Below are 72,089 nucleotides of genomic sequence, written 5' to 3' on the forward strand. Positions count from 1 at the left end.
ATTGTTTAGCGACAGGCAAAACTTTCCCACCCCTTCTTGTCATATTTTGGGTTCAGTGAAGGTCAAGGTCAGAGCTCAATTTACCGCACAATACCTGCAATCCTCTAGGCTCTATAGTGAAAGTGGAGCCGCTAAGCAACACAAACTGTGAATAGCTATTGCATTCTTTGTAACATTTTTCACGGGCACCCTTTTTAAACGTTTGGCTTTATTCCAATTATCGTTTAACGAAAGTCAATAATTATTAAAGAATTGCAATTAATCGGCCCCAGCCCGGCCCAACCTGAAGAGAAATCAGTGTCGGCCCGCCCAAGCCCGGCCCGTGCAGGTCTCTAGTTTGCTGCATTCCAAAAACTCATGACACGTTCCAACGTTGCTTTTGTGGCATCTGCCTTGGTTGCCTTTTCTAGTCTGTAATGATTGAAGTACTTACGGAGCACTTGGCCTCGAGCCTAGCGCCCATGACATCACTTTTGGATGACCCATGAGCCACAACTCGTCTAAGCTAAATTTGAATGCAAAGCATCGTAAAATATGCAATCTGTTCAGAAATACAGATGGTGATCAGAAAAATGGAAACACCTGTAGTTGGCAACACGTCAGATGTATGGGTTGGCAGTGGTGTCGTGGCGCCCGCAGCGCCGGACCGCTGGTGGTGGTGTGTTAGGTCGGTCTCCATACTACGTCAGGCGCAGTGGAACAGCAGTGTCCAGTGGCTGCAGCAGACGGAGGTAGTGTAAAATGGGAGACCTCTCAGATTTTCAAAGAGGGCAAATTGTTGGTGCGCGATTATGTGGAGTGAGTGTGGCGGCAGTGGCTACTGTGTTAGGTGTGTCGCATGGGACAGTGTCGAAGGTGATGACGGCCTACACAACACACGGGAAAACCACATCGGGGAAGCGGAACAGTGGGCGGAAGAAAATCATGAGTGACAGGTCACGCTGGGTATTAAAGCGCACTGTCACGCAGAACCGTCGTGCCACTGCGGAGCAAGTGACGGAGGAACTCAATCAGCACCTCCCCCACCCTGTTTCGACAATCACAGTCCGCCGCGAATTACATGACATGAACTTACGGGGTCGTGTTGCACGGGCCAAACCGCTCATCAGGGACCATAACGCTTCCGCACGCCGCAAATGGTGCCGCGACCATGCAACTTGGACCGTTGAGGACTGGAAACGTGTGATATGGTCGGATGAGTCATCCTTCACCCTATTCCCAACCACAGGCCGTGTTTATGTGTGGAGAACGCCCAAAGAAGCTTATGATCTGCAGTGTCTCCGCCCAACTGTGAAACATGGCGGCGGTTCGGTGATGCTGTGGGCCACAATATCATGGTTTTCATTGGGTCCTGTGGTCACACTTAGCGGACGAATCACTGCCAACGATTATGTCGCAATTTTAGGAGACCACTTGCATCCTATGGTCCGGATGTTGTTCCAGGACAATGACGCCATCTACCAGGATCATAATGCACCCATTCACACAGCTGGCGTTGTTGCAGCGTGGTTTGAGGAACATCGGGATGAAGTTCAACACCTCCCATGGCCCACCCAATCCCCAGATCTCAACATAATTGAACATCTGTGGTGCGTCTTGGAAACTCGACTCCGGCGACGATTTCCACCTCCATCCTCTCTCACAGAACTGGCCGATGCCCTGCACAAGGAATGGTGTAAAATTCCACTTGCTACCATTCACGACCTCTATGCCTCCATCCCACGTCGCATCAAGACTGTTCTGAAGGCGAAAGGTGGCCCGACACCATATTAATCTGGTAAGCTGCAATTTCGTTCAGGTGTTTCCATTTTTCTGATCACCATCTGTATGTTTGTTTTACGTTAAATGTTACAAGTGAGACATCTTCATCCTTAGACGGTAACTACATTGCAGGTTCATTTAATATAAGTTTTCGTCGCATTTCTACTTTTGTACCTACAGAGTCATTTCCTTTAAGAGTGGGGAACGAATGGATGCATCCAGGCAACGTAGAAAATTGTATGCATTTAGTGAGTTGTTCCCTATCCAAGTGTTGTGTATCTACATAAAAACTGTTTCAAAATTACTTTGAAGACAAGAAAATCATTTTTGGGGGGAGGCTCTAAATTTTAGACTAGGAATACAAAGTTTCGTAAATGAACTCTTGAAGAATATTTTAACAATTTGAAGTTTAACATTAATTGGTGTGGATATGTTGAACAGTATGACCTCTAGATGAGTGAACACATTTCTATTGGAACGGACGTACGGACAGACTTACAAATATAACTCTTTCGGCTTGTAGGAGGCACGAAACGTGTAAATCCATTGAAATCTCAAATTCATTTTTTTTTACTATCACTACTTTCTCCTCTACTATCGTCGCTTGAAAGTGAAAAGAACTACGTAGTAGTGACGTATAATATGTTGATCTGGCAACATTGTTAATGTGTTGTATTGCAGAGTATGCCAAGCAATGTTCGCTATTGATATTTGCATCATAAGGCTGCAGTGGCTCATTGGTAGAGCGCTCACCTCTGGTGCGTGGGGTCTTAGGTTCAATCCCAGCCTGTACCTGTGCAAAACACCTACCTGTGGATAAACACTGTGTGCCAGTGGCGGATCCAGGGGGCGCTCGGGGCGATTCCCCCCCCCCCCCCCCCGAAGAGGAAACTTCTTTATTTTATATATATAAATAAAACCCATTCCAGAGTTTGAAGCTCTTAAAAGTAGCTCTACGGGCTACCGCTCACTGGAAACATTTTGTCGGGCAACTATCTTGTTGCTCTGGCTAAACGCATTGAGTCTTATTGGAGTCCGCTCACTGAGTCGACGGCGACAGAAAAGTTGCCGAGATGTCGCCAAGCAGCTGCAGCTCGGCGACGGAACAGTTGCGCAACATCTAAAAATACATTGAGTCTTATGGGAGTCCGCTCACTATGGCGACGACGACAGAAAAGTTGCCGAGGTACCTCCAGCAGAGAGAGAAAAAATAAATGTTTTCTACAATTTTTTCCCCACATACATAACAGTTTTTTCCTTGTGTACCGCGTGAAAAGAAGTGTTCGCAATGGAAGCTAATACATGTATGTCTTAAATTAGTGATGAAGAACATGAAAAATTAATTGAGGAAATAGAGAAACGTTCAGCATTATATAAAAATTAGTTTGCAAGAATAGCTATTCAGATATAAATTTAAAAAAGAAATTGGAGGAAGTGTGTTTCGCTGTTGTAAGAAACTTGAATGAGCTTTCCAGCCAAGAAAAAAATAACACCAGTAGGTAAATTTGATAATTCGATAATTCGGTAATTATATATGGCTGTCATACTAAAAACTACTATTCTTATTGAGTTCCCACAACTAGAAAAAATATAGATAAAATTATCATTCTCAATTTTCTTTACACTTCAAATGTTAAAAAAAAATGTACAGCATAAAAATGACCGAATTTAAAACGTGAAGAGTACGCGGAAAGAACAAAGAAAGCCAAATTTTATTTTATGGCTATACGCAGAACATCTTAGAATACCGTCATAATAGTGTTGTCGAACTGCAGCTAAGTTACGTTTTGTTAATTATTTCCAATCGTTTTATATTTTCGTTGTTATTGTTATATTTTGATTCGAATAATCGTTCCCGTTCGTATAATAGTTATTTACGATGTAAAATGCTCTTATCTTTTGTCACTCATTCACGCTACCCAGCGCCGTAGCTTAGTTTTTTTTTTCCTGACGGGCAAGCATTAATACGAGTATTTGGGCTCCCTACAAAAGATTTTTTTCTAATTCTTGGGCCCCATCTTTCTCTTACTCTTTATGGGCACCCCGGAGCCTGCGGGCACTCCCGCCTGGCAAGGTCTGCGGGGCCGTTAGTTACGCTCCTGGGCCCGTTCCATACAGGACAAATTAATTAAGGGGACAATGTTGACAAATCTCAAAGCCATACGAATAAATATTATTTCCAAGGCCCCTAATAATAGACAATTTTTACAGAAATTGGCCCACGACTCATTTTTTGTTTTATTTACCTTTCGTGTGTTGTTTTGTTTATGTAATGTACTGAATCTGTTTGATGTTTAATTTATAATTTCATGTTCATATCGTATATGGACTAAGAAAATGTTGTCTTAAAGTGGACCCCCCTCGAACAGCAGGGAGCTTCCCTGGAGGCAGTTGCCCCCTCCCCCCGCACAATTTACGGCCCTGACGCTACCTTCAAAACTTTGATAGCATTGGCGTATTTAGGATAATTTTTTGCTTATTTCTAAAAATTGCAAGAACATTTTAGAAGATCTTGTTATAATAACGTTATATATGCCATCTGAGTCCCTCCCCCCCCCCATTGTTAATCTCTTCAAATTGTTTAGTTCCGCCTGTGCAGACTTATTCCGAGTGTAAATTGACAAAGAACTACCTCTCATGACCATGTTAAAGGTGCCCACTCTAGGATACATGTTTAATAGACCTTTTGTACTAATTTGAGGAAGCCCAATTCACCCAATTTTGAGATTATTTTTCTCCAGACCCCATGGGTAGACATGTTAAGAAAAATAGTTCTATTCACTGTTTGGCTTGTAAAATTTTTTCCTTCAGCAACCTCTCACTGTATAGGTCTATACTCTTACGATGTACCCAGTATTTCTTTTTTTCTTCTTTTTTCCTTCTTAAGTTCAACATTGGAAATCTTTTAGTTTTACGTCCCATGGTTATGCCGGTTAGGCTAAAGGAGACGGTGATGATAATTAATGAATGAAATGGTGGAATGAAGAAAGTGGGAGGAAACGGGAGAACCCCGAGAAAACCCACGCACACGGTGTTTGTCCACCACAAAATTCACTTGGCGGGGGCTCGAACCCGGAACCCCAAGTACCAGAGGTGAACGCTCTACCACTTAGCCACCGCGGCCCCAAAGTTCAACATTAGCTCACAAACAATACCACATTCTTTGAAGTTCATCGTATTGTGGTTAATCCCGCCAAATTGTGATATCAAATTCCCGGCAACTTTTCTGTTGCCGTCGCCAGTGAGCGAGAGTGTGGCAACAAAAATGTTTTGTTGCCGTGAAGTTGCTGACTGTAGGCGACAGCGACAAGATAGTTGCGCAACTGTTTGGTCGCCAGTGAGCGGTAGGCCTAAGTAGCAATATGACAATCCTCCGCCCCTCCCAGAAGTCGGCCCTGGATCCGCCCCTGCTGTGTTCATAGGTTTTCTCGGTCTTATCATATTTCATCCCACTTCTTTCATTTCACCATTATCATTCATCTCATCATCACTCTCTTTCTTAACACCAGAGCATAAGATTGGACGTTAAAAAATAAAAAATAGTATTTGCATATTTTCATTATAGAAAATGTCAGCGATTTCTATCTCTCCAGTTGAATACTTACAAATGTCGTTTCGCGATACATGGTCCACCCTGTATATCAATTGAACTTGTTATATCGACTGAAATTGTATTATTTTCTTACCGTCTTAGGTACTGAGTATCCAGTCTACACATTCCAGATATTTCTCCTAAAACCACCACTAATAACAAGCTACGTGCATTGAAGTTTTATTTGCTTTCGAATATACTTTGCACAATAACTCACCTGCTAGAATATCTGAAACTTGTTAGTTTCGATTGAAAGAGCATTGATTAATATTTAATGACTATTCTTAGAAATATTGAGCCAGAATTGTGCAGTTTATTGTCCCTTTATAAAAGGTAAGTTACGAAATTCACATTGGATTTCGTAAATGTGGAATACGTATTGCATTTCATCATATACACCCAAATAGCCCTATTTGCTATCGTGACTTGTTTTCTGTATTGATTCTATCAAAGATAGAGTTGTATGAATATCATGTAGGCGAGTAGCTTGCACTGATATTTTTTATACTTGTGTTACCGAGTTAGATCTTCAGTACGAGCGGCACACGTATTTCTAACCTTACGTTGATATGTAGATTCTTATCAAGTACTTTAACAATTTACAGTATTTTGTCATGGTGTATAATGTGCAACTTTTTGTCAATACTTTCAAGAGAAAAATAGAGACCCACAATATAGACGAGTACAATTAAACCTCTGAATAACGAATACTGACGGGATATAGTTATTGTCCGTAAGTGAAAGATGCCTGCTACATAGAAGCTATAAACGTATATTACTTACAGTATTCCCATGTAGTATATGATATTTCCATGCAGTATGCAGTAAATGATCTTAACCATTGTAGTACGCTCAATGCCTCTACCGAGAATCTAACCAGGCTCCATTATACAGGGTGTTTCAAAACAACACCGACAACGTTTGGCAGGTGATTCCTGACACCAAAATAAGACAAAAAGTATAGACCAACCTGGATGCACAAACGCTTCCTTTCGGAGTTATAAGCCAGGGGTGCCCACAAGGGGGGCTATGACGCAAACTGCGTCATTGAAATATTTGGGGGGGTTAAAAATCTATATAAATATGTTTGAGGGGGTGTAAAAATTAATCGAAAAGATTTTTTTTTCATGGAAGAACACCTATGGATAGACAATTGCGGGGGTGCGTCATGGACATAAGGGGGAAGGCACCACTGTATAAGCTGCCGAAAACATGAAAAAACGAAATTTAAAAGTCAATAACTCCAAAACTATGGGACCTACTATAGTCGAATCAAGACTTCACTTAGGAACTAATATGTGTGCTATACAAAAATACATGTTTCAGAATCCTAAGGTACTCACGCATCAACTTTTATAGAGGGAATTTGGCTACGGTCACATAATTTGAAGTACTACTCACCTACTACTTTTATATCTTACCGATATCTCTTTCCAGTTTTGCTCTGATGGGCAATTATGCATAGCATAGTTTTGAATTCTAAAACTAGTGAACTCTATACTCTATTACAATTTCCAATGTGTGGTTAAAATGAATGTATGCATCAGAACCAAGCTAGACCTCTTCACTGGAACGCTCGGGCGGAGAGGAAGCCATCTTATTCATGTCATGGGCTTTACTAATATCCTTACGAACTTTTAATTTGTTATTGCTTTGAAAATACCCGCTGAACACAAATATGAACAAATTGAAGATTTTTCTGCATATATGTGTCTCATATGACGCGATTTTTATTACACATTTTGATTTTGCGGATGTTAACTTCGTCTGTATAGAGACATAAATATTCACTGATATCCCACAAGAACATAACGTAAACACAGAATATTCGAAACTTAACGACAACACACATTAATCAAATTATGAACAAAATTATGCCATTTATGATTCTATTGGATGATAGTACTCGTGATGCAAAACTGATCACGTTTGGTAAGCAAAGCAGTGCTGCTATGGAACAATGACTCACTGATATATCGTTTTTTTTTTGTTTGTTTGTTTGTTTGTTTGTTTGTTTATTTGTTTGTTTTGAACAAGGTGTAAAGCTCTAGATCAGAGATGGACAAGTGTATTTCTGTAATTTGTGACTTTGTGGAAAATAAATGTCTGCGTCAGGACAAATTGTTGATTATTTACTTAACTGCAGGGCTGCATTAAGGAGGCCTTAGAGGGGCTTTAGCCACGGGTCTCCAAGTGAACTGGGACCTCCACTCTGGTCAAAATCTTAACTGGCTGTCTGAAAAAAAAAATCATACAAAATACGATCATCATCATGAGATAAAATATGATCAAAAATACAAAACATATTCCCTTAACTTTCCTACTGTACTTTCACAGAAATGTATCAAGAGAAGTGAGCAAGGGCCACACACAGTGGAGTAGCACACTTTTGCGCCCCCCCTTCCCCCCGCAAAGTATAGAGAAGAGGCCCCACTTGTAAAGCCGACAGAAGTAAGGTTGAAGTTCTATTTCTTTAAAACTTTATTCATCGCAAGACTTCGGAGCCCCCTATACCTCGGGGTCCTCCCGCACTGCGGGGGTTGCGGGGGCAGCTGCTACGCCACTGGCCACACATATTTTTCCTAGCCCAGGACCTCCAGATGGGTAATCCAGCTCTGCTTAACTGTTCCAAATTTCCTACACTGGTATTTACTGATATTAAGCCGTGGCATTTTTGAATGACCCAGGGCGGCAAAAATGTTAAATAGGACCCTGCATCCATTAATACATTATTGGAATCTACAAATTCAAATAATTACTATATCCTTTTGCCCGATTTTGATCTGACACTTCGCTCTCGAGTTACACCATTATTATTATGATTATGATTATGATTATTATTATTAGTAGTAGTAGTAGTAGTAGTAGTAGTAGTATTAATAATAATAATAATAATAATAATAATAATAATAATAATAATAATAATAATAATAATAATAATAATAATAATAATAATAATAATAATAATAATAATAACTAAGTAACTAACCCTATGGCCTATGGAAAACGCCGCGTTCACAAAAGCTCTCCACTGACTTCTATCCTTAGCTAACTGCATCCAGTTTCTACATTTTATTCCTATCTCTGCGAGATCCATCTTTTGTATCCTCCCATCTGTCCTCCCATCTGCGCCTAGGTCTTCCTAATGGTCGTTTTCCGATTGGTCTTCCAGTCAAGGCTTTGAAAGCGTTTCTACTTTCTACCATTTTAGCTACATGACCTGCCCACCTAAGCCTCCTAGACTTGACGCTCCTAACAATGTTGGGTAAACCGTATAAATTATGTAGTTCCTCGTTATGAAGTTTCCGCCATTCCACATTCCCGTTCCTCTTGGGTCCGGAATATTCGTCTCAGGATCTTGTTCTCAAATACTTTCAGTCTATGTTCTTCCCTCAGAGTAAGCGACCATGTTTCGCAACCATACAGAACAATAGGCATGATTATAGTTTTGTATATTTTAAACTTCAAATTATTATTATTATTATTATTATTATTATTATTATTATTATTATTATTATTATTATTATTAATAATAATAATAATAATAATAATAATAATAATAATAATAATAATAATAATAATAATAATAATAATAATAATAATAATAATAATAATAATAATATATAATAGGGCCTAAATGACTTCAGTATTTTTATTTGGTTTTCGTGAATATTTCTTTCTCACAGTCAGAGTTTGCCAGTATTGTTTCTGAATACACTGTGTACGGTACTATAATTACACATTTACTTAGAAGTATTATCATTATTATTATTTCTAAATTATAATTGTTGTTGAGTTTAACGTCCAATTCATCAACGAGGCTATATGATTAACGTGGAATCCGAACCACGTGAGCTCGTGCCGGAAATCGAACCTGGTCTCCCACGCTTGCAAATTTTAAGTAGTAAGGTGTCTTTTTCACTTAGCTAACACATTGCTTCTCTGTAAAGAAATGTTGTTAGCGAGGTTTTAAAATAATCATTCCCGCTTTTCATTTGAGTGATTAATCCACCGTACATGGCACTCTGAGAACAATACGTTGAGATAGTACAATATAATTCTTAATTCAGAAATGTTGATTTGTGAAAGATAATAGTATCACTTAATGCTATCGATATCCAGACCTTAGGGCAGTGCGATATCTGGATTTGGATACCGAAAAACCGACATTGACAGAATATCGAAATTCGATCAATATATCGAATTGAGTTGAGTTGACTTTGAGTTTTACGTCCCGTTCAGCAGCGAGGCTATATGAGACGTGGGCCTACTGATTAACGTGGAATCCGAACCATATGAGCTCCCGCCGGGAATCGATCCCGGGTCTCCCACGCCAAAGGCACGATCAATATATCGAAAAATGGAAAATATCGAAAGTATCAAAATATTGCAGCACTAAAAATATGAATACAAAACACAAGTTCATCTTTTGAGAAGTTTAGAAAGAAAAAGAGAGAGAGAGGAAGATGATTCTCTCTCTTCCTTTTGTGTAGAGAGAGAAAAATACTCATATGTAAAGGTTATTTTTAATTGTGTAACTTCGTTCAACTAAAGGGCACCTGCTGATCTTATCTACAATAGAGTACACTTCTAGTCGTAGAAACCTAGACGGCGAAAAAAGCCTAATTTCAAAAAAAAAAAAAGAAAAAGAAAGAAAAAAGAAAAGAAAAAAAGAAAAAAGAAAAGAAAAGAAAAAAGAAAAAGCTCTAGATCAGTGTTATTTAACCTTTTTTTTTTCTCGCGTACCCCTAGACACAGTTCGACATCCAATTATGTACCCCTGAAGTTGTCTAAAAGAAATTAAATCGAAATTAACTTATTAAACTTAATGCGCATATTCAGATGTAATTATAAAGACTAAAAAGTACATAACTGTGTGTTTTTTTTTTTTGTCAAGTTTCGTAAACTGTGGAATGGTTTCAAAAAATGGCTTCATGCGTGTGGAAAACAAATTCTGAGACTTTATGAAGCAAATGTTAACCGATTATTTGGAAATATTAGAAGCACGTGACGTCATCTCGAAAATTGTCCATTGGAAAGAAAACAAATTTCTCCAATTTTGATAATTCAATAAATATTGGAAATATGCTTATTTTAGGATTGCGTACCCCCAGAAACATCTTCGCGTATCAGCAGTGGTACGCGTATCCCCGGTTGAATAGCACTGCTCTAGATCCTTACATCCCTCAGATCTGTGTTTACAGGAAAATCTATTTTCCCTCCATTCTGCTACGGAGTAAAATGATCATTTAGAGTAGAAATACTGACTATCTGGACGTTACCGTCAAGTAAATACGTAATTACCATACGTATAAATAGCATAAAATATGATCCCCCCCCCAAAAAAAGACAAATGAAATCGAAATCTTGCTTACTGGGTGATACAAAATTCATGCTTCTACGGGGTGTAGATCGCCAAGGTAATATTATAAAAAGATAAACAACTTCTAGCGTGAAGTTTTCTTGGTGTAGTGGCTAGCATAATGGAGTGGCGTGTAAATTCATTTTAGTATAGGCTCGAATCCTGTTTTCGATTTTTTTAAATTTACGTTCTACTGCAAAGAGTATGAATGTAAGAAAATTATAAATGTGACACAGCTATGTAATATACAGTAGTACATTACAAATATAAGGCAACATTCAACAACTGTGAGTTATATAAGAAAAAAAGTCTTAAATATCTCGTCTTTGCACGGATAAGAATAGGTTTATAGAAATTATTTAAACCTTCTTTCCGCCCTTAGAGGGCCGTAATTTGTAGAGACAGGGGGCAACAGCCCCCCCCCCCCCGGGAAGCTTCCCGCCGTTCGAAGGGGACCCACTTTAAGACAAAATTTTCTTACTCCATATGCGGACACGAACATCAAATTATAAGTGAAGCATCAAACAGGTTCACTACATTACATAAACAAAACAGTACACAAAAGGTAAATAAAACAAAAAAAAGTCGTGGGTCCATTTCAGTAAAAAGTGTCTACCATTAGGGACCCTAGAAATAATATTTATTAGTATGTTTTTTTGATTTGTTAATATTGTTTCCTTAATTAATTTGTCATGGAACGGGCCCAGTTGTGTAACTAACGGGCCCTCAGACCTTGCCGTGGAGGGCCCACAGGCTCCGTGGGTCTCACAAAGAGTAAGAGAATGATCTAAAGAGGGGGCCCAAAAATTAGAAAAAACACTGCCCCCCCCCCCCCAAAGAAAAATCTAAGTTACGGCGCTGGCCCTTAGGATATGCACTTCAATGAAAGCGTAATGACGAAGCGTCCATAAGATACTTTTTTTGGGCTCAAATTTTGAACGTCTTATCTCCCTTACGATACGCCCTTTAATCAAATTGGCACGATGAAACCCCAGCTTACGGAAGGTAGAGGACCTATAAGCCTATGTTTCAAAATTCATTTCAACTGATAAGCCTTTCTCCCGTGTGCTGTAAATATATAGAAAATGTACTCCATCCTCCATACCAAAAACAGGAATTTTCAAAAGTGTAGAGGTACATGTCCGCATATTTTTAACGAGGAGTTTTAATAAATTTTGAACCCTCCTATATTCCCCTGAAAATACACATTTTAATACTTGTAAAAGCAACATGAGAACAACCCAGTTCGAGGTAGGTGATAGTTATATTCCCAAGTTCATTTCAAACGTCTTAGCCTTCACCTCTGGTGCATGGGGTCCTAGTTCGATCCCAGTTCGCGCCAAGTAGGCTTTGTGGTGGATAAATACCGTATGTGTAGATTTTCTCGGAGGTCTCTCGTTTCGTCTCATTTTCTTCATTCCACCGTTTCTTTTACTACGATATTATATATCTTTGCGATAAATTACTTCCATTTCCTTGTAGTTATTTTGGGCAACGGCGCTTAAAAGTGCACAATTGTTTTGATAAGAAGAAGAAGAAGAAGAAAATAGAATATGTTGTTGATTTTATATTGATAATCAGATAGGTGAGTTGTTAAAAAGAAGATAGTTAGTTTCCTTGGTTTCTATGACCAGGGCCGCCCACAGGGGGGATGTATGGCGCAAGCTGCGCCATTGAGAAAAATTTTGGGGGGGATTTTACTCTACTTTTGAACTAGCAATTTTACTGTCGCAATAGCATTAAAACATGATTTTGAGAAGCTAATTTTCAAAATTTTTCCGGGGTAAACCCCCGTACTCCCTGCTTCGATACTCGATGAATGAAGTACCGCGCAAGTAGCCGTATGAAAGGAAAGGTTGGTTCGTTTTAAGAGAGAAGGGCCGCCCACAGGAGGAATGAATGGCGCAAGTTGTGCCATCGAGAAAAAAATTGGGGGGAATAAAAAAAATTGGGGAAGAATTTTACTCTAATGTCGAATAAGTAATTTTGCTGTCGTCAGAATAACATTGGAACACGATGCGATTTTTTTTTTTTTAATCTCGAGAATGAATCCCCCTGCCCCTGCTTAGAAACTCTATGAATGAAGTACTGCGCAAGTTGCTGTATAAAAGGATGGGCTGGTCGGTTTATCGCTTTGTGTAGGTAATTTACCCATTTTCTGCTGGGATCATTTATTTATTTCTTATTTATACCATGTACGACACTTAATAAGTAATGCTGTTCAATTGCTACATGATGTATAATAAATGAATTAATGATAATATTTTGTATAGTTTTCTGTTTGTGCGATTGCATTTTCCAGGGCCTGCGGTAAACTGAAAACCAGCTCAAAAGTGGCATCACTGTGTACAATACAGACTTTCCGTGAGAGGTCGCTCCAGTAGTATTCTATATATTCAGCTCCATGTATTGTACAGAGTGAAGCCAGCTAGGCAGTTGTTCGTTTTTGGCAGATCCTGGAAAATGTAATCACACATTCACATACATAGAAAACCACAGAAAATATGATCATTCATTATACATCAAGTAGTAACGGAATATTGTTACGTATTATATGTCGTCCATAATAAATAAATAAATACATAAATGTAAACGTAACCGAACAATAGATGGGCGATTCTCTGGCAAGTGGTACGTTGTCAGTAAATTTTCAAAATTAATTTGAAACTATGATGTTTATGTTTTTCTATTAAGAAATAGTGTAACTATATACTGGGACATTTAAAATCTTTTTGTAAAATATATTTACTAGCTTTTGACCACACAAACTTTATCTGTTGTACACCATGCTCAATACTGTTCACATATCTCAATTTTCAAATAATTTTCAAACTAAATTTTAAATCTGTAATTATATGAACAATAGCAAAAAACATGAAGTGGACCTTTGGCAAAAAATTGACAATTTTGTTTTAATTAATGTTTGATTCTGGTAGGCAAAAATCGTAGTTTTCTCATGTCATGTTTTGCTGTCCCGTGCGTAACGGAAAACATGTATTTTTCGTGTTTCCTTTGTAATTATAGAAGATAAAGTATTGAAACTTTTGCTCCAAAGTAGAATTATTATTAGCCTGTTAGTGGTACTCATTAAATTTCTTTATTATCCTCCTTATGTATTTCATGAGGGATAGAAATGTTGTCCCGTGCGTAACGTTACGCACGGGACATTTACAGATATATTCAAGGAAGTGAATAAAATTAAGTTATTAAGATTTCAATACGTGTTCATTGTTATTGAGATTAAACAGTGAAGAATAAACTTTTATATTAACTCAAAGAAACATGAATTTGCTGAGAGAAACTAAATCAAATATAACTAAACATAGCTACCAAAAACGTTTACGTTAAGTTACATAGAACATTTACCACGAAGCTTAAAAATAAATTATCATGGTAAATCGCACTTTTTTCTTTTCATTAGAAAGGTAGGTATCTAAGTTGTTTTGACAGTCTTGCAGGGGCCAAATGGATTCGCAACTTTTTACTATATTCTTTTACCCTTTATCAGAAAATTAGGTGCTTGAAGTATATTTAAAACTTGATCAAATGAGACATAAGATCTGCTATTTTCATCAAAACAAAACTTTGTACAACTGTTGTCCATGCATTTCAGATTTGTAACTCTAATGTCCCCATCTTCTTCTACATCACTTTCAGACACACATACATACCGATATTTAATCCTATTTCTGGAAGAACCACAATCAAATTTCACCAGGAGAAATACACGTGCTCTAATATTGTCCATTCTGAGCCCGACAGTTGAAGGATTGGAATATCATTATGAACATCGTCTTCAAAGTTGTATTCTGAATTAATGTCGCTCTCATCATTTGGTGAATATATTATCATATACACTGGCACTCTTTTCGTTTTCCTTGAACCAATCTAACTTGAATTACTTTGTTCTTCTTCACATTTTAGAGTGCTTTTCTCTTCTAAAAGGCCAACAACGAAACAATGCGGATTGAGTTTCGCAAAAGGAACATGAGAGGAAAAGAGTTAATCTTTTAACTTGCCTATAACGCTGCATTCTCACTTTATTTTTCAGTCTCATCTTGTTGCTATGTTGAAGTCTAAATTTTCTAGCCCTTTCAGCGCCACTCATTGCTTTCGTTGATCGATTCAGTTCATCACTGATAATATTACTTGGAACATAGTTGCTTCCATGTGAATCCATATTACTTATATAAAAAACTCACACTAAAGCAAATCTTCACTATGAAGTAACAAACAATCATACCAAATAACCAAAAACCAATTGCTTCCTTTCAATTCACTTTCCCGCATTTCACCTGATAATGGCAGAGTTCAAACGACTCAACGTTTGGTAGATAGTACAGAGGATTGAGCAGCTCAACAGTTGTACAACATTATGTGGTTTGAACGCCACCAATCAACACTCAGACAAATACCCTAAAGACATGGTAATAACACTAAGCGAGTTGCCTAGCAAAGTTCGACTTTAATACTTTGGAATGTAATTTAATTCATTTAAATTAAATTATGGATGCAATTTTTTTTGTGTTTGTTAATGTCCAAATGTCAATCTTAAAATATCAATCTCTTAAGTAAGGATATTGCATAATAACAGTCTTAGAACAACCAAACAATTGCATACTTTTCTGTCCCGTGCATAACGTCCCGTGCGTAACGGCGAGTCAAAAAAGAAAACATAGTGTGAAGCTAATTAAATTATATTTTCCAATTTAAAAATTATAATGCACAGTAAGAAGAATGAACGTAGAACGTAAGTGATGACATATAAAATTAAAATGCTGCCATAAATCGCAGAAAATGTCTAATGAAATTGAGATTGTCAAATGAGCTTTTTGTCTGAGTCCCGTGCGTAACGCTTAATTTTGGCTTATAACTCAATTTTGCAATTGTTTTGTGTGTTTCATTTTATTTAACTATGCACTAATAATTTCCCCCCCTAATTTTGACATACTTTTTATTTTATTTGAAAGTACATTTTTGTTTAAAAAAAGCAGTTTTTGTGTACGAATGTCCCGTGCGTAACGCTGAGAATCGCCCAGATCGGTTAAAATAGCGCCAAGAATTGAAATCACAAAAATGAGCGCCAAGTTCTGGTGAACAACAGTTACAAACACTCAAGTAATCACTTTCAAATTTAGATTTGAAACTTGCCTATGTTGTCTGGTGAAAATTATAAAGTAGTTTGACATAATTGTGAGCTAGTGGTAACCATACAGACAACAGCAAGTTAAAAATCTAAATTTGAAGTGAGCCAGTGAGTGTTTGTAACTGTTGTCCACCAGAACTTGGCGCCTATTTTTGTGATTTCAATTCTTTTTAAGAGTCTTCATCCCGGCGAAATTAAAATACAGCTAATTTTACATTAATTATGTATTATTTTCAAATAGATAAAAGATAATCGAAATGTGGAACAAGAGCGCCCTAGACAATATCATTTTACATGAGAAACCGTTATCACGACTAACTTATCTGCCTTCGATTTCGAGCCATTTTGAATTTCGGCGTTTATTTTCGCGTTTCTAAACAGCTGAAAACATAAAGCCACTAGGTGACTTGTGATAACGGTACCTCACGCAAAATAATATTGCCTAGGGCGCTCTTGTTTCACATTTCAATTATCTTTTATCTATTTGAAGATATCACATAAATACTGTAAAATTAGCGGCATTTTAATTTCTCCGGGATGAAGACTTTTAAGACCACTCGTACTTGGTTCTTTTACAGGAATGTTTTTTGTTGGATATCGCTTCTTTTTATAGGCTAATTTCGAGGATAACATTTTCTTTTGGTATCAAACTCAATAACTTGTAACTTGCGTCTTACTTTTCATGTACAAGGGAATTATATCAATATTTTGTAAAGAAAAAAAATAATACTACTAATTGTAAAAAAAAAAAAAAAGAATACCTGTGCCATACACAGTGTGTACAAGTTTTTATACCCTTCAATATCCTTATAGAACATATTTAGTATTGTACACTACCAAGACTACTAATAAAAGTAATGCCATTTTTATAATTACTACTGCCCCTATTACTACTACAAGCATTCTATAATACTACTACAGGAAATAAAAACAACAACAAAAATAACAATTACTAGTACTAGAAAAACTACTGCTACACTGGGCAATTGTTTTTAGAGGACTTGAGTTTTGAGGAGGGAAGAGATTATTAGTTTTGGGGGGGAGTGCGCCATCAGCTTTGGGGGGGATGGGCACCCCTGTCTATGACAACAGAATAATGTTTCATAAAGGATTTTGAGAATAAAAGGTAATGTTGTTACAAGTGACGTGTCTAATTTAATGTAATTTGATCGTGCTGACATCTAAAAATTACACGGACTGTGGGCTGAATATAACAAGAAGTTAATCGATACACTTTCATTTCTCATCATCAGAGTCTCCTTTAGCCTATATGGCATAAACGTGGGACATAAAACTGAAGGATTTCATTTTACGAAAGATTCAAACGGTTTAGCTGATTAAGGGTGATACAATCCTTCAACACAATCACTTCCATTTTTACTGTATTAGATGGAAAATATCGAAATATCAGAAAAAGTTCGATCGATATATTGTACCACTCTATAAACAGTTACCACATTCTGAAATACCAAAGAGCAGATACGCTTCCACCTAGCTAACTCGATATATAAACATTAACTTTTGACATAATAAGTTTTATTTTCAAATTCGCTTTTAATATATTATTTTTTTAAAAAAATATTAATATATATGAACAATAATTAAACAAAAATACTTGCATAGCATCATGTCGACTTTACCTGTTCATATTTTTAAGTAGTTCTGAGGTTTTTTTTTTTTAATTAATTCCTTCTTTGAATTCAAATAATAAAATATATCATTACATGTCCAAATTGAATTGACAATGCATTTCACTTTAGAAAATGCAGACAAATGAGGGAGCTTCGGAAAATGTACGCAAATGGAAATTTTTAGTCTAAAAATGCGTACATGTCAATTAATATTACACTTATCACTGTCATAGGTATTATGCCATTATTCTGCCAGATCACATGCCGCAAACTGAGAAAGTCCCGTGCAGCACGGTCTTCAGTTATAATCTCTTCAATCTCGATGTGGCAGCTTTCTCCTTGATACTATTCATCCACTAAAACATCATTCACCCCTTCTTTTTCCTGCCACCATACTTACTCTATCACGTCCCTCATTCTACAATTTCTTCTCAACCAATGCCACAAAGTTTATCTTTTTCTTTTAAATCACAACTAAAACTATTTTTTTTTATCCTTTACTATTCCTAACACTTTCTCATTCGTTTTCAGTTTGATCAAGATCTTTCTCTCCATTCTTCATCACATCCACATTTCGAAAGTTTCCATTTTTACTCGCAGTAATTACAATATTGGAAATAAAATAATTATTTTATTTTGTTTGAGCATTACTTGGTTCAGTAAATACCAAATATTATTTCAATTCTGTTCCGGAGGTACAGCACCTGGCAATGACACTAACGAACAATACTGGAGGTTGCTAGTTCAATAGAGGAAAAGTAACTGAATAGAACAATTATTTGGCAAGGAGTTCTATAAATAAGAATGACATCAAAAGTACAGCAAAAGGTGAGAGAGGAAAAGAAATATTACAATTCATGGACAATTTTGAATAGAGAAATACTTGCTCTATAACAAAAGAAACTTGCGAAAAACCAAAATTTGCGGCAAGTAATTAGATTAACTTATTGTCCGCTTATCTAACAAAATATGTCATACAACTAAATGATTTCCGTTTATGATGTCTTATTATTTACTCGGCTAATAGTACTCTCCTGTATGCATTTTTCCAGCATATACTATAGTCGCAGATGTATCTATATAAACTCATTATAATTCAATTTGCGTTTATGTAGTCAGCCGTTGCGACTCGAGCAAGTCGCTTCATATTTTTTGTTCATCATTAAAGTAAAACACATTCATAATGTATATTTTCTTTAAATCTTCTTCAATACTTAGTTCTGAGCATTTTCATGTGCTTAAAGTTAAGGAGTTAATATAAGACCAATAAAACTTAAAAACGTAGTTTGTATTATTGACCCATGGCATTAACGAAAAACACTTTTTGTCCCCTTGCGCCCCGCTTCTTGTCTACTTACATCGTGTTCGTGTATTTTCGCTTGTCGTCGGCATGAGGAAAGAGCGTTGTTGACGTCATAGCAATGTATTATGGGTACGGATGGGATTGTATAGCAGCGAGCTAGCTAGAGAACCAGGCAGGACCTCTGTGTTCAAGTTCTGAGTGTGAAGAAATTCGTGCAGTGTATTTTTTTTTTCAGTTCGGAGCGTTCCAGAACGCGGAGTGACAGTTGTGTAGACGAGTGCTTTAAGTGTCTGAGAAGTTGTTATTACGATAATTCATCTTGTAATACCTCGATCTTTTGGTAGTTTGTGTCTGTGAAGAGTTGGTGTGTGATTGGCAGAGGTGCTTTTTTCTGTCCAAGGGTTCTTTCAAGAGTAAATTCTGTCTCTTTTATTAGGTTACGGTTTCGAAAAGATGGAGCTGCCAATGGGAGATCGTGTTTATGCAGCCGAAAGGATAATGAAGAAAAGGGTTAGACGGGTAAGTTTATGAGCAAAAAGGTAATAACGACTCGTTTCGTTGCGTAAACATTGATGTCAGTGCCAACGTGTTTCTGTCTGGGAAGTTATCAACTCATTAAAAAATAAAATTAATATTTCTGTGAAGGAACGCATGTACTCTTAATGTGTGTAAACAATGTACGGTACTAATTATAGTATACTATAACAATTTACTCCTAAACAAAACTTTTAATAGGGTCTGGCTACCGAGAAATAAATAAATACTTTTATACAATTGATGTCTTCCTCATGTGTTTTGAGTTAACATTTACAGTAATAAGTAAAATTAAAAATAAATTTTAAAAAGAACAATTGTTTGTTTACATTGATAGATGTTGAAGGAACGATTATACTTAGTAGGTTTCAACTGGTCACGGAGAATTTTTGTCAGGTTTAATCTATTAATTTCTGAGTTTGTGTATGCGTGTGCAAGGTTTGGAACTATAAGGGTCGTACAAATAGTTATTGTAGTTCGTGGCCCTTGTACACAGGCGGTACTTGTAATTTCATCATGTAGGTATCTATCCTAAGGTAGATGTTCATTCGTTGGTAACAATACTACAAGGAGTGAAAAATTGACCGGTGAAGTTTGATTCGTGGTGATGTACTTGAAAAAGGTTATTCAATGAAAAGGGAACAGTTCTTATATTGCCATTTACCAGTTGTCTGTTTTGTTAGGTTATGCAACGCTATTTTTTTTTTTTTTAAGTCCATTGCTGTATTAGACTACGGCGTCATGCCGTGATAACGAGCTTAAAAATTCACTAGTGGGAGGAGTTGCATTCTTGGTTACAGATTTTCTTTAGAAGGGTTTATAACCATTATTGGTAGACTCACAGATACACCGTGCGAACATATGCCAGAGATACGACTGTGAAAAGATGCAAACCAATTTGTGCTAGGTGGCCATTGAAAGCAAGAAATTGATCTAACACAAGTCAGGGTAGGGCGAAGGTGAGCTCACGCAAAGTTTGTCCGTAGAGAGTGGGCGCGTCAGTGATAGTGGGTATCCAGTAGTGTTAGTGGAAACACGCTGCGTTCGTATTCCTTATCTGCACCAGCAAGGTACTTTTGAATACTTGAATCGTTACGGATAATGACTTAACACGCTGTATTCGCATAGGAATTCAGTTGAACATAGCTTTCTTACATAATACTACGTGGTAAGAAACATACTTTCGATTACGTCTCTGAACATTTTATGGATGCCACTGGTAAAACGCCCATATATTTTGGTTATTTATGTTTCCCTCTCGAAGTAATATTAGATATTTTTTCTATAAATTTTAAAAATCTGTGGTGTCTCAAACTGGAATAGCACCCAATAACGAATTTCCATTTCTGATTGTATTTGCATGTAAGGTTATATACTGTAAATTACTGCCTTGCACTTAACCTTCGGTAATGTGAGAAATCAAGAATACCGGTATATTGAATTTCAGTAATGTTTATACTGCCGTAAATAATCAAGGATGGAAATGTGTAAATGCAGTAGTAGTTGTTTTTGCCCAGATAAAAGTAAACGTTCAGATTAAAGATATAGGGTCAAATGTACATAACAGTAAAATTTACATTTCTTCATGGAAACAGTATCCTTATTGTTTCCACACATTATTTTCGTTTGTTTATATGCTAATACCCAATGGGGCACAGGTAAAGTTGAGAGGTGCAACAAATATAATAGTTAATAAATTACTTCATTATAGCCCTATGTCCTTATGCTTCCTGGCTTCGTATTTTATTGAAACTTATTGCCCATAAAGAAAATCACACTAACTTCTTACTACAAGCTGGTATTGCATCTATACCGGCTCAGAGCAGGACGAACCTAGTGAGCTCGCGGGGTGATGCGTCCGTAGGTGCGTATGTGCATAAAGGAAACGTGAAAAATACTCACTAACCTGTGTTGGGTAGTTATAACAAGGTACTTTTGTATTGCAGTTATGTTGTAGTAAACCACACTTTTAATACTGTTTCTGTGTACACATATGATTTACATTAGAGGAAGACCTTACGGTCTACATCTAGAGTAGTGGTAGAGCGTTCACCTCTGGAGCTTGGGGTCCCGGGTTCGATCCTAGCCTCCGCCACGTAATGTTTGTGGTGGACAAAACGTGTGCGTGGGTTTGCTCGGGGCTCTCCCGTTTTCTCCCACTTTCTTCATTCCACCATTTCATTCATTACTCATCATCACCGTCTCCTTTAGCCTAACCGGCATAATCGTGGGACGTAAAACTCAAAGATTTCATTTCATTTCATAGTGGTGGCTCAAGGTGGCTACTTGTGTTCTGAGAGTTTCACACTCTCAAGATACAAGTAAGCATCTCTGTAGACTTGGTTCCATTTTCTCTTAAGCGTCCACCTTATTCAATTGGCTTTCCTATCTAGGAACGCATATCACCTCGCACTATACACCGTCCAACTGTGAATAAGCCAGAGTTTCGTTATGAAACGTTGAAAATCTAGAAGACACTTATCAGAAGGAAATAAAAATCAAAAGAAGTTCAGTTTATTATTATTCTTCTTTGTGTTTCTTGTGTGAGGGTCATTGAGAATAATTATGAGAGAGATTTCACTTTTCCACGTTATTCAGCTTACATTAGTTTTAGCAGCAGTTTATGATGCCAATAGAGTAACAATTTGCTGCCAGGAAATTGCCTATTATCTCATAAGTTGATGAGTAAATGTCAAATTTTCCCTCCAAAAGGGTAATTATGAGACACCTGTTGTCCCCAGCTTTCTGTGTGTGATATTGAGGTATGAAGGAGTCCAAGTGTGTGACGGAGTAGTATTCGTTATTTTGTGTTTATTACATAAAGATATACAAATATTTGGCGTGAGTTACAAAAAAGTAACTAATAAAGAAAATGGAAATAGCTACTGATGTTATTCTAATATTTTTGTGAATTGACTGTAATAGGCTATAGACTATATTAAGTAGTTTCAGGTTACAAAACAGGCTTATGAAACAAATTTGGACCAAGTTCTAGGCTATTCACTAAAAACAACTTAGGCTACTTCTATTTCTTTATGTTTTAGTATATTGATATGCAGCCTAGGCTATTTTCAACAAAATAATGTAGGTCTACAACTTTGAACGTTACTAAGAAACAAGGACTACCTAAACCATAGAATACAGTTTTTTTGAAATTTAACATACTAGGGTACAGAGACAGATTCCAGTTATTTCCCAAATACATTAATCTAGCATGCGTCTCATAACTATCCTCCATATAAACAAGATGAGAGATGCAACAACAAAAGATTTTGTAACTGTGAAACAAAAGCCTAAGGGACAAATTCAAGTTAACCTATTACTGCTGACTTACCAGGCTTCCACCAACACCCATTGCTTTTACAACAGTGATATTACTGCACGAGTAGATATAAAAGTTAATGATAGGATTTCACATTTCAAGACATCTTTTTGAATGAGTCTATTAACAAAAAAACAAAAAATAAGAAAAAAAGAAGCGCCAGTGCTCTTAATTTATATTTATCCTACAGTGGTTGAAGATCAGTGAGGGGTGTCTCATAATTACAATCACTGACCCTACACTTCGCCTTGTAAAGTTGAACGGGGCAAGTTTAATTATTCCATTGTAATTTACCGACCGCCGCGCCACGCCTTAGGGTCCAACACCAGACGGTTTTCATTAGCGTTTTGTGGTCAGTAAAGGTAGGCGTATTTTAAATAAACTATCCGACTGCGAAATTGAAATATTTTGGACCATAAAAGCGGTGGGTGAATTCTATTATTTAATTTGGGTGGGAACCGTGTGCAAATTGAAAAGCATGCATTTCAGCGGTAGCTGCAAACCCCTAAAAGTAAAATTATTGAAATGTTATACGTCGATAGTCTTCCTCATGGTCATAATTCATTATAAGACCTTTAAAACGTTCAACATAGACTCTTATAAATTTACTTGCACATATCACTTGTCTTCACGGTTTAACACCACCACACTCATTGCATACGAACAATTCTTTGGGGCTGTGTATAGTGAAGATAATCATTGAAAGACATGTGAACGTACAGAACGACTAAGTTCTCACCGGAAATCGAACCCAATACATCCGTACAAGAATGATATGAAATCTTTAAGTTCTAAGTCCCATGATTTGCCGTGTAAGCTAGAGGAGACGACGATGATGAGAAATGAATGAAAAGTTTTACATCTCTAGTTTTACGTCCGCGCTTATGCTTTTTAGTCTAAAGAGGATGGATGATTAACGAAAGTGAATGCATATAGAAGAATTATGGGATTAGAATGTGGGAAGGAATGAGAGAACCCGAGGAAAACCGTGGACGCAATGTTGTCCACTACATACTCGAGTGACCGAGGATCGAAGTAGGGACCCCTCCTGCCAGAGATTAGCGCTCTGCTACCGAGCCACTGTGCTCCCTCCCACCAAAAGAATAAAAATAGAATACTGTAGGGAACTAGTAGATGGTGCGAACTATAAAGGTAACCAACTAAGTTATGTCGCTTTTTGTGGAGGTCTGTGTTCAGTTGGCCCTCACACCGTGAGTTGAATGCGAATGGAGATAAGGCGAAGGTCAGTTGTTGGTGTGAGTATATCCTACGTACTACGTGGTTGTGGCAGTTCAGTTACACCGAGAACTTGTGTGAGGACAGAGTGAATCTCCACAGAGAGTCATAAGGGCGTGTATGCTGTTCGAATTCAAACTGAGGTCAAACGCCGCTGCAGCGGGACGAAAGATATGTCAGGCCTTTGGTGATGCTGTCGTGACTACGCGGACAGTGCAGTGGTGGTTTAACGACGATGACGAAACTCGAAAACGTACCACGTGCCGGAAGACCAACCCATGTACAAAATGAAGATCTTCAGGCACCAATTGAGGCGAACAGTGGCCAGACATGTGAGGAGCTGGGACTGCAATTCAGTGTGAGTGGAGATACCATTCAGCATACCTCCATCAACTTGGGAAGCACTATAAGTTGGGGCGATGTGTCCCACATGATTTGACTCCAGACCAGATGGCAACGCGAGCAGACACTTGTGTTTCTGCCACACTCCTCGGACATTGCACCGTCTGATTATCATCTGTTCCATTCCTTGGACAAGCACCTTAGGGGACGACAGTACAAATCCCTAGTAGAGGTGCAGAATGCACGTGAAACCTTCTTCGCTTCATGGCCACCAAGTTCTACCGCGATGAAATCCATGGCCTTCCAAAACGTTGGCAGAAGGTCGTTGATGCTAATGGGGACTACTTTTGATCTTCGAGGTACGTCTTAGGTAACGATGTTCAAAGGTGGTGGGTGAAAAAGTAACAGAACTTTCTTCGTTACTTTTTAATTATTCTAGTTGAAATAGTGTGATGTTCTCTCCAACATGAAAAATATCCAGTGATGTTTCTGTTTTAACGTTCTTTCACGCTTATAGATGATTCATCTTTGTCGGGGCAGTGTGAATCATTAGCAGGGGTGAAATCGAAAGATGACGTCATTTTTTTTTTTTTTTTTCGTATTACTGGATTTATTACTATTGATTTGTGAAGCAGCACTAATAATGAATCATCAACACTGAAATTAAGTTGATTGTTTTTACGTACTTCTGTGGGCAGGTGAGAGTAGGATATAAGTTACTGTGTTCGTGATTATAATAGAAAGTAGACTACGCTTTTAAATTTAAATTTCGTATCTCTCAAGTATTCCAAACATATTGAACCATTATCAGACAGTAATGATTTCGAACCGTGAATTGACATTTTCCTCCGTGTGGTTGTGTGGCGGATGATTTTTTTTTAAAAGATACATTGTTTTTCTGTGATCGTTAAGTCCGAGCAGACATTTACTGAATTTCAATAACTGAGATACTTGATATTTCTGCTTGATTTAATAAGATGTTTATTCAATATTCGTAAGAAATTATCTACTCCGGAAGCACCCAGAATTATCCAATTGGGAAAGTTTCAGGAAAAAATCGATTGCCTTTATCAGCACAGTTTCTTTTAGAAAAGTAACGTTGTCTGTGTTGATTTTCTCGTTCTGAATAGACCTATGTTTATTTATTTATTGATAATTCCAGTTATCTTTCATAAAATTACCTTTATACCTTCTCAGTATTCATGAGCATTAACTGGTATTCTATGTAGCTAACCTACAATAATTAATTTAAAAAAGAAAATTGCTTCGTAATCCTTCCCCCCCCCCCTTCTCGTTTCACTTACGTTGCTTTCTCACATTGTTTTTATGAATATAATTTTCTGATGGTAAATTTTGCTGAGGGAGACATTAAATATTTTGGCCGAAACGTACACAATTAGATAATTCTGAATGCTTGTGGGGTATTTTCTTAGGAATATTAGGGACTAGCAGCGTTCACCCCGCTTCGCTGCGGTCACCCCGGAACGCAATAAACTTTGTTACTTAGATAATTTTTACTTTTTCGCTTTCAAGTGATATGATAAAAACCATAGAAGATTGCAGTAAATGTTAACATTATATCGCCTCTCATTTATGTTAACCCTCCCCGCTTCGCTGCGGTCACCCCGGAACGCAATAAACTTTGTTACTTAGATAATTTTTACTTTTTCGCTTTCAAGTGATATGATAAAAACCATAGTAGATTGCAGTAAATGTTAACATTATATCGCCTGTCATTTATGTTAACCCGCCGAGTGACACGGTCATGTGGGTTGCATATAAATACGTTTATTTTTACCTATGATGAACTAACAAAGGATTTGTACGTTATGGACACTTGAATGGTCAATTATCTCAAGACACTGGTAATTAAAAATTAAAGTGATATGATAAAAACCATCTAGGGTCCAAATCCTAATAACCCCCCAAAAATGAAAGAAATTTGTTCAGCCGTATTAGCGTGATGAGGGAACAAAGGATTTGTGCGTTCTCTTTTATATATAAGATACCATACCTGTTCTTTTTCAACATGTGATCAAACAGCGTAGCTGTCTTATGAAAACTTACCTATCCGGAGAAAAGTTATTTGTTTAGCGTTCTAAATAATTGGTATTCCATAATTATCAACAGTTTTAAAGAACTTATCTTGACTAATAATCAATTTAAATGTATTCGTGATGTAATTGACACTATAAAAGTTCTGTCCGTTTTCAAAATTGTTCAAGTTTTTAAATGATATATAGAAGTCATTTGTCTCCTGACAGTTCCAGTATATTTATTTCAGCAAAAATATTTTCGAAATCCGCTGCTGCTATCATCCTCAGTAGTTTCAAGTACGACGAACGATGAATACACTAAACTTAAATGTTTATGGGCCATAATTAACATTAAATAAAAACGTAAATTATGATACATTTGCTGACGTACAATCCTAGCACTCAATTGTACTGTAAGAACATCACAAAAAACTAACCGAAAATCAAATTGTATTTTATCTATTATCAAACATGCACTTCATAGAATAACCCATGTAGATTTTACTATTTCATAACCCTATGATGATTGCTCCATTATCACGTCTCTAAGCTTTAATAAGTAAGTTCAAATTTAGTGAATCATATAATTATTGACAATACCGAGGTACAATCCCAATTCTTGTCAAGGTTACCTTCATTCAAATTTAATTTCATTAGATTTCTTCGTTCTTCTAATATAAATAAAATAGTTTTTGTGTGTGTGTCTCTGTCTGTGTGCGGCCTAGGGACCAGACGAGTAGTTACCAAATATTGGTCACGGGTACCTTTGTCCAGGCCCCAGATCACAGGGGTCATAGCGAGTTTTTTTTTAACTTAAAAGTTACTTTTCTGGGAGGTAAAGTGACTTTTTCGTGTGATTTATGTTTTGCATTGGCAGTTTTCTAATTGAAAAATATAAAAATAAGTGGAAAAAGGAAGAAACTTGTTACTCATTACTCTTTTGAAAGAAAGCTTCAGTGCTTGCTGCCACATGTGAAGCAGTCAACTTTATTCTCACTTCAGCTTTTATTCTTTCTAAAGCACAGTGGATAGTTGGTGGATGCTTAAGCTCTCAAGATGGGATTCAGAACCCTTTTGTGTCTATTCTTTCTTCTATCATAATAGTATTTTAGTTTACTCTCGTAATAGTTAATGCTCCGCTCAACGTTGTGTTTGTGTGGTTCATCATGTTCGTCTTAGTATGTTTCTTGTATGTTCTTCTTAAAAGTAAGTGATGATGAATTTAAATATTTCATGGCTTTGAGAACTCTCAATACTAAGTTAATTATAATGCCTGGGATGTAGAAATTCGGAAATAGGCCAGAACTGTTCCACTTACTCAGAAGCTTCTTACATCTACTATGTCTGCTTACCATAACTACAAAGCATGCTTTGAAAACCTAAGAAAGGAGGAAGCCCTAGAAGAAGAAGAAAAGATGAAACAAGACAACAAACAAAGAGAGAGGTTATGGAGAAATTGGCAAAGGAAAAAAGGGACATGATGAGATTTTGGTCACTTTTTCATGTGCTTTTCGTCACTTTTCAACTATTTACGAGAGACCAGACCACTATGAGCCCTGAGATCAAGACGAAGCTTTTTTTTTTTTTTTTTTTTTTTTTTTTCAAATTCGAACCGGAGAGGGGGGGGTAACTTGGGCATGTAAAAGTAGCAGAAGATGACCGATATAAGCGTGGAATTCATATAGTTTCGCGGTCGCTGAGATCAATGGTGAAGCACCGATCGCAATACCATCAAAATTCACCCCATTCTGCTGCGGTTCAGTGGTCACCCGGGGGGGGGGGGTTCCGAGACATGTAAAGTAATTGAAAATTACTGATGTTAGTGTCAAATTCATAGTTTTAGCGGTCGCTGAGATCAATGGTGAAACTCAAAATCGCGTTTACTTTCAAATTTACCCCCATCAGCTAAGGAACGGGGCCCATAATATAGGGTCATCGAGACATGGAAAAAATAATCCAAAATGACTAATATTAGTGTCAGATCCATAGTTTTCGCTGTCTCTGAGATGAATGGTGATATCAGACGTTGACTTCCAAATACAGCCCCCATTGGCTGGGGGCCAGAGACGTTGTTTTTTTCAAAATTGGAACCAGGGGGTCATAGGGGGCGTTTACCGGGATATGTAAAAGCAGCAAAAAATTACCGACATTTGTGTTGAATTCATATTGATCGAGGTCGCTCAGATGTATAGTGACACTCCAGATAGTGTTTACGTTGAAATTCAACCCCTATCGACCATCCGAATGAAAACACACCTACGTTGTTCAATATTCATTCAAACAAAATAGATACAATTTTAGAAATGTTTCTTTCGTTGTTCAGGTTGTTTACATTGATATTTTATCTGATCCGTGCGAAGAATAGACATAACACCTAGTACATAATGAAATTCAAACAAAATCCTTTCAACATGTTTTTTGATGAGATTAATCTCGTTAATACTATACCTGGACATCCGTCGATGCTTCCAAAGATCTGAAATAGTAGAATCTCTTATTTCCTTGATCAGGTGTCGGTATTCCTCTTGTCATTACCAATGTGAGAGTTTTCGTATTGACATAAGCTTCATATGCTCCCGCATGCATACTATTCTCACATCATTTGGTTCAGTCATTCAAGGAAATATCGGGGGGTGGATATTCGGTGGTGGTCTTGATAGTCGTCCTTGAGACTAATCCCTAGAGAGAAGGGAGAGGACGAGAAAGTGTATTGTAGAACATTAGTATAATAGTGATGTTGTTTCTTCAAGGGAGTGATAATTTTAAATTGGATTTTAGTGAGGATGAATATTTTATGAAAATGGTCAAGCCAACAAAGCACATGATGTAGTATACTTTAACAGTTCATGATCTATTTAAGGAATGGCAGAATTAGCTCGTGCAATAAACATAGATATCATTATGTACTTTTTTCTTCTTCTAAAAGTGGCTATTATTGGAGTTTAGTCTGTTATTTCTTTAACTAACCATTCTGATAGGCGACCAATTTATTCCTGTAAGCGTCTGTATAATTCAGAATTAATTTAATGATATCCACGGTAGATGTAATACTTTCGGTTTTTCGTGCTATTTTTTTTTAATTAATTAATTAACTTATTTATTTATTTATTTATTTTGACGTTTTATAATTAGAAATACAGTTGTAAACTGTAGGAGCATTTAACTTCTACAAAGTTAGTGCTTTTGAATGATACTATGTCAGCTATAAATGGTAGTCAATTGTTTTTGAAAATGAATAAGTGTGTTTCGACAGTTTTGTTCGAATTTTTTTGCTTTTTAATGTTTGATTCCCGGCGGAGACACTCAGTCAGACACGTATAAAAGGCTTTTCAGGGCATCCGTTCTAAATTAGATTTGTCTTAGGATTTTCTCATTCACCTCAAGTTGGGATTGTACCTCAGAAGGGATGGGATGGTACCCCAGGCCCCTTTCTTCTTTCCCCATATCCCCTTGTAGTATGATTGCCGAGGGGCGTTATCTTTCATACGTGACAGGCTTTTAAAAGGTCATAGATTTCGGATGCCCAGAAATTTATTCCACATCCTAATTTTAATGTTTACGTTCACACTTTCCTTTTCAGACGTATTTCTTAAAAGACTCTCCTTTGCAGACGTATTTCTTAAAAGACTCTTTGGCTCAACAGAGCACTAATCTCTTGTCCGATATGTTTCTAGTTAAATCCCAGGTCGTATGAGTTTTTTTTTTTTTTTTTTTTTTTTTTTTTAACGTTTCACCCTTATGCCCTAAAAAGGAGACATGTGATTAATGGATGTAAATGATGGTGAAATTAAATTTGTGTGCTCCCACAGGGAATCGAGCCCGAGACCACGTACACCAAAGGCACGCGCTAGCCACTAGACTAGCAGGAAGGGTGTGTGAGCTTGTGATCGACATCCTGATGTAAAATTGGCGTGGCCAAATGATCCTCAGATGGCTTCGAAGGAAGCGGAACAACATTGAAGTAACCCACAACTTTCTTTGTTACATGAGAGAGATACATCGAAAGTTTTCCAGTTGAAGATGGTCTTCCGGTTGATTTGCTGGAAAAGAAAGTGTTTTTTTTTTCTTTCTTTTTTTAAAGATACCTTCTTGTACGTAAAACGATGTACAAATTTAGTCAACACGTTGGATCTTTATAGCTCCATATTTAATGTGTTGCAAGTAGTGCTTTTGTGTTCTTTTATGTTAGTGATGATATATATTAGCAAAATGTATCCATTTTTAATATATACGTGTAACGATGGCAACAATGCGTCTCATCGACACCACACTCGTGCTATTTATGGCTTGTTTGGAGTATGAAAACGATTAGGATAAATTTTCTGCTTGAATACAAAGGAAGCCGGATAGGAACGATTATATGTATGGTTTTGGGCTGCTCTTGTTTCCTTTCAGCACCTCATATAATTTCGCTTGTATAAATCGTGGATTTCCTTCTGAATGTAACCGAGAATTGAATCCTGTGTTATCATTTACGTATGTATTCATTTCCTTCAGCCAACAAATTGAAACACTTGAAGAGTGATTATAAAAAAGAAAAGAAAAAAGTAAATTATTTTTAATAGAACAGAATGTTTATTAAAGTAAATCATCTTTAGGTTAAGCTTTGTTCGATAAGTTGTATTTTGCATAGAGTACATTGTTAAGTGTATAAACTTAAAGCATCTATGATGCAGAAAATTGAGTTCTATTTTCAGTTTGCATAATTAATGATTTCAGTTGTTTACATTTCCACCTTCCTCAGAACATACAGGAATGAATGAACTTCGGAATTAGTGTTTAACAGAGGATATAAATAAATAAAGGAAAGAATGAAATAATATCTCAAAATTCTTTGGCTTTGTTTTCCATTATATCGCATTTACCATCCTGTGTTCATATTTTATTCAGTATTGCCAGATCTTGGAGCGTTGATGGACTTAAGTTTATACTTGTCAAACTAGAAGTAGAACTTTGCACTTCTTCCGATGAAATTGGTAGTGTTGCACCAGTTAGGTAATGTCGTTATAAAATTGTATTAACCGAAAATAGTACTATGTAGTTATTGCAACAATTATCATTTTATCGCGGTGTAATATATGAGGAGTTTGATGCAATAAAGGCGTAAATCTGAAACATGCAATTGGAGACAAACGATGTTGAAAATATAAGTAGTGTGTTTTTTTTTTTTCTTTCTTTCTTTCTTTGTTACATAAAACAATGTAATTTGCAGCAATTTATTCCGATATTGAATTGAAATGTTACCAGGAGGCTAAACAAGCATGGCAAAAGCCACAAATGCGTTTGATGCAAAAAGGGCATAAACTCGCTTACGCCCTTATTACATCAAACTCCTTATATGTATATCATAATAGCAAGTATGTTTAATCAGCACCCTATAATTTGGCAACAGTGATGAGAAATAAAGAACAACAATATGGAGTATTGAAACGCAAGGCTCAAGAATTTTGCAGAATTAGGGACAAATGTTGGTCACTTTAAATAAAAAACTTTTAAACTCTTTATGGCATCTCAAGTTTGTAACCTATTCTCTCTAATTTCTGTGACAAGTCTGAAAGTCGCCAAAGCCATTGGCTTTATAAACCAAAATTAGAAGAGAATATTTGTGAATTTATACATTATTGTGTTTGCATTTGTGGACCTTAGCCGTTAATTCCTGTTGATAATTGTGTAATCCGGGACTGTTTGTGGCTTAATTACAATTGAAATTTGTATTGTTGAAATTGAAATTATTGAATATATATCGTGGTTCATATCATAGACGCTTCTGACATTGAAACTTAGCTCCCTTCTCCGAAACTTGAAGTTCGTGTCTTCGGTGGCAAAAACTCTCATGCATTTGAAATATTGGGAAAAACAGTAATAATGTATCAAAAACAAAAGATGGAAATAACATTACTAATGTAGTTTTCCATTTATGTAAATGGACTGTTGTAATTAATGTTTTGTAGTTAGAAAGACAACGTTGGATATATGTATATTCATATTATTTTTATTTTTTTTTTTTACAGGGCAGGGTGGAATATTTCGTGAAGTGGAAGGGATGGAGTCAGAAGTAAGTTTCTGTTTTTCTTTTTAAATTTACAATATAAGTTGCACGTTGTGTTACTTTGGTTTTTACTTTCTAATTCCTTGAAAACTTGACTATAAGTTATATATTGTCTGTTCACACGAGATATAGTGTATACTTTTCTTTTTTAAATTTATATTTAACATATTCTACTGACGACATCAAAATTACGGTACGGTATCTTCATACTACTAGTTCCAGGTATAGATGTTGTCCATTTACACTTAAACACCAGTAATAGGCAATAAATAATATATTAAAACAACAGAATATTAGCAAAAATTTACATGATTTTGTCCAATGCACATTGAAAAATTCTTTTCAAGGTAAAAAATCTAAGGTATACGAAAGTCTATAAAATCCAGTAGGAAGCCTGTATATGAACGACCTTTGGATTATTGCAAGTGTATGTTTGGGAACATGGATTACGCTTATATTAGGTACAATGAAAGTGGGCGCATGAAATTAAGTGCACGAAGCAGACAGTGGTAGTCTACTTATCATGTTGTGAAGAAACAAAATATCATTTTTCCCAGTGAGTATTGTATGATTCTATCTATACAGTTTTGTTATTTATTTATTATTATTTTTATTTTTAATTATGATAATTTCATTACTTAAGCTTCATAGCTTAGAAACTTTGTGACGAACAACAGCAAAAGAATAAAGTGAGAAATAATGTTTAACTTCGTATAACAATGTGTAAGACAAACGGGTAGAGAGAAGAAGTCAAAGCTTTGTAAAGACGTGTTAACTGTCAGTTCTTTTTTAATTTATATAAATTATACTACACTCTATTTGATTCATTGGCGAAATGGCCGATTATATATTATACCAATTCCTCTATAGGTGTAAATTTAATTATATACAGTGGAGTCTCGTTAATTCGAACTTGGATAATTCGAAATATTGTATAATTCGAACAGAAGTTTTTTCGTGTCCCCTTAAACTTCGAATTAAAAAGAGTCCACTGTACAATGAGTGAAAAAAATACACAACTGGACCGAGATACGAACCCGGGTCTTTACCATAGCGTACCGATGTGTTACCCATTACGTTAACCATTCCACTTCCGAAGCAGGTGTATGTTCTTTTACTCTTGATGTCGGTGCTCAGCCAGTATATAAAAGCAGCAATATGTTTGCCGAAGAAAAGAATCGTGATCGGTGATAACATCAAGATCATTATACTCTTGTAACTAATGTAAATTAAAAATTACTGTAAGGAAAAGAGTAACAGATAAAATTAATATAATTTCAAAATTATTCCATTAAAATTAAAAGTTGGACTTTTTACTATTATGCAGTGAGTATTGTCTCAGTTTTGAAAGTCAATATAGAATTTAATCGGTAAAATTAAGGACATACAGTAAGAATGTTAATCGATTATTATGAAATTTATTATTTTCAATCAAAACTGATACTAAGAAAATGTCATAAGATTGAATATATATTGAATGTATTTTGTATGTATCTGTAGTTCTGCGAGAAACACAATTTTCAAATTATCTATATATTAAAATGCTAGGTTTATACGTTTGTGGTCAAGAAAAGTTTATATGTTTGTGGCCAGTTCTTTTGACAATATCTTGGAAACTACAAGTTTTAGAAAGATGACGCTTTCACTGATCGATTGCAAATATTGTGTAGATTGTTCATTTCTAATTGAATATTTAAAAGAAAAATGGCAGTTATTTCTTGGGGGTACACTTGGAAGTATTGAAATTTTAAAAAGTAAAGCATCATATCCTACGAATTATATATTCCCACACCACTCATTTGTATACGGGGTTAATATACCTCCGGCGTTTGTTTCATGGCCAAATGATAATGAAAAACGAGGGATAACCATTTCTCTGGTCTGAAATGAATCTTTATTGTTTAGTGTTTTGCCCATTGAACACTATATATCACTGGCATTATAATTAATTGTATGTATAATGTATTTGCTTATTACATACTGAATGCAAGAAGAAAGAAAACACTGATTCATACATGAATTAGAACTTCAACCGGAAGTAGACGTAAATCAATTGCAAACGGTGCATGATATTGAAAAAATAATGGGAAAAATCTCCCTTTTATGACACCTCTTGTCGATTTTTATTAAGACGTCTTCTCTAAAAGGGATATGTACAGATGATGTGGTGAATGATGAGATTCATGCTCATATGTGAATGATGTGCTGTGTAGGGAGGACAGGTTCAGCTAGTATACATTGAAATCTAGTGATAATGACACATGAACAGAAGTATATCATATCAAAGGCATACCAGGTACATATATAAGAATTATCAGTAATGGTTATTTCATCGTTACAAAGTCCTGAAATTCATGACACAGACTTCAATGCAAATTTTTGCCATTGCGGGAAGAGGGGTCTGTATTATTTCACTTCTGTACGGAAACCGCTTATGAAATTTTAAAAGTAAATCATAAAACATTCGTGAAGAATGTCCATTTCATATAACTTCCAATAATAATAATAATAATAAAGATAATTTTTAATAGTTACGAAATTTTAACAGCTATCAATTAAAATTAACTTCTGCAAAATTTAATTGTTTAAATTGAAAATGGACAAAGTTCTTGACTCATTAATTTAGTCCTTAATTTTTTAATGGATTAACTAAAAGTCTACCGTTATCTTACCGAAACTGAACATTTAGTAACAGAAGACCACATTTGTACAGTACGAGAAAATAGGACTTATTTTCAGTTATGAATAAGGCATAATAAAAACTTATATCGCTAATCAAAGAGGAGTATAAGAGCACTTTATAGGTGAGTAATATGTGTGCAGCTATGTTTTCTCCATGCTCAAGTTCTCCTTTTCAAACTTATTTATTTTCGAGTATTTTAACATTGTCGGAAGTGCTTGTCTATTTGCGTGCGGAATGACTTTTAAAATGTTTATAAGGCAGTTATTGGTCCATTTTAATTCTAAATGTGACGAGAAAAGTGAAACACTTACTTGATTAATTGCGTCTGTAAGTTTTCCTCTGCAGTTTCAGTCGCTTATTCTGTGACCGTGTTCTCCAGATTAAGTCAGTCACATGCAAATCAGATCAGTTTATAAACACATTTTACACTTTTTCCTATAAGGATTCTGTATTTGGAACTGACCTCTTATCAAACTTGATGATTATTTAAATTTTTTTCGGCGATTTCTTTATGAAAGAACTGCAAATTTAGTGATTCCTCTACATAATGTCTAACAGACGCGATGAACAAAGCAAGTATTTTAATTTTGTACTAACAATTAGATGTTTCATCTTTTCATATTTTCATGATACCTTTGTTGTCTAATGTAATTTAAGTCAGAAGTGCTAAGTCTTATTGCAAAGTTTGTATAGAATTGTATTGCAATTAAAAAGTAAGTAAAAGAAGCTGTAAAAATTGGCTTTGCATTTATTGACCCAGCGAGAATCCTTTTCATGAGAAAGTATTTAGTTTATATTTCATGTTAAGCTGTAAGTTCATATTTCATACAGCCTGATTGGTTGAAACGAGTGTTATACTGCTAAAACAAAGGTCTTCGTTTCTTACGTTTTTAATACTAGATATGTTACTGTTTTCCGATATTCATTTATGCAGAATTGACATATTATTAGTTGACTTTTATGTACTGTTAATATAAAGAGGTGAAGACATATTTTGTTCTTATTTAATTCTAATGCTTTTTTTTTTTTTTTTTCGTTCTTTCTTTCTTTCATAGACATAGTACATGGGAACCTGAAGAAAATATTTTAGATCGGCGCTTGATAGATATTTTTGAGCAAGGGTAAGTATTTGTTTAGTTGATTCTGTGTAATCTGATTAGTTTGTTTAAATTGAAATTCAGTTCAGTTGGTTCTCTATCTTAGAAAATGAATATTATTCCGTTAATAGAGTTTTCATTTTGTATATGTGTGTGTTCCGTCTGAAATTCTTGATCTCTGTTAAAAATGTTTAGAAGTCAATAAAGTATGATATACTGCTAAATACAAATTCGGCGATGAGTTGCTTGGCACTAGTAGTTATTCAATTGATTAAAATATCAGTAGCTGATCACGTATTCACGTGAATAAGTTTACAATGAATAAAAATTACTAACGGAAGAAAGAGTGATTCTTACATGATTACAATTACCGAAATCTGATTAAGTTAATTGTGCAGAGTCTTGTGTCTAGGAGATAATACCGAAATAATAAAATGAATAAAACGGATCTAGAGCACGCGTATTTGAGAAATTATCATCCAACAACAATAGTGATGTAATATTTTCTGTTCTGCTTAAAAATATAGTTTGTGTATTGAAAGCGCGCAAATTGAACACTTGATTGAACCTAACACTTTCGTTTCTGAGCTTATGAAACAGATTCCGGCTCCCTGTCAGTTCAGTGCATTTTTCAAAGATGTGTATCAGATAGTAGAAAGAAATGCATGTCACGGCAAATAAATCTTAAACATTCTGTTGTAAGATAAATACATCATTTATTGGTATTATTGGCTAGAATTGCTACAGTGTTACCGAGCTAGATTCGGGCTGAAAACTGAAAGTGTTAATGTTATGAATACGACTTTCGTAGTTGATAAGTAATTAATTTCAAATGTATTTTTGCCTAATGACGTACACGTTGAGTATTGCTAAGTGTTACGCGACATTGAAACTATACTGAATGTCCTTTCATTGGGAGAAATTGCAGAGTTTCATGTAGTATAGTACTACGCCAGTCTTGTCTTAACACAGTAATTTCCCCTTTAATACTGTCTGTCAGTTGCAGTCTAATGTGTCACACAATATTTTTGTTTACACCGTACCTTCTGTCGTAACATATAACATATCTGAAGATTTCTTCGTGTTTATTTTAAGTTACCCCAATGTTGTTCTGTAATAACTTCCTCACACTATTCGCGTTCTATGTGTTACATTAGTCAGTGTATCAGAAAGATATATGTTTAAGCAATACAATGCGGTACTATATTCTTTGTAAGACTTTATAATGATTTACATATCAATTTGATTTGGAGTTCCGTTCTAAAAGTACGGGTTTCCAGCAAAGTAAATTTCATAATTTTCAGCTATGAATATTTCTTTGTCAATAGTTTTTTGTCATAATCAGTGTTCGAAGTGGAAGAAAAGCAGAGGCGGTATGTTTTATTTCGATTTTGACTCGACATACCGGATATCTAAATGCTGAAATACAGTGAGGGTATGTTGCCTAACATTGCATTTCTATTTACATAATGAATAAAAATCATTGGAGAGTTTCTCTATAGTTACGGAAGAAAGGGACATGAAGAACTTTGATCCCACGCCAACAACTCTCTGAATTTTTTTTTTAAAAAAATCCCCTTATGTTGCATTATAAAGAATTATTCACGAAAATGTTCAAAAACTGAGTTTTTATATTAACAATTTCCTGCGAGAAAACTTCCGGACCCCCACTCGATTAAGGATATTCCAAACCCCCAGAAGATCTGCCCAGGCTCAAAACACGATATTTATACGCATTAATGCAAGAATACACACGCATACGTAAGAAAGAAACAATTCTGTGCGGCACATCAAACTATAAACTAGATTAATTTCTTTAAAGACACGTCATGTTAAAAACAAATGGTAGGAAAAAGGTAACAAAAATGTCGGTGTTATCAACTTAGAATTATTTCAACATAAGAAATGAAATCTTTTTACGTGAAAGCTATTCGTATATTACTGTTTATAAAAATGGATTTATTAAAAGTATTTAGCATCTACTCTCCAGTGACGGTTTGTCTTGATCACGGAAAAACCAGAAGTGATATGGCATACCACCGCATACCGCCTCACTTCAACCACTGGTCACAAAAGTTACAAGATCGAATCGGATATTTTTTGCGTATTTATTTCCTTTTGTATTGATTGATTATTTTCACATGGCATCCTATATACCATAAGTTATAATATTTCCTTCTGAAGAAATTGAGTAATTTGTAGGGTATTTAAAGGTTCATTTTTGTTCTTAGGAAGTAGGTACGCTTAAGATTTTTTTTTTTTTTTTTTTTTTTTTTCCCAATTCCTGAGTAATACTGGATTTTAGTTGATTTAGATTACATATATCTTACAACAGTATTGAAGTGAAGCACTGTGACTCTAGTAGTAGAGCGCTTATCTCTTGTGGAAGGGCTCGCTGGTTCGGTCCGAGGCAATGTGAATTTATGGTAAATAACATCGTAACTCTGTGTTTCACGGGAGTTTTCCCGTTTCTTTCCATATTCTCATTCCATTAGTTATTTCGCAACATTTAATGGGTAGGTACAGAAGTTTCAACTCAGAATCAGCTGTTTTTTAAGCTTGTAGATCCTCACACATCTGCACTCGCAAACATCTGAAACCACTTATATGGTATAAAAAACTATGTACAGAATCAGTGGTTCCCAACCTTTTTTGACTGATAACACATTTTACTGTACGCCTATTACATCACGACACATTTGTTTGATTTTTTAATTAAAGTCTGAATTATAATAATCAGTGGCGTACGCAGAATTTCATCAAAGGGGGAGGGTTCAAGCACTGAATCTCATATTATCCCGGCCGATATTACCCCGAATGGATTTAATTTAATAGTTCCATAAATCTCCTATCCTTCTTCGATCATTCGCCACAAACCACGTGAAAATCGGACTTCAGTTAGAAAGTCTGGATCCAAATGAAATCCGTAAATTTAAAGAAAATCACCCTTATTAAAAAAAAAAAAAAAAAATTAAAAAAAAATCTGCCTAAAAAAGATAACACTTAACCTTTTTCTCTTTCTGTTTTAGTGAGGCTGCATCTCCGATCACTGAGTAAGATTCGTAGGTTTGATTCCCGGTGACAGCTTACCTGGTTTGGATCCCACATTAAGCTGTAGGTCCACGGCTCATATAGTGAATCGGTGCTAACGAAACGCTGAAGTCCAAATAAACCACCCAGTCAACCCATCCCGTCACTAAGTAAATATTTGTACCATATATACAAAAGTACTGAACAATACCGATTGGTGTTCGATCAGTTTCATGTTGTGATGTCCCTTTACTTTCTGTTCCATAGCGTTCACTATTTAGGATTTAGATTTCTGGGCTGTCGGCATCTATGGCCATGTTAGCCCGTCACGTTTTGAGGGATGACGTCCCTCGGTGAGTACGCTATCCGGGGAAAGGGAAGGAAGAAAGGATTGGGGAAGGAAGGAAGCGGCCTGGGACCTATATGTTAGGTACCATCCCGGCATTTGCCTAGTGTGAATGAGGAAAACGTCATTCAGGATGGCTGACCCGAGAAACCATATAGGTCCCAGTGACCCCATCGGGTATTGAACCCGGAACCGCTCGCACCGAAGGGAGAGCGTTAGCGACTACGCTACGCAGAGTCACTCCATAATTTTCACCTAACGGGACTACACTGAAGTGAAAGTACTGAGACACCGCACATGTTCGATTATAGAACTAATCTTGGGGAAAGGAGACACACAATGTTTTAATAAGTGAAAAATGGTGCTTGCATTGAAAAAATACATGCAAAACAATTGGGATTTCTTTACAATGCAAGCTAATTTGATCATTTTAATAGAAAAATAAACTCGCAGCACCTAAAATTCCTAGCTCTAATAATGATGAACACGGACGAAACTTGTATAAGTTTCATTCATTTAATTAGATATCTCCATGAAAATGATGTGGAATGTATAAGTGATAGTCTTGTTTTCGAACGTTCGGTATTACGAAAGAATATATAAAACAATGTCAGTTACATATTTTGATAGTAGTATCTTCAGGAATATATTATCATTATTATGGGCTAAAAGAGTTAATTGCGTCAAACTTTATATGTGGTATATATATGTTATTTTGTGAGATATTACGTATAAGCTTAAGGATACTTTTATTGCACGTTGATCGTAGAACTAGTTATAATTGATATGATTTATTATTACAGAGTAAGTGTAATTTTTACATTGTGTTGTTTCTTTATAGGCAAAGATCTGATTCGGGTTCGCATAGAAGAGGACCTAGGAGAAGAGAATCTCGATTGCATGTAAGAATTTCCTCTGTATTATATAGTTTAATCCTTCTGTTTGAAATATGCAAATAATTCACGATAGGGGTTCTGTACTGTAAGTACATATCTGCTTCGTTCTTTTCGAAAATATGTGCATATAACTTTCTCTGCAACGGATATGTTAATTCCGTAAATGATAGAAAACTGTGTTAATATAATTTGTTGTTGATATCAAAGACTGCAGTATTACTGGATAACTAAGGTACATGAATATATTTTATAAAGAATCGTCTCTAATAGTACCACTGCAGCAAGTATTTTCACATGCAGTTGTCGCATGAATAAGACTTTTCTTTATGTTCTCTATACTGCTTATTTACAGGTCCGAGACTTCTCGTTGGTATATGCCAAGTTAAATCAGTTCATATTGAAGCCGAAGTGCCTCTTCACACGTAAAAACTAAAACGTTATTCAGTAGCATTTCCTCCAACAAGTTTTCTTTAGGGAGAAGTTGGTGAATATTCTGCGAGTGGTCTAATTATTATATGTGATTACAGAAGTTGCTTTACATGAACCAGTGACTTTCAAATTTCTGAGGCCGTGGAGCACTTTTGTCCATAAGTGAAAACTATTATTACTATTATTCAGTTTCAATTCTCCATGCGGTATCAGAAATATCCGTGTATTCAGGGGTTGGGGTATTATAGAGCAGAGTTGATACAGTATCATCGAGGACAGTTGTAAAATAATTATAGGGTTTGTAGGAAGTGCATTCCATTGAAGGAATTCAGAGGCTTCAACTGGAGTTTTCGCCTGCAAGTTTGACTTATAAAATGACAGGTCATTGAACTCGCGGAATCAGACTTCAAGAAGCACGCTTTAATGAAAGCTGGCACAAACTGAGAATTGTTCCTAAACGTAATACACAGTAAATAGTCTGTCTGAACGGAAGTTAAAGTATGGTTAACTAACTATGGTTATTATTAGCATTACCTTCGGGCCTACTTATTATTGGCATTAACGTCAGCTTGCAGTTATCATCCGTGAAATCAAATGCACGGCAAATAACGTTCATAAGCACTGTGGTAAAGCCATCCTAATAAAGAATTTCTTCCTCTCTTTTATTCAGGGTTGGCAAAAACCATGGTTTTTATTGAAAAAAAAAACAAAAAAAGCTCGTCTTTTTCTTTTGTTTAAACCCGGTTTTTTGGTTTAAACCATTTTTTTTTTTGTTTGTTTGTTTGTTAAATAATTTGCTCTATGTATTTATATTACATATGGACAGAAATAGGTTTGTTTCGCCTTGGTGTTATTATGCAACAACGGGGTTATGCTGGAAGGAGTCACATAAGCTTAAAGCGGAATCCAAACCGCTTCTCGGCTTTCATCCGAGAGAAATTGTTTTCCATTTGGACTTGAAACCGGAAGTAATTTGCCACAAATACGATGAGTCTGCCGACTCACTCACGAAGGAATCCTGATAAAAATACGTTGTACTGATCTTTACATGCTTGTTAATGTAATTGTTAACAGTCATTTCAGAAGAACAAATAATAATAATAATAAATAAATAAATAAACAGTTGCACAAATGAAACCATTATACAAAATTATATATAAATCGGGAAACTCACGCCGTACCTATTGGGAAAATCCTGTTATTACTTTAAATGCAAAGCATTCCCGTTATTGCTTGCCATGTAAAATTTTATGATCAACGTATCATAATCAGTACTCTAAAACTGAGGTATTAAATTACAAATTTAGTATGTAGATATCATTTAATTACATTAAAACTGGAAGTCCAATCCAATCTAATGTTGGATGCTACGTAGGCAGTCGATAAATTTTGCCAATTTCTATCAATATATTTAAGCAACCTCGGCTTCTTTATAAAACAACAGGCATTCAGGCAAGCAGAAATATACAATTTGGTTTCGTTTCTTATGTTTAGGCTTAACATCCTTATGTAATACCTAGGTTATTAAGAGGAAGACTTTCTGATTAAAGTGACATCCGAACCGCTACTTGGTTTACACTTGAAAGAAGGGTTGTGGTTCGACTGAGAATTGAACATGGGACGCCTTAATTAAAAGCTGAAAAGGAGATAAAACTAATGCAGATGGTTTGATATGTGGAAACGTCACCATAAAGTTCATACGATTTTTTTTTTCTTTCTTTTTAACCACCTTAATTTAAACCAGCCAACCCTGCTTTTATTCAACATTTTTGTCCACTACATTAAGCTTTCTTCAGCTTCACGTAAAGTAAATTGTTGCCTTAAATATCCCACGAATTAAGAAACGAAGTATTTTTAGTGTATGAAACACATGTATACATACTTATGAGTTTAATGAAAACACTTGAAACAAGAGCGCAACGTACCAAATTGATTTCGTTGTGAACTATTTTTCGCCCTCAGAACAACTCTGATACGACGTGAAATGAATTCACAAAGGTCGTAAGTGGTTGCAAGTGGAGTATTAAAATCATTCATCGCACAATGTATCACTCAGTTCCATGAGAGGCTGAAATTTGAGTTGGATTCATGTTTTCAAAGTGGACCACAGATGTTCAATTATGTTCAGATCCTGGGATTGAGTGAGCCAGGAGAGGTGTTCCTTAAACTACGCTGCAAAAGTTCCAGCGGTGTGAATGGGCGCAGTATCGCCCTGGAATATGACGTCATTGCTAGGAAACATGTGAACCATACGTCCCTAAGATGGTGACGTAATCACAGGCAGAACGGCAACTATGTTAAAAAATTATGAATAAATATGCGAGAACAATGGAAAGATTTTGGGAATAGGTGGTTTTCAGTCTAAAAGAATGGAATTTTTCCAATCTCACCAGGCGTTTGGGCTACACACTGATAAATGAAATGGAATGTAATGTCATGGTAAAATGATACAGGGAATGTGCACATTATGTGAGGGAACCTAGAACATGTCGAATCATTTCGCTATTTTACTATATTGTTGGTAAGCATCTCAAGGAAACAACCTGCTGAACTGGTAACGTTGCTTTTCATTGAATATAGGGCGCCTTACCAATGTGCAGCACAGACGGCTAGTGCAATTAGAGAAATTGCACAATTTTGGATTGAAAATCGCCTGTTCCCAAGGACTTTCCCGTCTTTCAATTTTATTTCATATTTTTACTGATAACAGAGTTGGCCAGTCCCAGACTTTTAACAAACCCAAACTAATATGTAAACGTCCCAGTTAGGAAGAAACAGCTACAATATGTACAATATTGAACCAACAATATTGAGTATTGAATGTCAAATAAACTCAAACTTTCTCCTCCAGTCTCCTGTGCAATATCAAATGATTAAAACAGTACATTGTCAAAATTCTTGACCCATTAACTGTAAACTAAAAAAGTATATAGTTTTTTTAAAAGGTACATTATTAAGATCCTATCATCATACAGATTAAGATGCAAGTTTCAGATTTACATTCGATTAGTGTCGGGGAATGGTAAGAAATATCACTTTTTATTTGTGTTTTAAGCAAAATATATTTGAGATTAAAACTGTCGACCCTGGCTAATGTCATAATGAAGAACTCATTTCAATATCAATGAAATGAAATGAAATCTGTAAGTTTTACGTCCCATGGCTATGCCGGTTAGGCTAAAGGAGACGGTGATAATGAGAGATGAGTGAAATGGTGGAATGAAGAAAGTGGGAGGAAACGGGAGTACCCCGAGAAAACCCACGAGCACGGTGTTTGTCCACCACAAAGTTCACTTGGCGGGGGCTGGGATCGAACCCGGGACCCCAAGCACCAGAGGTGAACGCTCTTACCACTGAGCCACCGCGCCCCCCTCAATATCAATGAAGTAGCACATTTCTCGAGCAGCGTCAATTTTCAGGTTTACAAATTAATTGGTATTTCTCCATTTTCGAGAAAATGCGTATGAAAATTTACACAGACGCATATCATTTTATTCACTACATTAAGATCTATCGATTGGTGTATCTCATCTTCGGACTTTTTTTTTTTTCCTTTGCTAAGCGCTAATGATATGCTAGAATTTTATTTTCATTGAGCAAGATTTTGTTCAAAATATATCTAGTTTTTATCACGAAATTTTCACAAAATCTATCTATTAAGGTGAAGAATTGTGTTTTCCAAAAAAGTGAAAAAGGAAAGACTGGACTGAAATTCGAACCAGGTCTCTGGCTTACCGTGCCGTTGTGTTACCCACTGCGCTACCTTAACACCATACATTTGTTAGTCTTGAGATCTATGGTAGAATATATATGGCTCCACAGTGGACTGACTGAATAGTAAACGCATCGTCATGGAAAACCGAAGACTCGGGTTGGAATGTGGCCAGTTGTGCAAGTTTCACTCTTTTTATAGCTTGAATTAGCGCCTAAAGAGAAATTGGTGTGTGTAAAATCGGTTAGGTCCATCATTTATGAATATAGCTTAGAACAGTGGTTCTCAACCGATGTGTCGCGACACTGGTGTGTTACGCAGTCCCGTAAGGTGTGTCGCGAAATTTTAGAATTTAGAAATCAGGAATTTAATAGTAATGAGTTAAATTCTAGACAGACTGTACCAGTCAACATCCCCAGCGGTAGCAATAATTCTCAGTGCTATATAGAGTCATAAAAATTAATTGGTTTTACTATTATAATATATATATTACTATTATTTATAATAAAAATATCAAACAAGTGTATCGCGATGTCCTGGATACTCAATAAAGTGTGTCGTCAGACAAAAAAGGTTGAAAACCACTTTATTAGAATAAGTGTTATTACAGATGTGATGAAGTATATTGTTCCAGAATATTCAGACCACTAATTTTATTCGTTTTCATCTTTAGCAGGAGTACCATTACTCGTCCAGGAGTCACAGGAGTGATGTGGAAGATCAGAGTGAAGATGGGAGAGTGAACGATGGCGGTGAGAGCAGTCAGGATGAAGCTGTTCCAGAGGCAGCTGTTGCAGAGGAAAGTGTCCCGTCACCTGCACCTGTTGATACCAAACAAGGAACAGATACCGGGGATTCTGCTGACACTTCAGGTGATGAACAGCCAAAGAAAGAGACAACAAAACGCAAAGCGGAGGTTTTATCAGCGGAATCGGGGAAGATAGGCGTTACAATAACCACAACTTCAACAAATAGCAATTCCAATTCCGGATCCAGTACCCCGGCCACGTCTTCATCAGCAGTGTCAGTGTCATCTCCTCCTGTAGCTACGACAGCTAAAAGTGGCAGTACAAGTCCCCCGCCAGCCAAAATCCCAAAGCTTGTCCCAGTCAAACCCTTATCGTCTTCAACATCATCCACAGACGTACCAGTGAAGTCCCCTCCCGCAGCCTCCCCCCAGCCTCAGCAAGTAAATCGTAGGGCATCTACGGGCTCTCGATCCGTTGGGGAACCTGCTACGGAAAGTGAAGATGTTCCTCCTAAGTCGCCACATCCCCCCAAATCCCCGCACCCAGTAGCTTCTCCGACATTTGCGCGCTCCTCGTCCACTTCTGGAATTGGTAGCCCTCCACCGGCCGGAAGTGATAGTAAAAGACCTGCACCAACTCTGACGGCTGTGGGTAGCGTAACACCAGTTCCTCAACAAGCTCCAGTGACAACTCCGATTCTTCACCCAGTTACAGCTACCAAATCTGGTGAAGAGGAAGCTAAACCTGCTGCAATAGCGCCTTCTAGTGAAAAGATGGGTGGGGAAAATTTGCCTAATGGCAATATATCTGATCACGAGAATCTATCAAATATTGAAGCCCCTTCGGTTGGTAGTGGTAGTGCTGGTGTTGAAAGTGAAACAGTTGTCAACGGTCATATGTCAGAGGACAGTGATAAAATCACCGAAGAAATTGTGGAAGTTATTAGTCCTGGCTCTGAATATTGGCATGCAAGAAATCCTCTTGCTGACCAAATCTTCATTACAGATGTGACTGTGAATCTCATGACAGTTACGATTCGAGAATGTAAGACAAAATCCGGCTTCTTCCGTGATCGATCTTCTGATCTTGGTGAATCACAGCAGAATGATATAAAATAACTTCATTGATTCACATCATAGACTTACGTGAAGTAAATATGATGTGGTCTATTTTCTCCCCGTTCTTCTTAAACAAGTGGTGTACCGTTTCTCTTCATAAATTGCCAAAGTTGTGATCCTGCTGCTCTCGGTTGCCTGACTGACTGTCTTTTGTGAAGTTTAAAGAAACAAAGAAAAAGAAAACTACGCTCTTTCTACATCTATTTCATCAGCAGAAATGTGTGAGTATTATTAGCACTTAAGATGCCATGTGCCTGTTTGTACCAGTAGTTACTTGCTAAAGTGGCATGATATTTTCGTTGTTATCATAATATGTTCCTTATATTGTTCATATTATAAGATTATAGTCGTGAGATTCACCTTACAAATTGGGAAACATGTTTTCTATGCTTTGACAATTGTACGACGAGGTATCGAGATATGGTGCTAAGTTGTTTAACAGGGATGGACCTAAGAACGTAGCCTTAGTGTTATGATTAGAGTTGGTTGTAGCGTTTTGTTCTTCCATCTTGCATATACAATAGAAAAGAGAGGCCAGAAGGTCAGGGTATTAGATAGAAAGTAGAAGGTACTTTCAGGAATAAGACATTTAATCTGATATATTTTGTAAAATATATTTACGCCGTAAGAGTCGAAAGCAAAGGAGCATACGTTGTATTGTAGTTGTTCATAATTACAATAATATCATAATTATAAATGGGTAAATGAAGCATTCGTGCATCTCTGTAAGAGAGAAGCTGTAAATGAAAATGATTGTTTTAACAAAAGAAAAAGTATGCACTGTTCGATGATTTGTGTTACATTTAGCAATGCCATAATAGTTGGTTGATTAATTTCTGAGTTTAATGTACCTGTTCAGCACCAAGGCTATATGAAACGTGGACCTGCAGTTCAGCACGGGATTCAAACCGTGTGGATTCCCACCGGGAATCGAACCTGTGTTTCCTGACACTTCAAGCTATTTTCGAAGAAGTGTCTGACAATACGAATTTCATAGAATATGTTGGGAAGTGATGTTTGAAAACATTCGCTAGAAAAGTAAAGAAAGGAGTCTGCTAATGACGCAGGACTGATTGTTTCTAAAGGAAAAGGGGTCAATTCTCATGCATGGAAACCGCACCCATGAGAGCTCAGTTTACGGTAATACGTGGAAGGACATTCACAACAGAAGATACCGATATGTATGTTACGTGTATTAAATATGGATAATCAGTGTTCTCATGAACGAAATATCAGGCTGCTGTTGTCCGTCCTCCTGTAAAGTACCTTGTACTTCATATAAATGTGAGTTCTTCCAAACCAATCATGTAATAGACTGTAGAATACAATTTACAGTATTTGTATTCATTCGTTTCAATAGAAACAACTTCTCTGTGCGATGTGCTTATAAAAATTGTAATAATTTATTTTGATCGTGAGAATGTATTTGGGAAGATTAACTGGAACATTCTTGATGAGGAGATTGTGATATATATATGTATAAAGAGAGGATGTTCCAGTGCTTATTGAAGACACTTAGTTGGAAAGTTATGATCTCGATCTTAGCTTTTTATTATCACTATTACTATTATTATTATTATTAACTAACACACTCACTCTATGATCTATAAAATCCAGAGGTTCAATGCCGCATCCATTGACTTCTGTCCTCAGCCAGTTTCTATTTTGTATTCGTATTTCTCCGAAATCCATCCTAATATTGCCCTCCCATCTGTGCCTAGTTCTTCCCAATGGTCTTTTTACGATTGGATTTTAACTTAAAATTTTGAAAGCATTTCTACTTCCTTTTAAATAAGTTTCCTTAACCTTCTTTATCTTTAATCCACTAGCTCATTAAAAATCCTTCTTCGAAAACTTATACAAAAATTGCACTTCTCTCTTCCATTGTAAACTTACCGGATACAAATAATGCCTGAACTACTGGCTGAAATACGTCATGCTTGACCCATCCATAGTAACACGTTTCCGAAGTACAACCTGCATGAACACGTGAACCAGCATTGTTTCTGTAATAGCCTTTAATAGCGAATATTCTCTTCGCACCTTTCTGCGACTCCATTACAACTAAATGATAAATCAAGGCTGTGAGTTGCCTGTACTAGCTTTATCCACCGATGCCAAATTGCCTGATTTCACTAACAAACTCCGTATAAAATAGCGCAAATTTAACTTCAAGTTAATAAGAATCTAAAGATGACCCTGCTACTATGCATGTGGCGGCATTGAATCAAAGTTTAAAAGAAATTCGTAGATACTCTATTAAACGTGTGTATTTTTTGATTTGAAGAAAGGAGCAAGTGTTGATTTACTATATAAACAATAAAACTTAGTTGGATTTTGCGTGTTTGATGATTTGATCGATATTTCGACTGCCTCCATTACTGTGTCCTTCTTCAGACAAACTTCAACTTACAGATCCGTGCGAGTATTTGACATATGTTTGATTTCCTTTTCCTGCCCTTTTGTATCTAATTTATCTTTTTATTTGTAGAAAAGTACTGAGTCTAAATTATAACTGTCCTCGTGGAATTTAGTCATTTAGTTCACTGTTGGCAGATACCCTTTCCAACAAATTTGCAGAAGGTTATACTACCACCATCACCAAGTATCTTTTATATTAGTACTAATTTCTCCTCCATTTAAAATATTTTTCCATACTTGCGAAGAAGTCTTCGGAGACCTATAGAAAAAGAAGGAAGTTGGGGAGTGTTTTTTATAACTAAAGGTTTATCTGGTGGCCGTGTTCCCGAGATATTACACGTTAACAAATGTAACTTTGAAACTGAGTGTCTTTCAATGTGCAGGACTTCTCCTTTACGATGCGTAGACTCTTCGAAAATGTGTTTGATATGAGGATTACACAATATAAATGACACCAATTTGCTTGTACAGTCGACAGTAAAGGTTATTGTTTTTTTGCAAATAAATTAGTGAGAAATGTGTTACAGAAAGGCATAAGAATTTCGTTAATTTTTGTGTAGCCATTTACTCACTTCACTTTTAGTATCATTAGAGGAATTAAGATCGTGATATTTTCTAGATAAGGAAAACAACATACTTCTATGGAAAAAAAGACTTTTTTTTTTTCCAAATGTATGATCAGAAATCTGAGAAACTCCGTATCTAGCAACACTCACTGGTTCATCAAATTATTCTAGTGTGCTTTATTACCTTGTGCAGGTAATACGCAGTATATTGGATGGAAGGATTTAAGGTAATATGAGTATAGGGTATTTAGACAAATATTTCTATCAAAACATTGTTACAGATATAAACTTGTTTAACTGAGAATCTCAATAAATAAGGACAGGAAATATAAAATCTGTATATTGCTTCATAAGTTGTTGCAGAATTTTGTGTAGCCTAAATAGAACTATTTTGAAAATTTTTCATGAACGAGATATAACTTTTCTATGCGACTGTACATAAGCATAAAATCCTGAGAATGCAACTAATAAGTAAAATGTCTTTATGTAATTATTTCCCTTTTATATATTAGGCAGTTAAGAAATACATATTAATTTATGTATGCGCCTTGTTTGTTAAGAGGTTGTGGAACATATGTTCATGATAGGTGCGATTTGGTTTCTGTATATAGAAGGTAATTGCTGTCCATACAAATATGCCAACATTCACTTGTTGCTGTTCGCTAGTCACTATTTGATACTATTACTTTCTTTGTTGTAGTGATCTTATAATTGTGTTCTATTGTATAGTGGTATTTTTTTTTTCGGTTTTTCCATTTGTAATATTAAATATATATATATTTTGAATGAGTCAACAATAAGTACAATGAAGTTTTCTTCTAATTCATTTGAACGAACTGAGGCAATATGAAGATCATGAAGTAAAGAATATTATTATGTACAAAGAAATAATGTAAAAGCATTGTGTGTTTTTTATGATTGTTTTTGTAGCAAAGTTCTGTTGCAGACTTGTTTATTTCATATACTTTACTGTATTATGTGGGCAGTTGTGAATGGTTTGAGGTGTTTCAAATGTTTTGTTTTTCTCAGCCAAAAGAATAATAACAAAAGTAAATCTTATCGATAATAATAATAATGATGATGATGATGGTTTAATAAATAATGATAGTTCACGATTTTGAAGTGAATATTTCTTGTCACTACCGAGATATATGACCCAAGTGCTTAAGTTGAAAGGCGAATCACTACTCGAATTTTTATCCTCCTGGGAAGCGAAGCCGGAACATCCGACCGGTACTGGATTCAGGACTGTTCAAAGAAGATTGTGGCCAGTGTCTTTTTTTTTTTCTTCTTTTCTTTTTTTTAACAAGATTGTACGTAGTGGAAGAATTCACGTCTATTAGAGAATATAGGATATCGGCTGAACATAATATCTTGTGAAGTAAGTAAACAATACTATTGCGTGGCAAAATTGTTATTTTAAATTCTTACAGTTATAATTTACTAGATATTAATGTATGTGATTTTAAAATTAATAATTTGTAATAAATTAACGTTCGACATGTTGCCCAAATACTGCATTTAGTACGTGAAATAGACATGAATGCTATTTGAATACGTAGTTAAACGATAATTCTGAAAGAATAGTGGTAACAAAATAACGTAAGTTAATAAATTTGACTATTATTTCGATGATTAATGACGACTTTTACGTTTACTTTGTCCTTTCATTTTATATCCTGTATGTTTAAGTAATGAGCCGAAGGAGAGTTTGTGTAAGGAAAGTGCACAAGAATGCAGTGGGAAGAAAATAGTTAAACATACATGAAAAATATTATAATCATACTGGTTCATTATAATATATGTATGCGAAAAAGATCGCACCACTGCAAGAAAATAGACTGAAATTTGTATGGTTGTAATGTAGACATAGTATATATTTACTTTGATTTAACGTGCCTGTTGACTTCGCCTTAATACGCAATGAATGTCACGAGCATGTATATACATTTTTGAGTCCTGTTTGATGAGTCGTAAATGAATGTTTATATAAGTGTGTTTCTATACTTAACGGTATTAAAGAAATTAAAAAAAAAAAAAAATCGTCAATAACGCTATTGTTGCTTGCGGCAAGTTCGATGATAATGCTTGATTATGATCATAGGCTCTTTCGCAAATGCCAGTACAATAATAGGAATAGATTTTTTTTTTTTAAAGGGGGTGGAGGGATGGAATCAGTATTCGATGAAAACTTAACGTCCAAGAATCATGTACAGAAATTTTATTATTATTATTCAAATCTTAATGAAAATTCCCGTAACTAAGTGTATAGGTCAAATTTTCAACGTAATTCTTGTTGAGATGTGTGGTATATAGATACACATATTTTAATTCGAGATTTCTAAATTAACAAAAACTTGCTTACCAACATATCCTCCCGTGGGAAAATTAAACACTCTCCATAACGTTTCGGAACACAAAGCTCAATGGCAGGGTAACAAGGATGAAAACGGATGAGAGGAAAAAGGTGAAGGAAAAAGGAATACATACCAGCAATAAATATTAACATAAAGTAACATACACACATTATAAAGCAGGTTAATGTGATAGATTGAGCAAAAACAAAGGAATAACGGAAGATTAAAGATTTTTTTTTTTTATAAATATAAACTGGCTTTAAGTCTGGATATTGGCAACATTGATAGGATCTGGTTACCTACCTTTTATGTATTTTTTTGCATCTGGCAATAGTGACGTTACATGGACATTACGCTTCCTTCAACTCAGCTCATTCTTTCGCACTGTGCTCCGCTAGTGGTATTTTGGCACCCATCTTTAATGTTATATTTATTGATGGTATATATTCCTTTTCCTTTTTTTTTTTTTTTTTTTTTTTTTTTTCTCTCATCTGTTTTTATCATTGTTACCCTGCCACTGAGGACAGAGCTAGCTTGGTGTTCCGAAACGTATGGAGAGCGTTTAATTTTCCCATGGGAGGATTTATTGGTAAGTAACCAATTTTTTTGATAATTTGAATCATCCTCTCATGCACCTACATATTTTTCTGACACCAATCCACCCGATTATATTTGGTTTACACAATGAATACTCGCTTATCGATGTCTTGGATATCGTACCCATGTATAAAGAAGCTAAAGGAGATATATAGTTTGATAATTTCGACATTTTGCGTACATATACATGCTCGTTAGTGTATTGCGATAGTTGTGGTGAATCCACAGGCCAATCTCTTCCCTAAAATATACTTTTCACAAATTTGGATTATCTTGTAAAAATAAGATGTCACTGTTTGCGGTAGAAATATACGGTACTATGAGTGTGAATTTTCGTTATAAATTAGTAATAAATCATGCCTAATATAGCTTTTCACTGACTTGTGTGACAACTAAGTGATAAGTAACTAGGTGCCTGATGTTATACCAATGCAAAAGAAAGAGATATTTAAAAAAAAAAGAATCTTTCCAAGCTTTAATAGTAAGGATGTCCAAACATGTGTAGCAAGACGTTTTCCCAGCTTTTTACAGTTATCTGCACTATGACTGTAAACTGACGGAGTGTTTGAGTTACTAAGTTGTTAGCACTTCCAAAAGTAATAGTTATTATTAGGTAGTTTTCCGAAAAAATGTCGCTTTTCAATGTTTATTTGTTGTCTGTATTCGAGGAATGTTCCACTATTAAATTTAAACTAATCTAAAGTCAAATGAACTCGCTACTTAATAAGATATTTACACCAAAAATTTTGTGTTTGAATGACAAAATCCTCTGGGCCAAGATAATGATATGAATTTCATGTTAATAACTAATATATACGTATATTTAGTTGTGACCTTCCGTATCTTCGTTATATTGTGTCTTATAGATTTTTAAAAAACATTTTCCTTTAAAGGCATGTAAAATAAGGCATATCAATAAAAAAGTATAACATACATCCTAGGGGTGGAAAGAGTCATGGCAACACATCCATAGAGTACAAATAGTTCATGGTATAACGTACAAACATTTATGTTTACAATGCAATCTTCACCTATATTATGACCCACTGTTACACTGCTGGAAGACGTTCGACGTTTTTCTTGATGTTTACGACAGCGCCTTATCGCATGAAGAATGGCGTATTTAATGGGAAATCTAAGTGGTCCTTCAGTTGGGAAAGATATCAAAGTAACATGGGTTCACATATGAGAAATATGGGGAATGTTCATTAACCTTGCATCTCAACGATTGTAGTGAGGACAAAAGAAGCATTGTCATACAGCACAATGACGGACATGCTCAAAACTGACGGAAGTATGCGGTATTTACTGTCTGTCCTGGACTAATTGCATTATATAGCATGAAATGACCCTCTATAACATATGCCACTTTGATTCTTGGGTTCTCAGTGCAATTTTTTAAGCCGAGGTGAGGGAACAATGGGTCGTTCCATTCATTGAGCGGTCATTTCATCCACGGAAATGATCCGATCCAGAAATGCATTCTTTCCACACCAATAACGTACCAAATTGTCACTTGCACGTGTAACGTATCAATTTTTTGAACATCTGTAAATTGATGGAGAACCCAACGTGATACGATTTTGCGGTTCCCCGGTGTGTGAAGTAATGGATGCTATGAAGTCCATGTGCGTTACCCTGCGCGGAGTGATTCTTCCACAGGCTTACAATTTTGTCATAATGCTGCTGCGTACTAAACCACCATCTGATATGGCAAGGCTTCTTTCCAACAGACTTCGTGGAGACCACTTGCTGTTCCTTTGCGTTTCTTCCACGGGTAATCTCAAACTTTACTCGCGCGCTGCTCCACCTTCGAGGGCGTAGCTTTAAAGAGGTTCAGTTTCACACATAATCGTTCACAACTTCATCTTTGTCTGCATCCATGTACTGCACAAGCAACACTGAGTTGGTGAATAGCCCTGGCTTTCCATGGTACGTGCTGGGAATTGCAACGCTCTCGCGTGTTTTATATGCAATATAATGATAGTGTTGTCAGTACTTCCCTTTCCATCCCTCGTTGATTAGGATGGCCAATAATATTTGGATATGATCCGTTGACTGGTTATATTATCCTTGTATCTGTCATCATCCAGATAAAATAATAATGATGTGCTATCCCGAATTGCATGGCTATCTTAAGAGTTATTTGAATAAAATTCGCACTTTTTGTTTTCAAAACAATGAAAACAGAAGACAAAATTAAGATATGGAGGACGTAACGTCGTAGAATAAAAAGTGCAGTGAAATAGAGCGATACGAGTTTCTTTTGTATTGTTTACAGCTAACATGACGACGTTTATTTTAAGCTGTTAATCGTACAGTTCGTGACGTCATAACATGACGTATTTTTCAGTTGTAAACAACGAACACTGTCTAAGAAATCTTACCACTGTGTTTCGTACTACTTTCTAAGTCAGTATGTCCTCCAAATTAAATTTGCCTTCGGTTTTTATAGATATTGAAAGTAAAAAGCGCTAATTTCTATATGAGTGACTCTCTAAGAGGTGTGTATAAATACACACACTAACAAAGTATGACGGTCTCAAAGAATAGACTTGCAGAGCATAAAAAAAAAAAAAAAAAAAAAAAAAAAAAAAAAAAAAAAAAAAAGAAACAGATGCTGAAGAAAGAAAAACAAGCGATCCAGCACGGATAGTACATTGAATTACTCTGGTCGTACCATCCTAAACCGTTCAGTAGATTGTCAAATGTGTAGTTTTTTGTAAATGCTCTGATGATGGGTCTTCGTCATTAGCAAAGCTTCGTATACTTCGTTAGTCTTTTTGTGTGTATGGTAAGATAACCATGTAAATATATATAATAGGTTTTCTGTAAAGAATATGATTTCTATCAAAATTATTTATGTAGAATACTGTTATTGCTTATTTATATAGTATGACTGTATAATGTAAAATAGAAAAAAAAATGTCATACTATGCGGAAAATTAATATATTTTTGTTTTTAATTTCTTAGTCTGTTGTACTGCTATTTATACAATCATACTTCAGTTATGATGGTGGTAAATGATAAGTCCTGGCTAGAAAATGTCAATTATCATATGTCAATTCGTGTAAGAAAATCTTGTCAGTTGTGCATTATCGAAATTAATGCATCTAAAAATTGTCCTTTAACCTGTGTGTATGTATACATGCCTGTGAAACATTTTTAAAAGTTATTCGTAAGCTGTGATTATAATTTGGAATTTTTTTCTATGCAAGTGGTACGTATATCTTAAATCTTCAAGAATGGTTACGTAGCTGTAAACTATAACGTTTACAATACTTTTTTATATTTCATTTGCTGTGGTACACGTACTGTGGTACGTGGTGCATCTTTACGTGGACTTCGGGTTTCATCCAGTTGTCTTCTTTTTCTTTGAGAGTTTTGTTCTGTCTTTGCACCAAACAAATACTAGGCAGGAATAATCATGAGATCTCTCAATCAGAGCATATGCTGCACGAAACCACTGACAGTGAACCATACTGAAACTACTACTGTGTTCTCTAAAACAGGGATAACCAAATGGCAAGCCACATCCGACACGCAAATAAGAAAAGGGAAAAACGTATGATTCGAAATGTCACCTTGCACCCACAACTGCTGCTCCTGTTTAGGACAACATACTGCACGATATTTTACTTGTCTCTGGAACTATTATCAAGCACACTAAAGCCATAGTTTGGAAAGGTTGAATAAAAGAAAAGGAAATTAGAATTAGTGCAAATACTGAGAAGCAAAACAAAATAAATAATAATAATAAAATAATTCCAAATTTCAAATCAACTGGCATAAGAGTGCTTAATTACAGGAACAAAAGTGTAAGTTCTGAAATATTTATGTTGTACATAGTAGTTTTGAAGCAAAGAATGACATTTTTAGCGCTCAGAGTGCACAATGGGGTAAGTAAGATTTATTCTACGATTTTTCGAAACCCTAAAATAGTTTAAGTAACTGACAGTGGTTGGACAGAAGGAAGTAGTTAAAGGGGTTAAGTCAGTATGTTTGCTTGCATGAAAACTTAGAAGTGTTGAATAGATTTGACAGGAGTGTATCACAGAATCACTTGATAATGGTTCCAGAGAGAACTAAAATATCGTGCACCTGATGACCTAAGCAGGAGCAGCAGTTGAAGGTGCAAGGTGAGATTTTGAACAGTACATTCGAGAGTTTTTGTATTTATTTTTTAAATAACCATGCAAAACAGGAAGAGTGTAGTTGTAATGAAACCTGTATTGAGACTTGACTTTTTACGGTGAAAATATTTTCCTTAATCTTTGATTACCAATTTCATTCTGTAAAGTAAGTCGGTACTGGACCAATTTTTTTAGAAAATTGCACTTTCATAGAGTTACTTTTAAATGTTTGTATATCAGACCCTAATTGGTCTAGACCCGTAAAACAAAAGACAGAATACACAGAATAAAACAAAGACCCAGGAAATGTACGACGCTAGTTTTTTGTATTTTGTTGTTTTTGTTTCCTATTGTATCCATCTTTACGAAGCACGTCCGAAACGGTTTGATATGCTTATTTCATTAACACTTCTTGAAACTTGTTCCTTCTAGACAATGGCCAGATTATAATTATAGCTTACGAATACTTTTTGAAAATATAACCTCTGTGCGGCGTTTTTCAATGTTATGTAGTAAGTCAGATTTTTTTTTTTTTTTTCGTTCTTTTTGAATTTGATTAAAAATATGTTTCTCTAAAATATCTGTTACTGTAATGGTAGTGTTTAAGTAGACGGATTAGCAAGATTTTTTTTTTTTTTTAAATAAATTATTTTTTCTTGTCTTTTGAACTCTGCTTAAATATTTCTGCCAAGATTTACGAATTAGGAAAAATATCCCTATCAAATGATTGTAGTTACTTTTTCCTTCTTTCTCTAACTTATGCTCCACTTGTATGTGACATCCGTGCTTCAGCTGTGGCTATTTTTATTGTAATAAGAAACAATGTTAAGGCTAAACAAAAAGTATTGTGTGTAAGGATGATCTTTAGTTCTATTTTTAATTTATTTTTCCTGTGTGATTGTAATTGTTTAGTCAGTTGAACCTTATGTTGACACATTTGACCATAACATATTCCAGGACGAAAGTATAGTAAGTTTAAAAAGGACTTCAACTGCGGGTCAGTTGTTTAGAATGTAATATTTGCTTGCTGACGTAAAATAAATTGTATTTTTTTTTTTTTTTTTTAGTTCATTTGATTGCCGCGTTTATTTTTTATTTGGGTGAAAATATTCAATGTATGTAGTGTAATTCATTTTAACGTACAATGTAATTACGAAATCTTGCTTGTGGACACAGGTGAATAATTCCGTAGGGCCATGTTGTCTGGAATTAAACATTCTGTGTTTTGTATCCAAAATAAAAAAAAAAAAAAGTACTTTAAAAAATAACAAAACCATGATCAGGAAGGCGTGTTTCAACCATGACTGTTTTTAACGCAAATTTCTCAATTAAAGGATTAGAGTAAATTTACCCTGATAGTTGATAAGTACCTAAGCTTTTAAAACCTCAAGTCCACAACGTGATAAAAAAAATAGTTATCGTTTTTGTCTTTCATATACGAAACGCGGCTTCGATTTCCGACTAAAGCACGTTAATTTACAACGCTTCATTAATGTGTAGCCCTAAGTTTTCTGTGTAGATAATTAATTATTTTTCCATTAGTTTTATAAGTGAAAAAAGTCATTTTATAGAAAATTAATACAGTACAATATATAAGCATAATATAAATAGGTATTTTTGGGCCAACTAGCATAATAATCATTTATTGCGCCAACTAATTTCAGCTTCAACACTGGTTAGTAAAATTATAGTAGTGTGCAGTTTTATTTGTAAAAAATTTTGCTTAGTAATAAATTTGATTTGTAAATTGCCTTTATATTTATATATATATATATATATATATATATATATATATATATATATATATATATATATATATATATTCGATATAACTTGCTTCAAGGAATCGTGTACTTGTGCCCTCAGGTATCTATTCGTAATTACATTGTGACATTTAAATTAAGTCATAGGTTGAGGGAGTGGATACAATGAATAGAATGCTTTTAAGTTTGTAATAAGTAAATAAACAAATAACATTCCTTTCAGCTGAACTAAGAAGAATATTTTTTTAATTTTTGTATTTTAGTAGGTTAATAATTGTGTCGTTATCCCGAGCTGTCTCCTCCTTAAAGGACTGTTGTATCTTTTTCCCGGAATTATAACTTGTAGCGCTGTTGTAAAATTCTTTTCATGATGTTTGTGTGCATCTTGGGATATTTTTTTAGTGTGACATAAATAGAGTAAATACTTTTTTTTTAATACTTTAGACGTAGACATGGAAAGCAAAATAAATATTGTTAAGCTATCCTAAAATGAAAATCATGCAAACGTATTTGCAATGCAAGTTACACGTGTACAAATATTAATAAGTTTATCTCCGGTAAGTGTTCATTATATCTGTGTATTTTGTGGTCCATAGGAACCATATTTTCTATGCATTGGAAGAGGGGAAGAAAGGCTTGTCTTACAATAACAGTAGTGCAATATTCACTGGACTGTAAGGCTAAATTGATTTTTTCATGTAATAACCATAGTTGTACGGGGGCTAGTTATTTAGACTGTTTCAGCCTGAAGGATTTTGCAATTATGGTTTTTCATTTATTTATTTATTTATTTATTATGTCCATCGACCAAATCATTCGTTCTAGCGGAGGAATGAAAATATCAGTGATCAAATCTCAGGATTATAAAAATCAGCCCTACAGTGCTTTTAGCTTTGTCCGACATGAGGATATGAAATAGGTTGCAAATCTTAGTCAAGACAGCCATCCAGACTTAAGCTTGTTTTTCGTTAGTCAGAATGATAGTGTCTGATTTTTTTTTTTTTTTTTTTTTTTTCATGGTTGATAGCTGAGCGATATTTTTAGTTACGTCACAATAGGGAATTTCCGTATGTTGGCTTTGTGCAGAAGCTCTCTGAATTTGAAGGGGGAGAAAGTACTTAAATGTCTTTTGCCATTTTATCAGTTTACTTCGTGCGAATTTTCGTGTTATTTCAAAGCATAGTAGTGGCAAGTTTATATTTTTCTCGGATGTATTCTAGAGACAAAATGATATTTTAAAAAATGTTTAACCTTTAGGTCGTTCTTAATGGAGTAGTTGGAAAGTCCTGAAAAAAGGTCGATACTGCATAATACTGTAGTATTAAAACTATATTGCGTTCCCCACACTACAAGTTTTTCTTGTTTGTTGTTTTAATGTTTATTACTAACTGAGAGATGACAGTATTGAAACTGTAAAAAGTATGAAGGCGTGTCCATTTCGCATGTTTTTAGGTGACAACCATTTGACCGTGAAAAAAGATTGTTGTTGCGGAATAACCTCGTGGTATTGACATTATAAGTTATCACTATTAATATTACAGCAAGTGTTTAATTTACATGAGTTTGAAATGAAATGAAATCTTTAAATTTTACGTCCTACGGTTATGCGGTTAGGCTAAAAAGAGACTGTGATGATGAGAAATGAATGAAATGGTGCAATGAAGAAGGTGAGTGGAAAAGGGAGATCCCCGAGAAAACCTACTCACAGGGTGTTTGTCCACCACAAAAATTCACGTGGTGCGAGCTGGGATCGAACCAAGGACACGTAAGAATTTCGCAAAAGGCATTGGCATCTAATTGGTTAGAAAGATCTGGATGTGTGTTAGGCGGAAAAGTTTTGTGAGTTATTTTACAGCCTTTGTATTGAGATTTTGATAGCAAATGGGAAGCCAATCCAATAATGAGTAAACGAATATCCCGACTTTATATATAGCGCTGAGAAATCTAAGGGCGCAGTATTTAATGTAATAATGAGCAGGCTGTCCTATTTCTTTATCATTAGAAAGGCCTAAAAAAAACTTTTTTTTAAAAAATGTATTTTACGTGATTTGGAGTTGTCACTTCGTTATTTACAACGTTCTAGTCTGAATATGTAGTAAAAAGCCTTAACACTGTTGAGTACAAAGCCTTTTTTTAAAAGCCCATATGGCCCTTTTCCATTTGGAATTAACTGGAATTTTAAATATATAATTTTACTCATTTCTTCAAGTCTGGTTAAATGCCTTCGCTTTTTCAGTTGAAGCATTGAGAGAAATGTTCAACGAGTTTCATACCCTGTACATTATGATTACATTCTCTTGGCATTATTTATATTGCAGGGCAATGTATGTGTTTGTAATACACCAATTGATGCCCTCTGTCTGATAGAAAACTGGAAATTTTGTAAAAAGAATTCTGGAATAGCCTTTACAAACACAGTTCAGTGGTTATATGTACGTAGTCAGGTACTTATTTTGCTTTCCATGTTCCATGTTCGCGTCATAGACCCAGTAATACTGCTACTACTAATTGTCGATACTACTGTCCCTGTTAGATCTTTAGTATACCAATTTTAAATGATACGCCAAAAATAAGATCTACCACCAAAGGATATTATTTTGGGATCATATATATATATGTATATATTGTAACATTTCTCTTGACTAAATATTTGAAAATATAAAATAAAGTGTGTTTTAGAAAATAGTTATGTATTAATTAAGACTGCTCTCAAGAATACACCTGACATGGTATAAGTACTGTTAATATTTTTCGCAGTGATGTCATTGCCTGCAATAGTTTGTTTTCGCCAAAGAAGGCATATCATCATGCAGTTGATCTAACAAGTGTGTAAATATGTACAGTTGAAAATAATAAAGAAAATGTGTCAAAATTCTGCATGGTTTCTGGTTTTTAACCTTGTAAATACTCAAGGGAAATTTGATATCTCTTATATACAACGGATGTTCATTTAATTCCCGGACTCATACTTTGAAAAATCAAATCATGTATATGACGTACCGCCTATTCGTGCTTGTTCCCTTCAAAGTAATTTACAGTGTACGAGATTTGTATCTTGGGGAGCTCCCTCGTGGCTAAGGGGCTAGCGTACACTCCTTTGGTGTGATTGACTCGGGTTCGATTCCCGGCGGGAGTTCATGTGGTTCGGCTCCGACATTAAGCTATAGGCCCACGTCTCATCGCCTCGCTCCTGAACGGGACGCTAAAATAAGAAATTCACTTTTGAGGTTTAACAACAATCTCTTACTCAACATTAATCTCTTCTTGAACAGCTGCAATGGTGCCATTCTTTGTCTTACATGCTTCAATTATTGATTGGTATCTTAAATTCCTTTGCAGAAGTTAGTACTTTCTCTAGCATCATGCCCCTCTTCGAGGTTTATCATCGTTTTTCCCATTTTCTTCTTTCTCGTATGTACTGATTTGCTTGCTAACACCCTTTTGCTGGTAACTTTTCTTGCTCGCTTTGGTCTCAACTGTAGCCACTTTTATCTTACTTCATTCCTTTCTTGGATCAGTTTATCACAGTCTTCATCATACCATTCCGTTCTATTTCTTGTTTTCAATTCCGATCAGTACTTCTGCCGTGTCCTTTAACATATTTTTTAAAACCTATTTTTCTCTGATGTTTTCTTCTTGCTTTTGATGTAGCTTAATTTTCTTTTACTTATTTCCTCTTCATATCTTTGAGCATATTTTCTCTTTAAATTTTTCCATGCCATAAATCTTGCTTTCCCTTCATGTTACTTCCTTTCCTTGTAGATGTCCTCTTGTTTATATTGGATCCCAACTAGAAAATGATCGGTGTTGTAGTCCGCTCCTCTAAAACTTCCTACATCAATATCTGACACATTATCTTCCATCAATCGTTACATGGTCTATCTTATTTCCGGTGCATCCAAGCGGTACATCCAAATTTCTTTATGAATTTCTTTATGTCTGAAAAACTGGTATTTATTTTCACATTTTATGTTGCGGCGAAATCTTATCCTTAATCTGTTTACACTCGTTTCATCATGTTTACTGTGTTTCCTGTTGTTGCTTTCCATTCTTCGCATTCCAGTTCTGGAAAAATGTTTTAACATCATGCTTTGGAGGATTTCCATATACTTTTTTGAGTTTACCATAAAAGTCCTTTTCCATTTCCTCTTTATCTTTTGTCGGAGCATGAATACTAGTTAATATGATATTGAAGAATTTTCCTTGTATTTATATTTTACATCATCTTGAGTTTGGGTCTGGTAGTGTGTTCGAAGGTGCAGTATTCTTACAGGTATTTACAGTGGATCCAGTTCCGAACACATCTTGTTCTCTTTTGTTTATAATTGTACATATATCCCTTTAGGGGTAACCATTCCATTCCATCTCCTGTAAGGCAGCAACTTGTGTATTGTATTTCTGTAGTTCTTTATCCACATTTCGTGCAGCACAGGTTGTTGTAGACTTCTCACGTTCCATGTAGTTAACTTTAATTTTATTCCTGCCAAAGTCGTCGTATAATTTTTAACGTCGGCTCATTCTTCGTTGAGGTTTCTGAACATTTCCTTTTTTTTCTCTCTCTCTATAATAGGATTGTTGGCTTTACGTCTAAACCCCAACCCGGCAGACTAGGAGTTTTGTGTCGACGTTGTTTTCCCCTAGCTAGGGATGTGCACGAGACGAGTCGAGACAGGATTTTCCTGACAAAATTTGAGTCGATACATCACTTTTACAGCACATTTTCGAGACGAGACAGCCAAAAATCTTGTCTCGTGTGTATCCCTACCCCTAGCTACCTCCTATGGTTTGGTCAATCCCGGTACTCACTATATCTGTTGGGTCTTATCCGCCATCGAGGGAAGCGCCTGCTGGGAATCCAGGTTCTCCACCTGGCTAATTTCTTATAAATCTTCGCAAAATTTAGCGGACCGCAGCGCAATTCAAAATATCAATTAAGAACTTAGGTTGTAAATCTGTGGGAAAGAAAGCGGATAATAGAGTATTATAAAGCGCAAAATTTGCGCCATTGACGAGTACGGTGTGTGATACAGTGTTGCAAACTAAAAATTGACGGAAACCGGTATGGAATGAAGTCCCTCATTGTCATCCGTAAAACACTTACCCCACTTTTTTTTTTTTTTTTTTCATGGAAAGGGAAACGGACCAGACGAGGCGAATGTTCGTAGCTACATTGGAACACAAACGTGAGTGTTTCTGCTGCTCGTTGTGTAATACATTGTCCACTATAGTACTCGCGCCGAGTCTTGAAGCTTGGGTTCTAAACCAATCATAGAAATATTTTACTTGAGCTTTGATACATCGGAAAACTTCGGTACAATTCGTGGAGTCGCTTACCGAGTACACACTTTGGGAAACGTCAAACAGCTGAAATTCACCAACAATGGTGCCAAACTTTGAAGAGATAGTAAATGAGTGTTTAAAAAAGCATTTAAAAATTACCAATAATAACAGCACAACAATAACCACTGTAACAATTATTCTAAAACGGTAACAGTAACACGAATAGTAACAACGAAAATATAACGCAACAAAAACCAATTAACAAAACGGAACTTGGCGCCAATCCAACAACACTGTACTCTCGTTAGATGTTTTCTGTGTAGCGCGAGAGAAGACTGACAAACTCTGATGGGTGGGGGTTGACGGCCAGAACACACCCTCGCGTTCTATTGGGTGGTGAAGTCGGTAGATCTAGGTCAAGCTTCACGACTCGGCGCGAGTACTATAGCAGCAACACACCTTTCCAGAACAACTCCGTCTCTCTATTTTGTACCATTCTGTAACTGTTGCAGCTGGCTCCTGTGATTGTAGCCCCTTTTTCTAAGTAGTAAGTCAAAATCACCTTTATTATCCCAAAACAGGAACACTTTGCTGGATGAATACTGCACTTAACCTTTTTGAGAGTGGGAGACGAGGCATGTTTCCATATTTAAGTCATTTCTTTGGTTTCAAGATCAAATAAAATACACTCAGTATTAATTCATAGTCTCCAATCTGTTTATAGAAGCATTGTTGCCCTTGTGGTATAGGTGTAAAATGCATTGTGCACTTTGCATACGTTGCTGTTTTCGAAAGATGCCAACAATCGAAGATCCCACGTTGCTTATATGTAGAATGTCATGTAATATGGTCTGAACGGTTCAGTACAAGGACTATCATGCAGTGTCAACTCAAACGAATAACAAGAGAGTCTGTGGTAAATTGTTCTAGTAGTGGTTGACTTGGCATTTATGTCAAAGGTGGTTCAGATGTTCACATCAGATTCTTATCGTACTTCTTGCGGCTTATTTCTGTGGTGGATGTTTGTGTAAGATGTCTGTCGCACCAAGCCAAAACTTAGGATCAGTGAGAAACAGATTGGTCGGCATGGCCCCACTTTTTACCAAACATTTTAAGTTAAAAATGAGTATTTCCATTCGTTTGCCGTGGTATTTTAATTGTGCGTTCGAATTACCCTTAAGAATTACTTTACTGTAATCAATGAAGCATGAAAATAGTTTCGTTCCATGTTGTGCAGTAACGGAAGACTTCCGAATAAGGATCCCATATTGAAACCCATTATAAAATGAGAGATCTATCATTCAAGATTTTATTAGAGACATAAGAGCGGAGATAGAACTGAGTCTTGGGGCACTAAATCTGTATATCTTTATAAGGTTAAAAGAAGTTCTGACTTATTAATCAACGTCCAGACCAAACTGCTTAAGCTAAAAGTTCGAAATTTGAACAAGATGATGAAAGGTCCCACCAAGGATTGATTTTTGACGGAAAGGGGGAGAAAGAGGGGTGGCGGCCATATTTCAGAAGAATCTCTAAATGTTAGAGATATTAAATTTAATATATGGACTTCTAATTTAAAATAATTAGACATCTTTCACCGTTTTGTGATATTTGCACCAGAAGGGAAAGATTACGGTTGTTATAATTGACTGGCCTTATCTCGAAATTCATTAAGATTAGAGGCATGAAATTTTGTATTTAGATTTTATCATTTAAAATAATTAAAGACGTGTTTAAACGGTTTTTGGTATTTCCCTTAGAAGTAAAGAAAAAAGGCAGGACTATAATTGTTAGAATAACATAGCCATATGTCAAAACTAATAATAGAATAGAGGAGTGCTAATTAAAGACGCCTTTAGCTTTTTTTTTTCCTTCCTTCAGAAGGGAAGAAAAGAGTGGGGATTGCAATATTTTGTTGTAATCAGATGACCATATCTCCATATAACGTGAAGGTTAGAGACGTGAAAGTTGTTATTAGGCTTTTAATCTTTATATATAAAAGAAGCAGCCCTGACTGACTGATTGATCAACGCCCGGACAAAACCACTTCAGTTAGAAATTTGACAAATAGCGTACCGGACAGCGAAAGTAAATAGAGCTATCATTAATGGGGAATGATTGAAATAGGACTGCAATATAGATTGGATTGAAATGATATAAAGTAGACGTAAGTGTGTGATTTGAAGAAGGATATAGTTTTAAAATGGCAAGTAAAGAAAAGATAGAGATATTAAATTGAAAATGCTATCCATCGATCAAAATAATGCAAGGTTCTGCCGATTATTATGGATAAAATTTTCGAGGGATTAATCATTATTAATAAACAAATCTTAACGATGATTGAATTGAAATATTTCATCGAAATTGCAAGTGCACATCTCATTATTATTATTATTATGATTGTAGTATAGGCATTTTAATATTGACAACCCAGCCACTCAGTGCCTAGTTGGGGATGCAATTTTGAGTGCAACTGGATGCCTTCCACTCACCATCTAGAATGAGTGGGATAAAACTAATATTCATTTGCGAGAGGTGTCTTAATGGGGATAAAATCAAATAAGAATACGTTAACTTCATTAATTTGATATCACTGTATTTCTCAGAATTATGATTTTACTGTAAGATTTCGTAAAGCATTTAATGACGGATATTAGGAACGATTTGCCAGACGAGTATAGCAACGGTCGAGTATTGAGCCTTTGAGCCCTGAGTCGGTGTAACACATACCTGGAAATCTGGTGTTGTTCCAACGATGCTCTGGCGTCGAATCTGGCTCCTCTATGATGATACTCCTGACTGCTGAATTACGAGGACGAGCATTGAGGTATGAATCCTCTCAATAGCTTCTCTGGACGTGACGTTCTGCGTTGTTAAAATAATGTAATTTACGAAGTATTTCCTTTCGCTGTCATCTGGCTGACTGGCGACTATAAACTCAGTTCTCCAAGAACTAGATTAAATCAGTATTTAAAACTGAACTCTAAGACTGATCACTAAGACTCCATCTAAGACTCGATCCACTGACTCGATCTCAAAGACTTGATCCAAAAGACTTCCTCATCCTCTGGTTTTGTTGAGCTTGGCCCAACCTCCGTCGTCTGCTTGTCGTCTGCTTGTGGCACGTGCGACCCCTTTTCACATGGAAAGACAAATTCCTTCCATGTGTCAAGACTCAAAAACTGCAACTCTCGACACACTCTGTTTTCTCGATTCTAAGCAATTTCCGCATATCCGTGATTTCGTGAAATTCGTGAAATCTTACAGATTCTCTTTGTACAATGTATAGAATCTGGCTAATGCGAGGATAGACGCATTGTCTACATTTCCTTCCTACATTGCCAGACTCTCAACGAAGACATTCTTATTCACATTTATTTACAACAGACTGCTGACACTGGAATTAACAACATTGTGCAGCTTGCATTATATTTCATACACAACATTTAATTACCTTAACCTTAATAGATGATTTTTATACCGTAAACATTAAAACAAAATTAAAATATACAAAATAATTTACTCGAAAAACGAGTGTTGCCACATGGCCCCCCTTAAAATCTTGGTTGCTTCGCAAACCAAGGTAGACCTCGTAAGAGGGCGATTTTCCATGAACACCCTGTACAATATACAAAATAAATAAATAGTAAACATAAATATAAATTTGAAATTAAATAAAACATGTATAATTGTGCAAAATAGTTATATAGACAATAATTGATATTCCTTCACCTAAACTATTAATAATATATATATATTTCAATCTTTAATCATTTACTTAATTCCTATATTTATAGAATACAAAACTTCAAAATGTAATCTGGCAAAGTATATGCTCACGACATCTAGTGAGTTTTCAATGAATTACTTGCTCATCACATTTGCACAAGAGTGCTTGTGCAAAATTATATATATGTTCATTTACAAGTACTCTTGGTTAATCTCTCTTCGCAACAGCGCTTTTAGAGTTTCATATTACAAAATTTTCCACTACTCTTTCTGTCCATACGTGCCAACTGACGAATTTATTGGCCGTATTAGTACTGGTTAATCATCATTTATTTCCACTGCTTATTAGATTGGAAATCTAAAAACAAAAACTTGTAACATAGTATTAAAACATAGTAGGCTGATATTTTTACGTAGCACTGTAAAAAAACTGAAAATATAATTGTTTTATTTTCATCCTAAAATTCAACCACAGATATTTTAGAGTTGACGGAAATAAAATATTGCTGCAGGGCGTTGGATATACTGCTGAAAGTTCCAACTTGGTAACTGCTGGTTCATCATTTTTCGACCAAGGTTAATCTTACTTCCGCTCCAGCAGCTCTGTTTACGCGTCACTCTTGTACGGATAACACTGGATGTTAATATTCACTACCAAATATTTCGTTATTTGTATTAAAACACTGTGTTTTTATAGCACAATTACATCGCATTACGTGTCGGAGTTTTCCTATCCATGCCAAATGTTTATTGGATTCCCCAAAATTGTTCCAATCCGTAACATGTACTTGCGGGATTTCGTGTGGGATTTCATGCACTACACTAGTGTTACCAATACTCAAAGTTCATGCTACTACGTGACCTTACTTTACTCAATCTGGCATTTCCTTTTGTTTTCAAAATATTTAAAATGTGATAAAATATTAAAAAGTGATAAAACATAAAATGATAAAATATTACCGGTTACTAAGTGATATGTAATTAAGTGGACACAACAAAGGATTACATAATGGACTATTCACTGGATTAATCATCTATATGGGTAAGTGCAAAATTTTATATTTAAACACGCGAATATATATTTATTTAAACACTATGTATATTTACTTATGCTTAACCTACAATTATTATTATTACTCCTAACACTTGTTAACTGCATACAAAAATTGATTGAGATTCAGGGAATATGATGGATTTTACATTTCCTTAAAATCCTGGAGGCTTTGGTTGTTAAATACGGCTGCCTGACTAGCCGTATCATCCCAATCAAAATGTGGCTACAGCTAGCACATTTATTACTAACTATCTACATGTTTTTTATAAAAATCTGACCGTTTTTAAAATTTCAAAAACTTGATTCTTCTTCATACTCAAATTCAATAAGACTATCGTGACGTGATTCCCTTTTTTTTCAATATTGTAGACGTGACTAATTATTTTACTAGATTATAACAATAGACTTCTTATTTATTATATTATTTACTTATTTATTTGCCTAATTACGTCGTCTAGGGTGGCCATTCCCACAACAATATCATTAGGTCAATAATTCATTTCATTATTAATTACTATATTATTAATCTTCTTGTCATATATTTATTAACTTATTACTCTCTATACTTATTTTTATATTAAAATATTAACTTATTAAATTATTTAAATAATGCCGACAGGGCCTATAGCTTGTGAGAAGGAATTCCTCGAAGTGAGTTTAAAACTGCTTCATATGTCCAACTCAAATACGTACTAAATCTTTTCAGGGCTACTCTTGTGCAGGAAAACATCTGCATGTCCCCGATAATATTTCTCTTATTTCTATACTGTTGCGCTTTATTCATATTCATCTACTTATTCTCTTAGAGTACTCTTAGCGCTTAACATATGCATAAATATACTTCTATAAATATTCAACGATGCATGCTTTATTCTCTATAAATTCACTATTTGTTTCTATTTTCTTATTCTTCTTTATTCATTAATCTTTATTCATTATTTATTATTTCACTCTTCTTCTCTCTATCCACATTTATTATTAATTTAGTCTACGTTATAAATCTACAATTGCTTATTTCTTTACGTCTAACGTCTTTAATTGTTTACTTTTTTTAGTATCTATCTTCTACTAAAATTTCCTTACTCTCACTACTCACATTCCTAGAAACCAACTCTTTTCCTCTTTTCTTCTAACACAAATAAAAAGATTAAACTAGACAATTCTTACATTATAAATCCGCGAATATAACTATATTCTGCTTTTCCTATATTTTAGATGCACTGCTTACATCTATTACTATTCTGACTATCCTACTTATTCTCTAGGATATCGAATTTATTACTTACTAATTTATTACTATCTTAATTTTAATCTTACTCTAAGGGACTGGCTAAAAATGAAGGATATCTCCACAAAAAAATTTCACTGCTTTACGCGTGATGTACGAGTCAACTCCTGTGTCTCTTTTCAACAATCACGGAAGACTTATGTGGCTCAATAAATAAACTATTCTCATCGAAGTTTGGTAATCGCCCAATTCAACTCGAAGAGAATGGGATTTCCTTCCTGATTAGAGTTTCCCCTAATGAAAGGTTTCGCCTAATTTTCAGGGTTTGTTAATTTTAACTTATGTCTAGATTAAATCTACTTCAATTGCATCATTCATTTCTTGTTTTTTTTTCATTCTTGCCTTTTCTTACATCTAATTTCCTAATACCAAAACTAATACCAAATCATTCATATTTTCATTTTCTTTGTTTTCTTTTCTTTTCTCCATAGTCTTTCCTACTTTTATTCTATTTCTTACGTCACTACATTAGAACTATATGCCATAGACATAATTCGCTAAAAATAAATTGATAGTCAGATTTTTACTTCTCTATTACTAATAATACAGCTATAAATTCCCATATATGCGTATTTCCTCTATTATTAAAATAAATTCCTTAAAATTAAATCATTAACCTAAATAAGTAGTTAAAACATTAATGATTACTAATATATCTATCCTTACTCTATATATATATATGATTAATAATAATATACTCTATACACTTTTTTACATCTTCCTTGTCTTTAACTAAACTAACATTACACAAAATATTAATAACTAACGATATTTCTAATATTACCCTATATATATTCCTATTTATAACTAAATATTAATATTAAAATACTACATTACTATGTACATTAGATTATTGTTATTGTCTATATCAATAAAACTCTCATGTTTACGTCATATTTTAGTACGATAACCAAGGCGTTCTTTGCTAAAAGAATGTAGCAAAGGCTACCAAATCTAATGCGGACTTATCACTGGAAATAACAAGCTTCGCTTGCTTTTCTAGTTGCGCAAATGTTGTAACAAAATCAGATATCTTGATTGCCTGAGTGCATTCAAACTTATTTCTAAACCGTTGTAACCATTCATTTACTCGTTCTTGGGTAGCACCTGAACTAAATAATGCACAAATCTTGTATTTTAACTGTTCGTTCTTAATAGCAAAAAAGATAGATTGACGCACTATCGTGTTCGTTTCGGCAATGCCCGTTATCACAGACATGAAATGCCGTCTGAAACCTAATTCTACTAATTCATCCACACTAAAGTTTTTCTCATAAAACTCAATAAAATAGTAATGTTTATACTTCCTACCAAGTACGTTATCTCTAAATATCATTTCCTTGTCCTCATTGTATGTTGGATTGAATTCCATAAAGTGTTTCAAAACGCCCAAGTCCAGATAATAGTATCTTGACTTGGTAAACATTGTCGCAGTTTTCCCATTATCTTTCAATACGGGATAATGCACCCTATGATTGTTTTTCAATGACAACATTTTATATTCTTAGTGCTATTACCTATTAACTAAATACTGTATTTATTACTTTTAAGTCTAATATAAGTTATGTTTAATCTATAGCAAAATAACTGCTGTGTTTTTATTATTCTTTTCAACCTTGAGTCGGAGAAAAGAACTAGAGCAGATACTGACATATAATGAGCGTTCGTGTTCCGTCGTTTCTGATCCGGCAACATTCGTCTCTAATCGCTTGCGCGACAATCCTCGTTCGCTGTGCAGGATTCACACTGCATCTCGCTCTGTGCATTCATAACTTAGTTACAAAATATTTCACTATTTTCTTTCTTATTTTTACTATTATAAAATTGTAATGAATTATCCCTAAATATGTTAAAATTATATTTGAATATTGTAAAACACACCACCATAAAATTACTACGTTCCGTGAACGTTATTCGTTATTCTATTTAAAAATACCACTACAAACACATTACTGTAATACAGCCGAGAATCGAACTCGTTACTGTTACGCACTTCTTACTATTACGCTTTATCGTAGAGAGGGTGGGATGGGTGGGTTTCATTTACTAACAAAAGAAGTACTAACAAAGTAAAATTACTAATGTAACGTACTTCTACCATAAATGGGTGGGTAGGGAGGGAATTTTAATTTTCTGAAATCGCATAATTCAATATCGCACTGGAATCGCTACCATGACATTACGTCTTACAGTATCTCCATCATGAAAGGGTGGGAAGGGAGGGTTTAATTATTTAAATCTACTGAGACCGTTACAAAGGCGTAAGCCACCAGCATGTCTCCACCATGGAACGGGAGGGATGGGAGGGCTTAATTATTTACTGTATACACTAGAATCGAAACACAGCATCTCCTACCATGGGTGGGAAGGGTGGGAATCAATTTACTTAGGATCTTTACCCAGCTCTACACCATGACAACCCAGCCACTCAGTGCCTAGTTGGGGATGCAATTTTGAGTGCAACTGGATGCCTTCCACTCACCATCTAGAATGAGTGGGATAAAACTAATATTCATTTGCGAGAGG

The 72,089-nt window shown here is 35.4% G+C and overlaps 1 protein-coding gene across 2 annotated transcripts; it reads left to right on the forward strand.

The window, feature by feature from the left end:
• The first annotated feature begins 18,910 nt into the window (after nucleotides 1–18,910).
• Nucleotides 18,911–54,929, forward strand: Pc (chromodomain protein polycomb). Of its 2 annotated transcripts, none has more exons than XM_081751192.1 (5): nucleotides 18,911–19,314; nucleotides 32,277–32,320; nucleotides 36,053–36,118; nucleotides 40,312–40,372; nucleotides 45,184–54,929. In XM_081751192.1, exons 1-5 carry the CDS (start codon nucleotides 19,249–19,251, stop codon nucleotides 46,372–46,374), a joined length of 1,428 nt encoding a protein of 475 aa, XP_081607318.1. In that variant the 5' UTR covers nucleotides 18,911–19,248; the 3' UTR covers nucleotides 46,375–54,929. The 2 variants fall into 2 exon arrangements, with proteins under 2 accessions (XP_081607318.1, XP_081607317.1); XM_081751191.1 differs by having other exon boundaries at nucleotides 18,912–19,314; nucleotides 45,181–54,929.
• Nucleotides 54,930–72,089: the final 17,160 nt, after the last annotated feature.

This window comes from Thermobia domestica, chromosome 3 (genome assembly GCF_964235325.1).
Source record: "Thermobia domestica chromosome 3, izTheDome1.hap1.1, whole genome shotgun sequence".
Taxonomy (NCBI): Eukaryota; Metazoa; Arthropoda; class Insecta; order Zygentoma; family Lepismatidae; genus Thermobia; species Thermobia domestica.

Excerpts from the sequence above, each read along its gene's own strand:
- Pc (XM_081751191.1), top strand. The coding sequence starts at position 19,249 with ATGGAGCTGCCAATGGGAGATCGTGTTTATGCAGCCGAAAGGATAATG. Across the intron at positions 32,321-36,052 it reads TGGAAGGGATGGAGTCAGAA|ACATAGTACATGGGAACCTG; the intron begins GTAAGTTTCTGT and ends TTTCTTTCATAG. Across the intron at positions 36,119-40,311 it reads ATAGATATTTTTGAGCAAGG|GCAAAGATCTGATTCGGGTT; the intron begins GTAAGTATTTGT and ends GTTTCTTTATAG.